The sequence below is a fragment of the Centrocercus urophasianus genome, unplaced genomic scaffold, assembly GCF_019232065.1.
Source record: "Centrocercus urophasianus isolate 14NV4802_14NV808 unplaced genomic scaffold, USGS_Curo_1.0 seq_74, whole genome shotgun sequence".
Taxonomy (NCBI): domain Eukaryota; kingdom Metazoa; phylum Chordata; class Aves; order Galliformes; family Phasianidae; genus Centrocercus; species Centrocercus urophasianus.
The window spans coordinates 2864419-2936507 of NW_024885355.1; positions in this window are offsets into that span (position 1 = coordinate 2864419).

Sequence of the window (72089 nt, forward strand, 5' to 3'; positions counted from 1 at the left end):
CCTCTTAATGTTCATTAAATGCCACTGATAGGAGATCTTACTTGCAGCTCTATATAACAGAGCATAAAAAACGATGTAAAGATTCAAACCATCTGGAATTTGTACTGTGACTGGCTTTCTGAAATCAATTTTTGACCAAGTAACTCCAAGTTATCAGCTAAAACTGCGTTATGCCTCTTGCTCTGGAGTTTGCCATTGCTCACCATTTCTACTGCGTGCTTGCTGACAGCAACAATGCATTGCAGTTGTCATCAGCTTCGTGTTTTTCAGGAAGAGCTGAAAAACAAACAAACTGAAGACGAACAAGTATCAAAAGAGACAATGCTGGTGGAAGGCATTGTTTAGCCTTGAACAAAAAAACAGCAGCAAAGGTTTAGATGTCAGCTGGCTGTTGTCATAAAGAGTCTGGGTTCATACAAGATATTTACTGCCATCCAAAATGCAGCAGGAAAGGGCAGGATTGTGTTTACTTGTCCACTTGGGCAGAGCAGGAGTGAGTTTACTGAAGTCTATTAATGTTAACATTACAGAAATGGGAACTCAGTTCTACATCTCAGCAACTAACACCATGTAGTTCAAATATCTTTCCTTCAGACTTATCAGAACCCTTTTGCTTGCATCTGACATGCTTCTACAGTTGTCTGCAAATGTTGAACCAATATGAAATCTCTGTTTTTTTTACTAAACATTTCATCAAGCCAAGACACGAGACTTCTGCCATAAATGAGCTTCAGCTTGTTATCATAAATTTCATCCTCTTGTACAGGCTGTACATCTTGTTCACTTTTTCACAGTCATAGTGACAATAGGATTTTTTTATTATCATTGTTGACAGTGATGGTAAAGACTGGAGCAGACAATGAGCCCTTGAACTCTGTGAAAACTTGAACAGATTAAAGAAACTGAGAAGGGAGGACAAAGAAATGTATAATGCTGTTTGTGTAACAGAAGAAAACGTCATCTTAACTCTACAAAAGAGACCTGGAACCAAACTGGGGAGTCCTCTCTGAGTACTTTCTCCTTCCTTTTAGTACCACTCTTTTGTTTTGTCACTGTTGCTGCTTTTTTGTTTGGTTGGGTTTGCCTTGTGTTTTTGTTTTTATTTTCATTCCTCCTTTCAAATAGAGAAATATGAGTATTCAGTCTCCAAAGTAGCTCAGAAGTACATTGGGATACAGGAATTTAGGAAAAATTCTTCAAAACAACAAACTGTTGCCTTGATGAAAGATTGAATTCCTCACACAATTAATAGCTACAATAAAAAATTATGCTAGTTAACTGACATATAGTGTCTATGGTCATTCATCAAGAATAGCTTGTATCTCAAACTTTTTTAACAGATCAGGCTGTAAAGAAGAAAATGTTCTGTAATGATATAAAAGTTTTATGACATCAAGTCTGAAATGACTTAGTGAATTATGCTGGCCAGCTCAAACTTCTTCCAATAAAAAGTTCTATAATTCCATCCTGTATTTTGTTTAAACCACACATCTTATACAAAAGTTTTTTTTTGTTGTTTTTTTGTTTGTTTGTTTGTTTGTTTTTTAAAGGCTACTTTGGTATCATGCATCTCATTATACTGTCAATAGGAAAGAGAGGTAAAAAAAAAAAAAGGAATTGATTTTTTTCTTACAAACAGCAGAGATTGTTTTAAAACCATTTAGCCCAAATTCTGTGTTGTGTGAATAGAGAAGTAATTCTTCTTTGGTCAACAGAATAACAGAAAAAGGGAAACTGAGAAGAATCAGTCCTTTTTTATATAAATCAAAATGTCACTCCTGTTTTGAGATTCAATATTTCATGATCTGCCAGGTTTCTAAATAAATGCTGCATAACACTTGATACATTTGAAAAGCTGAAATTCACAGCTCTCCAATAAGATATAAAACCTGTTTCTAACCCTGACAGTTCTCAGGAGATTGAACCTTAAAATTATCAGTAGAATAGAGCTGAATACTGTATTAATGAAACTTTTATCAATGTAATTGCCAAGATTTTCTTTTGGTTTATCTACCACCAAGGAATAAAAAGGTGAGCAGGGGAAAGATACCAACATAAAAGAGCAAGAAAAAGGAAAAAGAAAAAAAAAAAAGACATTTTGACATTTTCTCTCTATATAAATGTATCAGGAAATACATTTTGAAAATCTGAATTATATCTGTTTGCATGCATATATGATCCTTTTAAGTAGTTGAAGATTATTGGCAGGAAGAAGGACTGATATTGTAGGCTTTTAAATGTAACATTATCTTTGTCGGTTTTTTTAGTGCTCAGTTATTAAAATATATAAAATACTACATTATAGAGGGAGGGTAGTACATTATATCTCAAGGATGGGTTGAACAGAAGGAAGGTAAGTGCAAAATAATTACAATTTATCTATATATTTAATTATGAATTTCTACTCAAGCTGAGATTTAAGGTGGGTTTCCCTCCCCACATATAACCTACAATACTTAGTCGAGGATAGGACCATTGCAGTGAGCTGTGGAACTGTGTCGTTAGATCACCATACGTTGCAGTGTTTTAAAACTATGTACTTCAGAATATTCTTATTTTTCTTTCTTTCTGCAGTGGGTCTCAGAGATTTAATTATACAGTACTGCTAGTAGTCTACCATTATTCCAGCTGAAAGCACATAAGTTCCTATAGGAACGGAGCCAAGGAGACACTGTCAGCAGCCTAAGAGATTCCCAATCTGATTCCTGAAACTGAGGTCTCACCAGGTTCCCCAAAGTGCAGGATTCAATGTCTCAGTTCTGTGACCCGAAATATGGAATTGAAACCAAAACACCCTGATTTCTTCATGTGCTAGATTCATGCTTATGATTGTTATGCTGCTCATTACAGCATCACATGATCATTAAGGTTGGAAAAGACCTCTAAGATTATCCAGTCCAGCCCCGAACCCAACCCCACCAGGCTGACTAACCATGTCCATCAGTGCCACATCTACATGGTTCTTGAACATCCCCAGGAATGGTGACTCCACCACTTCCCTGAGCAGCTTTTCCAATGCATCACCACTCTTTCCGAGAAGAATTTTTTCTTAAAAATCAGCCTGAACCTCCTCTAGTGCCAATTGAGGCAAATAACATCGTACACAAATCCATCATAGGCAAATTCTATCACTGTTACCCAGGAGAAGAGGCCAACTCCCACCTTGCCAGCACCTCTTTTCAGGGAGTTGTAGAGAGCAATAATGTCTCCCCTGAGCCTCCTCTTCTCCAGAATGAACCATCCTAATTCCCTCAGCCACTCCCCATAAGACTTGTGCTCCACTCTCTTCACAGCTGCCCTTCTCTTGTCACATTCTAAACACTGTACTCGAGGTGCAGCCTCACCAGAGTGAGTATAGGGGGACGATTACTTCACTGCTCCTGCTGGCTGCACTATTTCTCATGCAAGCACACTGTCGGCTCATGTTACCAGTGGGCATGATCATACTGTCCACACCTATTTTCCACAGCAAAGAGGTTCCCTGAATTTGCTTTTTTTTGAGTTGCCTCTCTTAGTGTTCTTTCAAATATGGGTAATTATACAAATCTGGATAAGATGATTTAAACTTCGAATTAATTTGTGATAAAATGTATATATCTACATAAAAAGCCAAAAAGAGACAACAGTACTTAAAAAATGCATATATTTGTAATTAATGGAACAAAAATTATTATTTGTCCTTAACTATTTGTTCTTTGACCCAATATCAGTTTTATATATATATAAATGTGTGTGTGATACATACATGTGGAGAAAAGATTTATAAAAACAGGCTTTTCCACCTATATCTACACTGTACAAGAAGACAACCAGCACTCACAATAGTTTTCTAGGACAAATCCAGAAAATAAATGAAGTAGCTTAAGAGTCCTGAGAATTCATGTCAGAAAATATATACTTTTGTTTAGAGTGCATCATGCAATTAGCAGTACCACCAGACAGTATTTGCAGCTTCACACGACTGCTGCAAAAGCTGAATTGCCAAAGTACTCCAAATCCCAGTTGGTTACATGATTATATATTCAGAAATACAAGCTGCTAAGCAAATTAAAAGCAAAATTAAAAAAGAAAAAGAGGAAAATGGAATCACAACAAAGCAAAAAAAAAAAAAAAAAAAAAAAAAAAAAGAAAAGAAAAAAAATACAAAATCTTCAGCTGTTAATAGCTGATGAGAATTGTATTAATTCAAATGAAAATGTATTATACTAGAGCCACTAAGCAAAGACTATAAACACCCTGGAGCTTTTCCTGCATTAACTAACTAAGCCACAAAAATCACACAACAGTGAAGAACACACCTGGTTTGTAGGTAGCTCTTAAATTAATAAATCAACTGTCACATAATTGTGACTTCTACCTGAATCAAAGCTTCAATTAATTTTGAATTGGTTTGCAGAGCAGAGGTGAGGTCAAGGTATTTTTTGACTGCATTCCTAAATTTAAACACCAGACAATCTTATCCTTCTGGTTAAAAGTAATCAATATTAGCAATTTATCATAATTTGCTCTGCAGAGCACACTTATGCTGTTTAATCAAGTGTCCTGCCTGGTTTGTTTGTTCACAGTTGCGTGAAAGACATCCACTGAGCATGCCCAATATATTTTCCTTTTCCTGTCAGTGTCACTGCAGTGCCTATTGCCCATTGATTCATACTCTGAGTTGCTGATCACTTATGCAGATTGACAGAAGCTAGAAATGAGACACCCATCTAAAGATCTCATGACACATGAAATATTTTTGGAAACAGTTTCCATAATGAAAATTAGAGAGTTTGATTAGAAATCTTCTTATCTTAAATGTAGATCAATCTTGCAACGACATTTAATGGTAGAATAATAGGGACTGTCGAAGTTAACAACTGTGATCTTTCACAGACCAAATACAAATACAACATTTGTGGTAAGAGAAATTAACCTCACTGTAAAGAAGTATAACTACTCTTTAACAAACAGGTAAACAGCTGACTCAGCTCTTCAATAATATGACTAATGGGCATGAGTTCCATCTTGAAAACTTCATTATCTGCATCCCAGACCAGAGTGAGGTATTTAGGTGAGGCACAACATCAAGTACTTCATCTAATCACTCTTGAAAGTATGTTTATATCAGGAGTATCTGTGAGATACACTGAGACATGCTCTGGGATGCTCTCCAGTTTGAAGACGTGGGAAAATGCTACATTTCCTATATGTCTTTTGGATCTGGACTTCTTTGATTTGGAAAGCAAATAAGGGGAGTAAGGTGAGTGTTTTGGTCTTCCCTGGTATGAAACATGAACCCTGCTGAGCACATAGCATGTAATCTTGGATCTATGAACTGCTAAGAATAACTGCAAGATTCAGTAAAACATATAATTGGGAAGGCTTCTTGTAGGAAGCAGTTGTGTCCTAACTGAAGAGCCAGGAACTCCCATGACACTTATGATAACTTTTTTAAATGAAAGGTGTTGTGCCTGACTTTTATTGTCACTCTGTTAAACACAATTTGATTGAAGTATTTGCTCATTAAGAGTGGCAGTAAGCATCCCTGTCTGTGGAGAGGATAGCCTAGCTGCACTCAGAGGAATTAGTATAACTGAGGTTCTGTAGGGGCATAGAAGCTAAATGGTTTAGGTGTCTTCCTCTCACAGACGACATAAGGAGTGTTATCTTTTCTTACAAGTTGAGCTTGCATTCAATGCAATGCTGTGTGCCTGTGGAATGAGGCAGCTACAGTGGTGATGGATGAACATAAATTGGATTTTCCAACATTGGACTACCAGTACTAGTGATGTTGTGTGTATCTGACTACAAAATTCCCAGACAGATGGGTCTGTACCTCTATGACTGGAGATCTCTGTTTTTTCTATAATCCAAGTTCCTAATTCCATCTTTGAGCACACGAAGTAAGCATCTAAACTCGGACAGTACTTTTTCTTTATCTGAATTATCATGGTTTGGGTATTTTTCTTGGCATTTATTAATGCATCTTTCTTTTTTTCATTTATTTATTTATTTAATTATGTTTTATTGTTTCCTTGATTATTTGTTTACTTTTCATTCTTTCCTGGGTTTCAAAAACCTCCACATGTATTCCAGTTAATGCACCCCTCTGTGTGAAGGCATTTTTCCAAGTTTCTCAGTGTTCCCTTGCTATACAAGAGGATGATTTTCTATGGCACTGTGCCATCACTGTATTGCCTGAAAGCCATCCAAGGTCAATACTGTTCTATTCTGGCAAAACATGTGCTATTTTTTTATCCTCTAAAGCTAATTTGCACAAAGTATTGAACCCATAATTTAGGCCAGAATCTCAAAAACATCTGTGAGCATCTGCGGAGATCCAACTTTACTAGACAAAGTGTAATATTTTAGATCAGCATGGTGAAAGTTTGCTTACATTAACCTATGTATTTGCTGTGTTGGTTTTTTAAAAATAACCTGCTCTAAACACCATACTAGAGCCAAAAATGAAAATTCAACTGTATTGCCAGCTAATCTGGGAACTAGAAAGTATAATTATTTGTAGGATGCTGAACTTAAATCTTATCTCCATTCCATCATTTGCCATTCAGATCCCCCAGTACAGTAAATCATTCAACTTTGGTTGAAGATGAACTTTAATAAAAAAATAATGATGCATCATACTTGGTAAAACAGACCTCTGAAAGGCAATCATAGAATCACTGAATCACAGGGGTTGGAAGGGACATCAAGAGATCACTGAGTCAAACCCCCCTGCTAAAGCAGGTACCCTACAGTAGGTAGCACAGATAAGAGTCCAGACAAGTTTTAAATATCTCCATAGAAGGAGACTCCAATGCCTCTCTGATAACCTGTTCCAGTGCTCCGCTACCCTTATTGCAAAGAAGTTCTTCCACACATTTTTATGGAACTTCCTATGTTCAAGTTTTAGGCCTTTGCTCTTTGTCCTATCACTGTGTGCCACCGTGAAGTGCCTGGCCTCATCCATTTGCCTCTATCTCCCTTTATATATTTGTAAACATTTATCAGATCCTCTCTCCATCTTCTTTTCCCCAGGCTGAGCAGAATCATGTTACTCAGCCTATCCTCACAGGGAGATGCTCTAGGCCCTTCATCATCTCTGTGGTTCTCCACTGCAGTCTTCTTTCTAGGTGATATCTGTCATTTTTTGAACTGATAAGCCCAGAACTGGACACAGTCTAAATGTGGCCTCACCAGGGCAGAGTAGAGGAAGAAGATGATTTCCTTCAACATGCTGGCCACACTCTGTTTAATGCACCCCATGATACCATTGGCCTCCTTGGCCACAAGGGCATACTGCTGGTTCATGACCAATCCGTTGTCCACCAGAACTCCCAGATCCTTTCTGCATCATTTTCTGGAAATTCATGGTTTATGCACTTGAATAGTTCTTGTAGCAACCTCTATGTTTCAATAAGGACTATTTCATAACACCAGGACCAGGGGTAATGCGAGGGCATGAACTGTAATAACTACTCAGGATTACCATGGGACAACAAAGTGGGTGAAGTGTAAGTGAAAATGACAAAGCTGAATCTATTTGAAAGGACTAGAGAGTGCAAAATCTCCACACAGAAGTGCTAAGAAATTTGCTGTGTTTACTGGCTCTTAAAAATTCAGATGTTTAGTGCTGCAAAGAAAGATTAAATTACTCAAAAAAATAAGTGAAAAAAAAGTACCTAGGACACAGTAACACAGGGATGTATTTATTACCTCTGCTCTTATTTCATTGTAAGTGTAGCTGAGAAATACTGAATATAAATCTAAGAAGATAGAATTAAAGATCCAGAGGGATAGCCACATATAACACAAAATTAGAGATTGCTTGCTGGATTGTGGCTATGGCCACTGAAGAATTCAGAGCAGTGAGGAAATTAAGGCAAGGAACAGCAGGCAAGTGTTTTATTACAGTTGTCCAAACACGTGCACTTTGACTGATACCTTTAAAGTAAAGAATAGCTTAGTAAAGAATATCTTAGCCAAGAAAACTGCAAAAAATTTCTTTCATTTGATTTCAGCTGTTGAGAGCTGTAGTGGAAGAACAAAGCACCAAAGACTTGGAACTTTGGTAGAAATCTTCTTCAGATCCTGTGATCATTTCTGGGCTTGTGGGCTGGGGGCAATGTCCGAAGTTTCTACCGAAAGCGAGATGCAGAACTGCTGGAGGTGCTAGCTGGAACCTGCTGAGGTTCAGAGAATATGGTGACTACAAACACAAGGAACTGAGGGCCAAATACAGCATCTTGGTCAGTCTCCATACTGGAGGACTTCCTCTGTGATAGATCATTCAGAGACAGATTTTTCACCATTCTAATGGTTTTCTGTTAAATTTGCAGAGGAGACCAACTCCAACTGATGTATATCTTGAATTACAGCCAGACATGTTGTTTTTGTGAGTGACATTAACTTGTAGAAATTCACAGGAGTTTCAAAAATTCTGTACTTCAGCAAGCATACAGCCAAGTAGCTTGTCCCAGCAGACCAGCAGTGATGGGAAAATGTTTTCGGAATGTATTTACAAAGAATTTACTGTAAACGGTTTTTTTTTTTTTTTTTTTGCAGCCTTTACAATTCTACAGACCTTTGCTCCAGCCATGAACAGCGAAAAGGTGCATCACATAAAGAAAAGAGAAGCAGTACACAAAATTCTATTCTGACACCTGTATTTGCATTTGAAAGTGGAGATATAATATAGAATTTGAGACTAAAAAATCTTTATGAGAATGAACATAAAAAGCCATTTACTGTTTTAGTAGCTCTTCTTTCTACAGATATAGGACCTGCCTGAAGCTAAGTGAGAACTGTTCAATTTCAGGCTGTAACACACAGAGGAAGCATATGTACTTTATAATAGGGCAATAAAAACTGCATCCGCAGAGCAAGATGACAGGGTGATACTGTTGCAATCTTTGTGCAAGAAAATGTGCAGCACAACCTTTGTGCCACTCCTTTGTAATTCTTATAATCAGAAGCACCAGAGATACAGAAAGGATGTTACTTTCATTACCAAAATTATTCTAAAAACAAAATCAGAAAGCAATAACTTTTCAAATGTATTTTTACATTCTCTATGCTACACTCAAAAGGACAGAAAGACTGACAGTTTTCTCCTTGTAGATACTTGTTTCTTATTTTATGTCTGAACACTAAATCAGAAGATTCGCAAACCAAGGCTGCTTCTGATTATTAACAAGCAGAAGAACATGAAATAACCTGGATTTCTGTATCAAAGCACTCAATTGTGTTTCAGTCTGAACCATTAACTTGCTGAATATGATTGCATTATTAATGCTAGATATTTCTCTGCATGTTATTTTCTGCCCTGAATCTTAAATTATGCCATACAAATAGCTAAGAACTTCAGCACTTTGCAGGTGAAAATAGTTTAGAAGAAGTGCATCATTGAATATAAATAAATAAAAGGATTAAATTTAGAAACAGATGCAAATGATTTGTTATCTGGCTGAGGAAAGCTATTACTGAAGTCATGTTACCAGGAGACTGAAAAGTTCTGGCTATGGCAGTGCAGATTCAAGTAAAACAAAATATTTTTTACATCTTTTTAAATAATTCCTGAACTTCATTAGTTGATTATTTGCTGTGCATGTAGCAGGATGCTCTCATTTTCTGAAGTGTCATGTAGTGTAGTATTTTTGGATTTGTTCTGTTAAATATACTGGGTTGATGGGCTGCACGTTCAAATCATATCACATGTATAGATTCTGATTTGTTTAGGTTATCCTCAGGAGCCAACTGTTTTAAAATTAGTTTCTGTCTGTTTGTTTCTTTTCTTCTTACTTTTGATAGGTAGTGAATAGATGGATAGACAGACAGACAGATAACTTTAAAGACAGATAGATTCCAAGGCACTGGAACATGTTGCTCAGAGAGGCTGTGGAGTCTCCTTCTTGGAGCCCCCAGATGTGGTGCTGGGCACAATGTTCTGAGTGGCCCTGTTGGATTAGAGTTGGACCAGAGGCAACCATGCCTTCCAACCTCAAAAATTCTGAGCATATGAAATAGTTTATGATAACTGAATCCTTTAAGTGATGGATTATCCCACATCAATTGTCAGTAACAGATTAGTGCAGGGTTTATGAGATGTTATTCTATTTGCTTTGAAATATTTTTGCACAGAGCAACTTAACCTGTGCCATTCCCATATTCACTTCTTCAGAGTGGTTATGTACCTCTTGCAATGTGATTTAACATATATTCACATATACCCACTGCAATTTCTTAGGGCATAGTTTTCTCTAATCTGTGTTTTGCACGAAGTTAGGATCTTGTACAGAACTGGGCACCTTGTAAACCTTGGTCACAGTGAGTCTGAAGCAAAAAAGCTTGCTCAGTGAGGATCCCTTAGCTTTGCTCTCTACTGCCATAACATACTTATTTGTATTTGGGACAACTTAAAAAAAAGACAAAAAAGAAAGTTCATAGTTACCTAAAAAAGGTCTCCACATACATAGCTCTATATTCCACAGACCTTCTTCCAAGGAGAGGCAGGTCAACATGATATATAAAGAGAATCAGAGAATCATCATAGAATCATAGAATCATTTGAGTTGGAAGGGAGCCTTATAGGCCATCTGGTCCAACACCTCTTCAAATGAACAGGATCACAGGAGGCGGATCCCCAGCTCACTACAACCTCCCTTCAGGTAGTTATAGAGAGCAATAAGGTCTCCCCTGAGCCTCCTCTTCTCCAGACTGAATAATCCTAGATCCTTCAGCTGCTCCTCATCAGGTCTGTGCTCCAGACCCCTCACCAGCTTTGTTGCTCTTCTTTGAACCCGCTCCAGGGCCTCAGTGTCTTTCTTGCAGTGAGGGGCCCAAAACTGGACACAGTACTCGAGGTGCAGCCTCACCAGAGCTGAGTACAGGGGGACAATCACTGCCCTGTTCCTGCTGACAACACTGATGCAAGACAGGAAGCCTTGGCCACCCAGGCACACTGCTGGCTCATGTGCAGCCGAGCAACAATCAATACCCCCAAATCCATTTCCTCTACACTCTCTTCCAGCCACTCCGCTCCAAGCCTGTAGCATTGCCTGGGGTTGTTGCATCCTGCCAAAGTGCAGGACCTGGCATTTGGTCTTGTTGAACCTCATCCCATTGGCTTCAGCCCAGCTCTCCAGCCTGTCCAGATCCCTCTATTGGTCCTCGCTACCCCCAGGCAGATCGACACTTCCAGACAACTTGGTGTCATCCACAAACTTACTGAGGGTGCACTCAGAGCCCTCATCCAGGTCATCATTAATATATTGAATAGGACAGGCCCCAGCACTGACCCCTGGGGAACAGCACTCGTGACTGGTCGCCAGCTGAATTTAGCTCCATTCACCACCACTCTCCGGGCCTGGCCCTCCAGCCAGTTCCTTACCCAGACAAATGTACCTGTCCAAGCCATGGGCTGCCAGCTTCTGCAGGAGAATACTGTGGGAGATGTTGTCAAAGTAGAAGTCTAGGTAGACTACATCAGCAACCTTTCCCTTGACCACCAGAACGGTCATATAAGGATCATAGAAGGAGATCATGTTTGTCAAACAGGACCTGCCCTTCACGAACCCATGCTAGCCAGGCCTGATCCCCCGGTTGTCCCACACGTGCCACATCATCTCCCTCAAGACAATCTACTCCATAACCTTCCCTGGCACCGAGGTCAGGCTAACAGACCTGTAGTTCCCCGGATCCTCCTAACAACCCTTCTTGTAGATGGGAGTCACACTGGCAAGCCTCCAGTCTTCTGGGACCTCACCAGTCAACAAGGAGCACTGATAGATAATGGAAAGCAGCTCAGCTATCACCTCCACCAGTTCCCTCAGCACTCTCAGGTGAATCTCATCCGATCCCAAAATCCAGCCCCCAGGATCATCTACAGGTAGATCATGTTGCCTAGAGTTCAGTTCAGAAGTGATGCTCTGTTCAATATATATTATAACATTATATATATATATACAATATTGATAGCTTACATAGACCCTGTAGAGTTCCCTGTCCAGTTGCAGTGATGTTGTCAATCTTGAACATTGCGTTTCCATGCTGAAGCATCTTCCTCCTCATATGAGAACACAAACATAAATCTGCTCCTTATTCTACCTAAATGTCTCTCCCTCGCAGTGCTAAGGGTGAAATTCCATTGGGATACATTTGTTTCTATAAACAATCTTCGCAATAAACATTATTTATATATTTCACAATAAGCAGTTAAACATTATTTATAGCTTGTGACTTGAATGTCTTCAGGACTATCCTTTGCAAAGCAGATCAGCACTTCTGTTAAGCAATTTATTTGTCTGTGATCATTTACAATAGTTTCTACATCTTGACACTGCTTATGTTTTCTTTTTTCATGTTTTCTTTTTTCTTTTCTTAAATTATTGCATTCACTTTTTTTTTTCTGTAAGATGTTTCATCACTGAGTGTAAGATCCAGTTTAATATCCTCTTTCATTCTTTCTCTCCTCTTTATTACTGTCTGCAATGTAGTGCAGACTTCACATATTCTAGTAGGATTTTTCACTGAGTTTTATCTAGTTCTACCACAGTAAAGTACATGACTTAACTGACAGTTCTAGATTCTCTCTAAAAAATTGCTTAAATGCAAAAACACTAGATTATTGAAGCTGTGATTTTTGTCTGTTTTTTTTCCCCTTTAGTTCCAGTTTTTCACTGCAAAACATAAGAGACTTCAGAGTCCTGACACTGGCATAACAAAGATTCACCACCCTACATCAATTGCTTTTCTGAATGCTCTCAGACATCAGCTCCATGCTTGAAATTGGTTCTCAGTGACTGTTTGGCAGCAGCTAAATTTGCCAAAATCCAAACTGGTGGGATGAGTGAGAACTTCAGGAAGAAGCGACAGGGCCTGCAACAGGAAGTGGGGCTAGTATAAAACAGTGGGTCTGAACTATCTCAGCACTGAAATGTGAGATTCGTAGAGATATGGGGAAGAAAAAAAAAAAAAAAAAAAAGAATGCAAAATTGAAAGAAAAAAATTTCAAAGCTAACACTGAGTCATGTACTAGAAGGGTAAAAGGGTAGAGATGGAAATAATTACAATTACAGATTTTCCTTCTGACTTAATAGAAAGCTGACTGTAATTGACCTGTAAAATTCAGGTAAATGCCTTGGAAATTGGTGGTGAAAAGTAGAGTAAAGGAATATTTATAATATTTGCCTGAATCTTAGTGTAATGTAGTTCATAATAACAAGTTGTTCAAACATGGCATGAGAAAAAATAAGAAAAATAGCTACAGGGGATGGACAAACTAATTGAGGATTTGCTACTGTGCAGTGAATTTCATAAGGAAATGTGACTTGTGCAATTGCACTCTCTATTCACTGCAATTCTTTTCCCTAAAGTTATTCAGTATGGGATAAATGGGCAGATGAGAAGAGCAGCAAGATGTAAGATGTAATTTACCTCAATTTTTTGCACCTCCCAACATGACTGCATTGAAGGAAGAGATGCAAGGGGAAATACTGATGTTCATCTTTTCTTTGGGATGCTATTGAGCCAATTTCCACATTTATGTAAGCTGATCCATCAATGTATATTTATCTCAGGCCTAGTTATAGTATTACCCATGCTGATGCACAGATGTCCTTGCAGGGAAGCAGACATACAGAGACATTTGTCCACAGAAGTGGTGGCGTTACTGTCCCTCAAGGTGTTCAAGTACTGTGGGGATGTAGCACTGAGTGACATGATTTAGTGGGCAATATTGATTGATAGGTGGATGCTTGGACTGGATGAGGACCTTACAGGTCTTTTCCAGCCTATGATTGTATGATTAAGGGAATCATGGGTAGTGCTGATACCATACTAGAGAAAGAAGGTGTTGGAAAATTTTGGGTATTGCATTTATGGCAAAACTAAGTAAGTCATGACATAATAACACCTGAAATTGTGTTTTATTAGTTCTGCTACTCATGTATATATTTAGAACAAATTTTCACTAGCCCTGGAATGTCACAACAGCTCTTACATAAATAAATTGGAGGGGGAAATATCTCATTATTAAGATGAAATAGGGGAGATTAAAAAAACCCAAATTCTTCTTCAGATTCTGCCGCTTTCTGTCTTGGGAAAACTACTTTTTGTCTATTGTAGACATTGAGCCACTTTCATAAGAAACAGAGCCACACTAGCACCCCACATCATTTTCCTCCAGGGTATTCAGGAACTGCCTGGGAACACTAGGAACTGTCGAAAAGTAGTGTTTCTTACAACAATGGTTGCATGTTGCTGTGGCTACTGTAGGCTGTTTCAGAACAAATCTGCAATTTATTTGTCTATTGACGATTTGAAGGAAGATTTTTTTTTCATGGAGACTGCTCTGTGGGAAATATGATTTATCTTACGGCTGTATGAATTCTTCTCTGCTGGATATGCTCTGGGGTGGGTGGAAACCTGCAGTGTTTGCTGCAGAACAGACAAATATGTGCTTCACAAAGATGGTGCTGTGGCTGATTTGTATACAAAACTCAAGATGTACACAACAGAGATTTGTAGCAAACATGAAAAAAGCCACTAGCATAAAATGCTAATTCTGATGTATTTCTGAGCTTATCCTCAGAGGAAGAGACAATATATTCAGAAGATGTATTATCTTGGGTGCTTAAGGCCATTAGTACTGAGTACTGTCCAAATCAACTAATTGTTGAGGACAGTGAGACAAATTTACCATGACAGGCTAAAAGATAATAACTTGTTTACTAAGGTCTGGAAGTTTACATTGAATGAATTGCCAGATGAATAAGAAACAAATCAGGCAGGAAGAGCTTATTATGGCATGATGGATGCTTCCTGTAGGGTACAAGCAACATCATCTGGAAAAGTGCTGTCTTCAGGCTTTACGAAAAATAGCAAAAAAAAAAAACCAACAAACAAACCATATATAGGGAGGTTTTATGCCATAGTAAGCACACCTGGCATTCAGGCATGTACAATGCTTTATAACTGGAAGACTTTTCAGTTCTAACTCAGACACTGAAGTACTAGCAAATCCTTTAATAAATGTATTTGCCAGTGGCAAATTTTTATACATTTTCATAACTCTTCCTTAAATTCTAAGTTCCTGCAACTGTTCCAGATAACTCTGAACAGCTCTTCTGTCAATTTGTTCACTATCAATCTAATTTCATGCAATGTGTTGTGACCAGAAAGCTTGAGCTTTGGCAAATGATCATAGTTGCTAAAGCAAATAAAAGGAGATGTCAGATAAACTAACATATATGACTACTTTTACCTGGCCAAGTCATTACGACTGCACCAAGGAAAACTCATGCTTTGTTGTTTCAAAAGACTTCTTGATGTAATTTTTAACCAGAAACTACAAAATAAAAGTGAAATATATATAGTTTTTAAAATGAAATAAATATGTATGTATATATATATATTTAAAGGATTCTTCTGTTCCTAAATACGATGCAGGTGGAGTCAGACATGGGGATTATTGTTCTTCTTAGTTGATTTTCCTTATGTTGTTCTGCTTCTCAGCCCCATGGCTGTCTGATAGTTCAATTAGCATCTTTACAGTAGATTTCTGGTTCTTATTACATAGGAATTTAACAGCAATCTTGAGTACAGGATGTACATGAAGATAGATATCCTGTGTAAAAAACAGGACCAGGAAAAACAGCTTTTAATTGGAAGAGGGTAGATTTAGCCTAGATACTAGGAAGAAATTATTTATTGTAAGGGTGGTGAAACACTGGAACAGGTTGCCCAGAGAAGCTGTATATGCCCCTTCCTTGGAGGCATTCAAGGCCAGGCTGGATGGGGCTTTGAGCAGCCCAGTCTACTGGAGGTAGATTTTTCCTGTCAACTCTGCGGGCACTATATTTATATTTTGAATGTGGGTATTATATTTTGAATGAACAAGGCATCATGAGGCATCTTCATACACTTCCTATCAATGTAAAGCTTGAAGGGCAATAAATTGTAGGATAAAGCCAGGTTTTGAAAAAGCAAAGAACAAAAACAGCAAAGAAATAAAATAAAAATCTGATAACTGACACACAAGATTCTTGAGATACTCTTGATTTTTACTCTGTGATCTTGTTACGAAAACTTTTTCAAGGTGCAAAGTTTGATGCAGTCACTAAACATACATTATCTCATGGTTTTCAAGCCCATCAGCCCAGAATATGACAGTGAACAACATTTATTACAGTTCACAGAAGAGTTTCACATAAAGGCATTCAGACAGATTTATTCTGCACTCATTCAAACTTGAAGTAAACCATATCAAGTACGCACAAAGTAATATACTGGCTCCTCATGGCTAAAGGTCACTGGTGCACCTCCGTTAAAACATCTGAAGCAATCCTAACAAAGTTGTCATACTTTCAAGTCATATTTACCAGACCTAATCTCCTTTGAACCATGTCACTGCTGCTGGAATAAACAGGGACATGGTTGTCAAGGACTTTTAATTTTCAGTGACAGCTGTCAAAGGGCCTTTCTTAGACATCCGTCATATTTTAGATAAGAAAATAGAGTTTCAGATTGCATGCCAGCTGCCAAACATGAGCAGTTGTGATTACATGCAGTTTCATTTCCCTAGTTTAATTTGAAATCACAAATGATAAATTGGATTTTATGGTTCAAATAAGATAGAAACAGAGACCAATTATCTCTAGCTTATTTATTACCTTTATCAATCAGTGTTTATTTTATGAATTAACTGACATGTTCTAGTGCAAGGAAGTGAGATTGAATTTTTGATCTTGAATTCCACATGCACTTTTAGAAAAATACAACAGACTAAACACAGCCAAAGCCAAGACTGTGGAATATCAGCTGGGTTTGTAGGGGCTCTCTATAGTGATCCTTCACTGTAGATGGAAATTAAGTGACAGGTGATCATTGATCTCAAAAGAATTCTGATTTGTGGTTCTAGAAATGTTTTATTACACCAGGTTTTTTTTTGCAGTGAAGGTGTAGGTGAAGGTTGGTGCATGAAACTGAGAGAAGTATAGTGCTTTCAGTGCTTTCAGTGTTTCTCTGACGCTCAATGGGCTTCTAGATTTAATATGGTAGATATAAGACCAGGGCAAGACCAAGAAAAAAAAAAGAAATTTTTTAAAAATCAAATGAGTTAATACAAATCATATATGAAATTCATTTTTTCACTCTTTTTTTTTCTTATGTTCCATGTGTTGCAATTCATTCTTGTATTTTCTAGCCTATTGCACCATCCTAGAGATGTTTCAAAGCACTTGCCAGTTTTGAAAGGATACGAGAGATGTACTGGGTTCCTCCCTACAAAAGACCTTGGGAATGGCTCCAGTGACTTTACACTGGAGCAGATAAACATTTCGATCTGCTTTCATTCTGCAGTCTAGAAATTCTTTTCTTATTTTAACCCAGATCCACGAAGGAACTGTAGAAAAACAAGTCTCAGTTACAGACATCAGGATTACAGCGTCCTGTCTAGATGTAAGATAGACAGATCTCCTGTCAGATATAACTGACTCCAAGCTATACTACAGGTTGAGTAAGATGAAAGAACAAAAAAAATTCAGATACTGAACTGAAAAAAATCATATACTTGAAATGAGTGTTATAAAACTCTGCTTAAAGGCAAAATTATTCTTTACCAACCTAGAAGTATATTAAAAGAAAAGCTTTTAAGTGTAAATACAGAGAATATATATTTTAGTTGAGACAGTGATTAAAAATTTGGCAAGAAAATCAAAGCTTAAGTTTGGACAGTTTTCCCAGAATCTCTTTTTACAAATACCAGAAAGAGATTTCAGTCCAATAAGATTCTATAGCACGTCTTGAAACTTGCAAATGAGATAAAAAAAAAAAAAAAAAGCAACACTAAATCATAGAATCATTAAGATTGAAGGAACACTAAGATCATCTAGTTCCACAGTAAAGATCTAAAGAAAATATATATTTTCTTAGGGATGTAGTTTTAGGTTCTGAAATTTAGACTGCTTCTTCAGTGCTACAAGGAGCCCTCTCTGTGAAAGGCAGCACATATAAACCTGCTCCCTCCTTTGAACCCTCGTCAATCAGACTTAAACAAAATTCAAGACCAGAAGAAGAGTGCAAAACAGTGTCTGAGCACTGGATTGCTAACTAGAAAGAACACTGAGAATTATTCTACATCTGCTGAGTTATCCTACATCAGTGTCTTGTTGAAGCAAGTCACTTAGGCTTCTATTAAGTTGGACTGAATGTTAAAAACAGCTTCAGAGATCAACAGTAGAGAAGGCTGAGATGAACAGCTCTCTGGATGTGGCTGTTTTTTTTGTTATTTACAGGGTGTTCAATGATCTAACTAGAACAGATAACGTTATTTTCTACCTGAGGTGAGACAAATCCTGCTTGTATGTGGCTCTGGGCAGTCTGGTCTAGTGACTGGAGACCCTGCACATAGCAGGAGGGTTGAAACTAGATGATCGTTATGGTCCTTTTCAACCCAGGTCATTCTATGCTTCTATGAGCCTTTGACTCCATGAAAAAGCATGGGAATGTCCAATGTTCAGTTGTCAAGCGATTAAATTTACTGTCTCTTATTATTTGTCACCGTTTCACTCTATAGCTACTGATTATATGTCACTTATATAAGATCTAAAAGAATAGTTTACATGCCTTCATGTGAGTTCAACTATTCATCACTGCAGGAACATCACCTCACTACTCTGGTAATATGCTTAGAAGCTTTATATATAAGCTATGATCATCATTCTCACTGTATTATGAGATCCATGGAAAGTACACATTACTGGGGGTTCTTAGGCCAGATGCACAAAGACAGTGAGACTGTGTGTAAGTCCCGTGGCATTAATTCCCTATTGACTCAGTATTATGCTATGTATATGTGTGTGTTTGTGTATGCTATATATGTGTATATCTACATATGTTATAACATTTTTAATCTGGATTGGATTTTTTAATGTACATGAATGTATTGTATAAACCTCTGGCTACTAAATGCATAAATCTTCTTGGCAACTCTGTCTTCCCAGTCTTCTGTCACTTTATTGCTTTGATTTCATCCAAACCCAATTTCATCAGCCAATTTTTCTAATAAAGAGAAAAACAGCTGCTGATACTATGATAGCAGAAGGTATGCTATCACAAGTAATTTCTGTAAACTTTACCAATTTTTCACATTCTGCAGAAGGCAAATTTTGCTATTTGTTATGTACGAGGGAGGAACATGTTTGATTTTATGGAAATGATCTGCTCCCCCAAGACAAATTTCTTCTTCCATTTATTCTCACAAGGCTGATTCAGAGGCCATTTATTCTGTGGGTTTAAAGGAAATTTAGTTAAGTTGTACATACGTATTCAGAGACCCAAATCTCATAGTGTATTTAACCTCTTGTTAAACCTTGAATCTCTTTGCAACCCCTGCAACTCATTCCCAGCAGAAGTTGTTACTAACTTGAATCTTTCATTTGTTTATCTTTACACAGTTTTTCTTTTTGTTTTGTTTCCTTAGTTTACCAGGATTACCTGCTCTCTCATAAAGCTTTGATCTCTTCCCAATTGCAAAAGCCAGAACATACAGCTGCAATAAAAGTTACATTTGCTTTCTGAATTGCTCTGATATTTTTAATAGCTTCATTATTGTTAGAAGGTTAAGCTAATGTTTGGCATGCAGCTTACTTCATCTTCTTTCTGCAATCTTACTGGAAAAAATTTGGAGCAGAATTTCTCAGGAGGAAAGATGAGGTTACTTAAAGGACAGCTTTTTTTTTTTTTTTTTTTTTTTTGTAGCCCTGCAAAAAAGGAGCTGGTGGACCTGGTGGATGAAAAACTGAACATGAGCTAGCAGTGTGCTCTTTCAGCTCGAAAGGCCAACGGTATCCTGGGCTCCAGGATAGAAGCACAGGACAGAAGAGCGGTGGCAAGCAGGGACAGGGAGGTGAATGTTCCTCTCTACACTGCCCTCATGAGACCTCATCTGGAGTACTGCATCCAGGCCTAGGGTCCCCAGTACAGGAAAGACATGGGGCTGTTGGAAAAGGTTTAGAGGGCTGTGAATACGATCAGAGGTCTGGAGCACCTCTCCTATGAAGACAGGCTGGGGGAGCTGGGCTTGTTCAGCCTGGGGAAGAGAATACTGCGGGGTGACCTCATTGCAGCCTTTCAGTATTTAAAAGAGAATTAGAAACAGGAGGGGAGTCAACTTTTTACAAGAGTAGGCAGTAATAGGACAAGGAGGAATGGTTTTAAGCTCTAGGAGGGCAGGTTTAAATTAGATGTTGGGGAAAGTTACAGAGAGAGTGGTGAGGTGCTGGAACAGGCTGCCCAGCGAGGTTGTGGATGCTCCATCCCTAGAGGTGTTCAAGGCCAGATTGGATGGGGCCCTGGGCAGGCTGGTCTAGTACCAGACCAGGAGGTTGGTGGTCCTACCTGTGGCAGGGGATTTGGAACTTAATGATCCTTTGGGTCCTTTCCAACCCAAGCCATTGTATGATTCTATGATTCTAAGATTTAAGAATGATCTTAATAATTCTAATGCATAATTTGTAATGAGATCACTAAATGCTATATTCAGTAATTGATTGATTGACTATGTTCATATTTAAGCATAACAAGATCTTGTACTTGAAAATGTTAGGCTATTTTGGAGGTGAATGATGTGAAAGTTTTACTCAGCATGTACCTTACTTTCTTTTGACATTGTTTGGAGGATTTTCCAGTTAGTTAGAATGCAAACAACATAGCCTCTTATTTACCTTTACCTGCATATATTTCAGAACAACTGACAAACAAGAACATTTTTGCTCTTCTGGGACAGTCAAGCTGTCAGGCAGCACAGCACTGCAATGTAATAATCCAAGGAATTAAGAAGTAAGTAATGTTCTTTAGCTATTCACACAAGTTTAGGAACTGATAATGAGTGTGTTATCATAGGAAAATTAAGTTTCTAAGAACAATCATGGCTAGGAGCAGTTTGGAATATGCAGTAAAAATGTATGAAACTCACAGATTCTCAGCAGATCTCTTGCACTTTATAATACAGGCAGCCACTGTGATTATGCTGCTGAAAAGTGAAAGAGATGTAGTACCATACATACACTCTGGAGGTGTTTAAGTCCAAGTTGGATGGGGCCCTGGGTAATCTGATCTAGTACTTGATCTCATCAGCTAGCAATCCTACCTATGGCATGAGGATTGTAACTGGATGATTTTTGAGGTCCCTTTCAACCCAAGTTATTCTATGATTCTATACCACACCTTTTGGTAATGACCCACCAGAGTAAGTTTGCAAAGACAGAAAGAAAAATTCAGAGTAAACACAGTGTAAATTAAGGGCTGTTAACTTAATCTTCCTTATTACATGAATTATTAACTAAATACTCTGCATAAAGAATCATACAGTACTTTTATGGCAGCACATCTACAAAACAATCATAATTATGCTAAGATGATTAACTACATTATGACTAATCCCCAGAAATTACAATTCCTGCTCTGCATTCAATTTTTATTTATTTATTTATTTTTATACATATGTATCAAAATAGTCTTAGTTTATGTGATCCTAACTACTTTTGCACAGAAACCCAGCTTTTATCCAAAGTCAGGTTAGACAGCTGTCATTTAACACAAGGTCCTAAACAACTATGAAAATTTTGAATTCAGCCTTCTTTGAGCAGAGAATTAGACCAAAAGATTCCCTTTAAACTAAATTATTCTATGATTTTACACAGTACTTTGCCTCCAATCTCAGTATTGGATATATAACTCTGGATTTTATTATATAGTAGTAAAATCCCATTTATAACTTCTTACAGTGACATCACTACTATTACAGTTTTTATAAATGGAAGACCAAAAATGGAAACACTTCCAAGACCAAATAGAAAATATGCAGGAGAATGAAAAGAATGGATTTAAGAATTAAGGGAATATGATGAGCGCTATTTCAGTCACATCCAGTTCTAGTACATTTTTAAAAATAGCTGTGAAACCAAGTCATTCTTTAAAATATGAAGCAACTAAATGGGCTTAGAGTCTTCCTTTACAATGTAGCATCATGTCTTTAATGATGTGTCAAGCTTTCAAAAGTCATCTTCCATACAGATATAGAATAGTCAGAGCTTGCAATGTTTACAAGAATTTTCTTTCTCTTCTTGCAGTGGTCCTTATAAAGCATACACAGCAGCTGCAACTCTACTACATGGTATTTCTCAATTCAGAAAAAGCAAATATTGAGTTTGTATTTAAGATGCATTTCAACTAGATAAAAGAACTGTAAGCATGAATTATCACATTCAAATCAATAGAAGTCAAATGCTGAACACCAGAGAGTTTTAAGTGACAAGTCATTTAAAAAAATCTTGAGTCAGTCTCCAAGTCGATTCAGCATCCTTCATCTCCTTTTAACTTCCTATTAGAAGTGCTTAGCCTGACATAAATTATGTTCCATATTCTGTTCAAAAGTCTTCAAAGCAATGAGATGGCCCTCTTGCATTTTCTTTACTGATATTTTGTATAACAATGATGAAGGTGTGGTTCATCACCTTTGCAAGCATGTTGAATATTTTATGATCCATGGCATGCTGGAATAGAGCTGGAGAACTTGCATGTAGGGAGACAAATATAATACATTCCTCATTTGGATCCTTGAGAGAATCTGTGAACAGATGGATGAGTCTAAACATTGGTATGAGTTGACTTACTCTGGAAGTAACCATGGCAGCCAACTAAGAAGCTTTCAGTATGGATATCATGAAGGCATGGAACAAGTGTATGGAAAAGACCCTGCATTTGTGCATAATTACTCTTATATTTGAATTAATTTATTCAAGAAATGAAAACTATGGTAAATAATCACTTATGGACTCCCAAGTCCCTACTAATTTGAAAACAGGAGCTTAAAACAAGTTCCTTCAAAGTACTGGAGAGGTTTCCATTAAGAGTAGATCAGAAGGAAAATTTGATCATCACAGGATTCACTTAATTTTTCACAACTTTTTTTATTTGGTTATATTTAGTGAAAAAAGATCCACCAAATTGTACAACTATATGCAGAATCGCATAAATTTATATGATTTATATTTATTTATATAGATTTATATTATTTATAAATCAACAAATCCCACATAAGGTTTGTTCATCTGCTAATCAGATGAAATCTGTGTTTTAGCCAGCCTGTATCCATTTAACATTATTTTTAAGAATGTATCTCTATGGTTGTCCTTCTTTCACAACAAAACTATCAATTCCTTAGAGTGTTTGTTCCACTTTGTGTGCTGTGACTAGATATTTAGAGTCCTCTGACAGTGCACATATCTTCCAATTAAATCTTTCTTATTCCCTGAAAATGTGTCCAATGTTCTCCATCATTAACCCAAGGAGTTTACAGCTCCTTATTCAGCAGCTTGTACTCAAAATATTAATTATGTATTTGTATCCAAGACACTTCTGTATGTGATTAATAATTCAATACAAGTACAAGCTTTGCAGTTTGCAGATGAACAAGGTCAGTTTTCAAAAGTCTAATAGTAACTTCAAGGAACAGGTGACATTAGAACAAGTTATATATATATAATCACAGAGTCCTTGGAGTTGAAAAGGATCTTCAAAGGCCCAGGATACAATTGTCTTTCTGGGCTGCAAAGGGCACATTGCTGGCTCACATCCAGCTTGCCATCTGCCACCACCCCCAGGTCTCTTTCAGCAGGGCTGTGCTCAATCCTTTCATCTACCAGTTTGTATTGGTAGTGGGAGTTGCTGTGACCCAGGTGCAAGACCTTGCAGTGGGAGTTGTTGAATGTCATGAGGTTCACCTAGGCCTACTGCTCAAGCCTGTCTCGGTTCCTCTGGATGGCAACATGTCCCTCAGGTGTGTTGACCACACCCCACAGGTTGGTATCCTCAGCAAACTTGCTGAGGGTGCATTCAACCCCACTGTCAATGCCAGTGCCACCCATCACGCCCATATCTTTCCAGTTGGTAGAGAAAGATGTTGTGTCAAAGGCCTTAGTAAAATCCAGATAGCTGACATCAGTGGCTCTTCCCTAGTCCATAGATGCAGTGACACCATCACAAAAGGCCAGTAGGTTGATCAAGCAGGATTTGCCCTTGGTGAAGCCATACTGATTCTGCTGTGTCATCTCCCTGCCTTAGCATAGCTTCCAGGAGGATCTGCTCCATGATCTTTTATGACACAGAGATACTGATAGGTCAATGGAACTGATAGGTCAATGGTTCCTGGGGCCATCATTTATACCTTTCTTAATGATGAGTGTGTTAAAGTGTTTCTTTTCCTATATATAAGGCCTTTGCATATATATAACAGGTCTTATATCGTTACATAGGTCTTATATCACAGAGACTGTGGATATTCATTTTTTTTCACTGTGCTTTATCCACTGAAACTTCTTGATGTACACTGTGAGAAAGCCACATCAAAAATCTTAAACAATCAGACAGAAATACAAAATATACATAGCATAGAATGTCTTATATTGTAAGGGATCTTAAAGATCTTCTAGTTCCAACCTCCCTGTCATGGGCAGGGCTACCAACCACTAAATCAGGCTGCCCAGGATCCTAACCAACCTGGCCTTGAATGTCTCCAGAGATGGATTATCCACAACTTTGTGTAACTTATTTTACTTCCTTACCACTCCCTGAGCAAAGAATTTCTTCCTAACATCTAACCTAGATTTCACCTTTTTTAAAGACATTCCTCCTCTACCTATTCACCTGTGTAAAACAGGTTCCCTCTTACTTCTAAGTTCCTTTAAAGTACTAAAAGACTACAGTGATGTCTTGCTGAAGACTTCTTTTCTCTAAGCTAAACATGCTCAGCTACCTCAACTTTTCTTCATAGGAGAGGTGCTCCAGCCCTTTGATCAATTTTATTTTCTTGATCAATTATATTTGCTCTGTATCTGCTTCAACACCTCCACATCTTTCTTGTGTTGGAGGCCTTAGGCCTGGGCTCATATATGGATCCTCTTCATAAAGGCAGAGTGGAAGGGACAAATCACTACCCTCACCCAGTTAGCTACTCCTCTTTTGATGTAGCTCAGGATCCAATTGTCCTTCCAGGTTGCAAGCATACAATAAATACGTTACTGTGAAGTTTTTCAATTTATTTTTATTTTCAACACCATCAAACCACCAATACAAGGAATGCTAAAAGGCTGTTCTTTTAAGGATGTTCCTGCTCAAAGGTTGAAACAGAGAGGGGAATGTGTTTGAAGCGAGGTGCAAGGATGGGTGGGAAATCATTCCTACTTAAATGCAAAATCTAGTATTTTCTTTGGAAATAATGTTAAAATTTCCAGACGAGTTTCACTTGTTAAGATTTTAAAGAAATCCGAAATGAAGACAACACTACAGTCTCAAAATATGTATTTGTTACATAGTGTTTAAAGTCAGAAGGGATTTTGGAAAACATTATCTAATCCTGACAAAAAAATGTTTCATCCAGTCAGCTTTTCGTAGAACCAAACTTGTCTTTCGATAAATGTAACTGGATTTAAAGAAAAGAGAAAGATGAAGATTACCAAAAGAATACAACTGCATCATCCAAATGCCCTCTGTTAATTGCTAAATGAATGCAATGGAAGTAACAAAATCTAAACCAAATCTGATCAGCAGTGTGATTGGTTGAAATATGAATAGTTGAGTGTTGTTATATTAGGTAGTATGGTTAAATGAGATCCCAGCTATGAATTATCTATGACTAATCACTGAAAATAATTGCATGTAAACAATACCATGATTTAAAGGACCATGAAAGTAAAGGATTTCCTAAGAATTACAAAATTACAATTCTGTTGTTTTCAGAGGGTGAGTTAGGAGCCATCTTGTTTATGAGTGCAGTGAAACTTAAGTCAAAGTTAAGTCTTAAAATAAAGACAATAAGAAGAGTAAAAAAGTAAAAATAAAAAAATTAAAAATTGCAAACTGTTTATTCATTTTCAAACAACTACCTTTTTTTCTTAGGTTTTGTCTGAACCAATGGCCAGCAAAATTATCGAGCTCTAACTGCCTTCATTGGATTTGGAGAAGATAAAGCCCAATGGCTCCAACAGGAATATAGGAACAGAGCTTCCATTTAAGCAACCTCCTGGACCCTCTCCTTTTTCCAAATCCTTTCCGATTTCCAGTAAATTTTCAGACTGTTTTAATGGTGAAGCATTTAATCCTCTTCATTATCCTGCAATTATTTCTATGTAACTCCCAAAGGGATGCCTACAATTTTATTTATTCATTTATTGTTATTAATAAAAACAAAACACAGAATACCAAAATGCTAACTTATCCTGTAGAAGAAATTTATCGTGTGTTTCATGTCCTTAGGAAGGTATTTTGGAGAGCAGCATGTCAGCTGTATACAAGTCTAAGTCAAAGAGCTTAATTACTGATGTTAAACTCACTTCCAGGAAGGGAAAAACAGAATGTACCAAGAGGGAAATAAATAGGAAAAATAAATAGTATTGAATAAATAACAGTTACTTTGAGTCTGTGTTGCTGAAAGTCTTAAACTAACAAAGACTGTCCTTTAACTGCTGGCCCCGTAACAAAGCAAATTTTTCTTGTCATTACAGAAATTCAATTTGTTATAAAATTCACCAAGCTTTCCTGTTCCTTCCTCTTCTGTTTCTCTTCCGGTAACTAGATTTTTGTTGCTTCAGTGATTGATGCAGCATTTTAATTCCATCTTTGGTATCTCAGAGGAAATCCCTGCATATTATATCTCAGTGAAGGATGGGAGGAAGAAAGAGTCTGAAAAGTATAAGAAGAATAGTAGAAAAGAAAGAGGAATGGCAATTTGTACAGCCTTTTTATAGCCATTTGCATCCTGAGCTGTATCAAAATTGTTAACTAGCGAGCCAAGAAAGGTGACTGTCCCCTTCTGCTCTGCCCTTGTGAGTCCCATCTGGAGTACTATGTCCAGGATCTGATCAGATGATGTACTACATCCAGGATGATAATCAAAGGGCTGGAGAACCTCCCTTACAAAGAGGAAGGGAAGCTGGGCTTGTTCAGCCTGGAGGGGGGTGACCTAATTGCAGCCTTTCAGTACCTAAAGGGAGCCTATAAATAGAAGTGGAGTCAACTCTTTGAAAGGGTAAATAACAGCAGGAAAAAGGAAAATGGCTTTTAAGTTGAAGGAGGGAAGATTTAGGTTGATGTCAGGTAGATTAGGTTGGATGTCAGGGGGAAATTCTTTTCAGAGAGAGTGGTGAGGTGCTGGAACAGGCTGCCCAGAGAGGCCGTGGACGCCCTGTCTCTGGAGGTGTTCAAGGCCAGGTTGGATGGGGCCCTGAGCAGCCTGGTCTAGTATGAAATGGGGAGGGGTTGGCCCTGCCTGTGGGGCTGGGAGGGGGTTGGAGATTGATGATCTTTCGGGTCCCTTCCAACCCTGGCCATTCTGTGTGATTCTGGGATCTATTAGGGTGTTAAGGCCCTGGCACTGCTGCCCAGAGAAGCTCAGGGTGCCCTATCCCTGGAGGTGTATACAATGCCAGGTTGAATGGTGCCCTGGGCAGCCTGAGCTGATGGGTGGCAACCAGCCCATGGCAGGGGGTTTTGGATCAATGTGATCTCTAAAATCCTTTTAAACCCAAATTACTCTATGATTCTGAAAAAATGAAATATTCCAAAAAGCTACTGCAATGTAGAGGACAAGGAGAGAAACGCTTTAATATTATTAACAAAAACATTTTATGTTTATTTTTTCTGCTTATTTTAAATAAAAATATAACAAGCAGAAGATTTCTAGAACCATGTTAGAAAGCTCATTTAGTCTTCTGGTATTTACACACAAGAACAACCTCTGTTTTCTCTTCCCATTAAGTAAAATGGTCACCAAACCAGGAGGAGAGCACATCCATTTGTTTCTAGCAGTACTCAAATACAGTCTATGCCCAATTCTTAGGACCTCTTTTGGTAGACAGTGGTTAATACTGACATTTAATAACAAACCATGTTATGCAGTCTAGTTGTACAAATGCATGAATGTCACAGTTCAATTCACAGAAGTCTACATCCTGAATACATGAAACATAACTGAATAAATATTAATATTGCAAGCATAAGATCAGAACAAAAGGCGATTTTGAGTTATGACTGTCTTAATAAACAGAGATCATTACAGTGGAAAAAATTGAAGGATGTGTGAGCAATGATTCAGAGGGAACATTCAAAGAAGAATACTACACTGACATTGCTTTTTTTTATTATATATCAGCTTCTAGGGGAAAAATACTTTGTTTTGGGATTTGGAGGAAACAGTCAATCATTTAATTTGTTTAGATATCTTTGTTAATGTAACAGTACAAGGCTATTATGTGTATATATATATGTCCCCCTCTCCTCAGCTCTTGTGAGGCCCCACCTGGAATACTGCATCCAGGTCTGGGGCCTCCAGTACGAGAAAGATATGGAGGTGTTGAAGCAGATACAGAGAAAGGCCATAAAGTCTATCAAAGGGCTGGAGCACCTCTCCTATGAAGAAAAGTTGAGGTAGCTGAGCATGTTTAGCTTGGAGAAAAGAAGTCTTTGAGGAGATGTCACCTTCCAGATGTGGCCTTCCAGAACTTGAAGGGAGCGTATAAACAGGAAGAGAAAGACTGTTTGCAAGGGTGGATAGTGATAGGACAAAGGGAAATGGTTTTAAACTAAGACAGGGAAGGTTTAGGTTAGATATTAGGAGAAAGTTTATCACACAGAGGGTGTTGACACACTGGAACAGTTTGCCCAAGGAAGCAGTGGATGCTCCATCCCTGGAGGCATTCAAGGCCAGGCTGGATGTGGCTCTGGATAGCCTGGTCTGGTGGCTGGCAACCCTGTACATAGCAGGGGGTTGGAACTAGATGATCTTTGAGGTCCTTTTCAACCCAGGAGTTGAAAATCAGGAGTTCTAAGAAAGTCAGTTTTCGTAAAAGAAAAAGACACTTGGTGGGCATGAAGATGACCGGTATGACTAAGTGTGCCTGGCCTAGTTATTAAGTTTCCAAGCTTGTATGTGCTAAAAATAATAATAAATCAAACTAGTTATTTTTCATATTTTTTTTCTGTGTGTACTCTGAACTCCCAGAAGTTAAATATAAAGTGAAATAAAATAAAAGTAAAAATAAGCATCTTTATTTTTTTGTCCTATGAGAATTTTTTATTGCTTTTCACAGGGAATATTTAGCAATGCATCTCAAACTTGCTTGTTTTAAGACCATACCCATGAATAACAAAAATATAAGTGCCAGCAACAATCTTGGGAAAATAGGACAGCTCATAATTTGGGTAGAGCCAGAATGGATATAGTAAAACATGCAGAGTAGGTATGAATTCACAGGATGGATAAAAGTTGCTAAGAAGAGAAATGCTTTCTGATATCAGATTTATCACTAATAACTTAAGAAAATATGTTTCTTTTTAATATGAAATTTAAATGCTTTGTAGAGCTGAAAGTATTGAGTGGATGATTACTTAATCTTTCTATTGTCAGTCTCTAAAGACCAACTGAAGAAATGGTCTTAGTAAATAAATAATAATAATAATAATAATAATAATAATAAAAGGATCCAATTTTTGAAAGAGATTATATATAAAGACCAAAACAAGAAGCCTGTAAAGAGAGCCAAATCCTCTGGATATTAATACTGATGTCCTGCAGCCATATTACCTTGTGTTATGATCTTAGAATCTCATAGGATAAGCAAGGTCAGACTTGGTCAATACTCAAATAGATCACCTATAAAGTAAATCCAGGTGCTGTAAGTCATAGTGTTGGCAATTTAGTAGCAAGAACTCCTCCTCTGTCTTGACCATGCCCCAGGCATGGTCATAAAGGTCATTCTACTCTTGGAAACGCTGCCTCCGGAATAGTTGTAAATTGCACGCCTGGCCACCTGAAGTCCTTAAGAAAACCATGTCCCTTCTTAAAGAGCAGGAACATTAACCTTTCTAGGTCCTCCCTATATCAGCCAGGAAGTGATTTTTGGCAACCTAAAATATTTTTGATTGTTCTGACTGATTAATCAAGTACTCTATTCACGTATTTATAATCAGAGTAATAATTGTTTCTTCATTCTTTTACATTAATACACACACACTTTGTAACAATTGCACTTTGAGCATTGTGTAGTTAAAAGGTTCTTTGTAAGTAAAAACCAGCATATTTTCATCAGTGGACTAAAAAATATCTTTGACGATATTCCAAACCATATTCCATGCTATTACATATTCCATATTACTACACTTTTCATAACACAATTTTATTTGTTATTTTACTGTCTTAATATCATTTTTCAACAGTGTTCTGAAAATGCAGATGAGTAGTATAGTGCTCTGAATCTTTTCTGACTCACTTATTAATCTTCTTCCTACAGTATTTAGAATCATAGAATCACACAATTGCTCAGACTGGAAAAGAACTTCAAGATCATCAGGTCCTCCTTCTCCTTTTCTAGAACAATGGGGACTTTTTTCAGATCTGTCTTCAAAAATCAATTACTTTCTGACAATCAGTAACAGTACTATTTTGGCTAGCTTCATTTATCCTTTGTATCTATTTAATTCATATAGGACTCACTCCCAAAAACCTAAAAATGAGTTTATTCTGTTTAATTGTGATAAAATTCCCAAGTGCTGGGCAGCCTGAATTCAGCTCATCTATAACAGTGCCTAATTAAGGCAGCAGATCTGTTGGAGTTTCTAAGCACAAAGTAAGAATGAGCAATTTATACAGCTCCAGGAATGGGAAAAATAGCCTGGCCTGGGCCCAAGGGTCAAGTTTTGTTTAGAAATACGGTGTCAAAGTCAGGAAAACTGCAGAGGCAGTTCCTATTGATGGAATTATTACACATGCATTATGACTGCCTGTTACAGAGCTTATTCTTTTTTTCTGAATTAACATTACTTGATTACACACCATAACTCAGTATTATTTCTTCATAGTTTCTAGATTAATACTGACTATAGGCAGTGAGGAGGAGGTAATTACGGTTCCTGCCTATTTTGTGCAAGAAAAGTCCTTTCCTACAATTCTTCTATTGTATGAAAGTCCTTTCTATAAATAGCCACCATTCTCCCACTGTAGTTTATTTTTTCCAAATAAGTCTAATTTTCCAGATCTGTAAAAGGTTTTTTGTTTGTTTCCTTGCCAATATTACCCTCACTTATAGCATATCTTGTAGGAAGTAAACTGAACTGGCCCCAGTGAACTAAATGAACATAATTTGAGATAACCATTCTTTACTTGCACAATTAATTTTGTGTGGGTGCAGAGCTTTAGATTGCTTTTAACATAATTACAGATTTATATTTATTTAAAATGACATTAATATGTCAAGGTTTCTTGATCTCAGTCCTCTTGTACAGAGGTCTGAGGATTTCCTGTACCCCTTTGATGTTATCTTTATTTTTAATATGACTACCTGCAATCAATGGCAGACAATATTAATGAAAATATTTTCTACCATTTAACTCAATTTTGGATAACCATTCCGGATGTCCTCCCAGTTCAAGAGAATCATTGGTAATCATGGCAAATTTTCTAAGCTGTTTACAGTTTTTTAGTTTTTCTACAATAGTACTTCATGAGAACGTTGTGCGAAACAAGGTATGTAATCCAGAGACACAACACTTATACTTTTGTCCTGTACAGAAGACCTTATGCTCAGAAAGGAGTCCGTTTTCATAGTGTTCTTGAACCATACTGACTGCTTGTCATTCCCTTATTTCTTTATCTTGTTGATGCTATTTTTTGTTTTGTTTCTTTTATTCTTTTCCTAGGTTTTCACCTTCCATGTAATTTGTTCGGTTACATATCTCTATCATTTTCTTGGAATCAACCGAGCAGCTGTGAACTGTGAACACAAGCATGGTTCTTCCCTATTGAAGTCAACAGAACTGAAAATGGTGAATAATTCCTTTTTTTAAAGTAGAAACAGACAATGACAATGGGAGAACTGTTTATACAAAATACCTAAGGGAAAATGTCAATGTGCTGGTTTTACTCAGAAGACATAAGTCTACTATCCAACACAAAACCATTTAATGTATTTACAATCAGCCAAGAAAAAGATTGTATTTATGGGCCAGTTTTTAAATATTACTGTAATGGAAAACAGTAAGTGTGATCCAACAAAATATTTTATAAATCACATAAATATATCTGGGAATCACAAATGCTGTTTCTATACACTATACTCTGCCCTCAAAAGCAGTGACTTTGAGAGGTATTTAGGATCATCATGCTTCACCAGGAAGGCTAAGGAACATTGTCATCATTAGATAAACACAAGTAGTAGAATCTTAGTTTTAATTTCCTGTTTACATTTATCCAAAGCCAGGGTATGTGATATTAAACTCTTCATCTCTTCTGACAATACGTATGAAATTCGAGTGTCTGGGTTTTGTTGCTTTGTTTTTATTTTCTTTTTCTAAATTAGACATGTTGAAACTTAAAATGCTAGAACATACTAAAGAAGTGATGACAAGCACCAGAAAATTTTGTTGGGAAAAATGGCAGATTCTTTTCTAACTGCTTAGTATTTTCAAGATAAAATTATAGCACCTGCCTTAAAACTATGTATTAATAAAGTGTACATGTGTATTACAACAGAGAATGCTAAACAGATGAATATGATGACTCTTTTGGTTAAGCAATTTTTTTAATCTATCTATTTTCCTCTTTTCTTTGCTTCTCAAGAGTTTCTGTAAAAACAAAATCATCTGCACTGCTTTTAACAAGCAAGAAAGACTTGAAGATCTGCACAATTTTTGCAGTAGAGGTCTTCTACCAGAGTTAGGAAAGTTGTTTTTTCCTTTCTCTCACCTTGCAAATTTAAAAGGCATGTATTTGAAAGTTTTGGCTTGTGTTAGAGGCAAGCACACCAAGAAATGAAATCACACTCTTTAGTGGCACTGAAAAGCCACATACTTTAGCTATTGCCTTTTTGTCTTATCTAAGCTAATACACTAGATTCAAAAAATGTCTACTGTTGATTCTAGATATGTTTCTTGGCAGAATGGAGAATGAATGTCTTCCTTTGCAACTTGGAGAAAACAATAGCTGTTATGGTCAGACTACGCCTGATATATTATACTCTACTTTAAAAAATGTCAACATTCCTGTATTTAAACACCAATGTAACATATTGTATACCTGTAAGATAGATTTTTTTTTTTTTTTTTTCTGAGAACTCAAATTATTAGGAATAAATGAAATATCTTATTTGATGCATGATATGCTGATGAAAATATAAAACGGGGAGTAAGCCTTCTATTTGCAACTCAACAAAAGTGAGCTGAAGGCATTGTGGATAGCTACACAGCTGATTTTTGTTCATGGCCTTAATGAGCAATCTGATCAAATTAATCTTTTATTTAAAAAAGCAGGAAATAACATATAACCTAATTTATAGATAATTTGCACAATAGTCCATCAAGTAGGGGAAAATTGTCCGTGCTTCCTTTAGATACTAAACCCCATTTGTGTCCCAAATGTAATACATGCAGTGCATCACAGAGATGCATCTCGGTGACAGGTTGGACGCATGATTGCCAATGAAGACTGAAGACTGGGACAAAGAACTTGCTGAGTACCTCAGCCTTCTCCATGTCTGTTAATGCCATTTCTCACTTCTCATTTATAAGAGGGGAAAAAATATACCGTATCACAGATCAGAAGTGTAAGTGCAACTTTGAGTATTGTGCAATCAATACATAATTTTAATTGCCAAATGAAAGCTGCACTTAATTTTTTCTTACCTGTCTTTCCAAGCACTGTGCATTTTTTATTTGAAAACATATCCTTTTGTTTGGGACATACAGCTCACAAATAAATCAATACTCTGAATCACAAAGACAAAAACAGAAAGCAGCTATGAAGCTTAGATTTGTTTTTGCACCTGATGTTTTTTCATCCAACACTTCACCTAAGAATGATATTATGATTTTAACTCTTGAAGTTGGGTTACCAGGTTACAAGGCAGAAAATGAGAAAGTGGTGATATTCATTTACAGTATCTCACATGGTCAAGAGCAGGACAAACTTGGCAAGTTTGAGTTACGCTCTCCAGGATGAAATATCAAATACAAATTTTCTTTGGAATATTCTTAACTGTTTGACTGGCAACCTACAATTTAGGTGGTTGAAGTTGATTGAGATAAATCTCACAATATTTGTCTTCATTAAATGAAATCTTCAGATATGTTCTCAACTAACATAGCACTACTGAACTTAATTTCCTTTGTCAAAAGTATTTGAGAATCTTTCTGGATTTTATCAGAAAATATTAAATCTCACATAGACTCATGCCCTAAATACTTGATCATATCTCAGAATTATTGGCAAATTGAGAGAGCAAAAAATTCCCAGATGAGGATGGATACATGAACACAAACTACATCTCTCTGTAAAGAAAAAAAAAAAAAGGCAGAACCCGATGCTGCTAACCATCATGAAAAATTTTTAACAAGAGTTAAAGACGTCAGAAGAAATGCTTGCAGTGTAAAAGAGAGATAAGTGGCAGAATAGGAAATCAGAATCTAGACGTTTGGATTTAAAAGGGAAATCCCAAAACCGAGAGCCTTGCTATTTAAGCAATGAAAAGTTCACAGAAAATCATGCGGTAGCCATAGTCATTGCCTCCCTGTAGGAAAGCTCCAGTACAAAATCAATTTAACCTATTTACTAGAGTTCACTACCTAATGGTGCTGAGGAGCTTGCTGTTTTTTTCCTCGTCTTCCAAGAACATACAAAGAGTTTCAGGTAAACTGCTTTGGGTCACATCTCCTGAAGTGCCAAGTACCCTCTGTGCTGTTTTGTAATAAGTAGAACCTGACTAGAATACAAATGTGGTACTTTTAATGCTCTCTATGCAGTCTGGAAAACAACGTGGTCCCCAAACAGACTGGCAGATAAATGGCACTGGAGCACTCCCTTGGCAGTGTGTGTCTGTGTTAAGGTCTGAAACTCCTTGAGCCATTTCAGATGTCAGATTGAAGCAGATGAGCCAACCATTATTCTGCCCAGACGCACAGGCCTGATTAGTACCTGTACTGTCACTCCTATTTCTTCAAAAACATAACGAACCTACTCAACAGCTGTGTAGGTACAAGTGCACCCTGTGGCATATCTCAGCATCCTGTTATTATAGAAATCAATACTCAGCGAGCAAAGTACAAGTCTAATGAACCGCTTAATGTTTCTGTCTTCAGAGATGACATTCTGAGGTCTACCAGAAGTTTATTTGTTCCCTGTAAGATGCAGTGATGTAAGACTAGTCTTTCAGTGAGCTCTGAATAGGTTTGAACTGGAGCCACAGGAAATATGCCTAAATTGAGAATAGCACCAAGTTTAACGAGGCAAGACTAATTAACACACATGCAATGTTATGATGATGGGACATATTCCATATCAACTCTTTATATGGAAATACAGTGAGCTAGCAACACAGTTTCTCAAAGCAAAACATTGGCAACAAAGGATTTTAATACTTACAGCTACACAGACCAATCTGAACATAAGAAACCTCATTGGAAATCTTCTGGTGAATGGAATAGAATCATAGAATAGAATCAGACTACAGTTTGTGTTGAAAAGAACCTCAAAGATAAACTAGTTTCAACCGCCCTGCACAGGCAGGGCTGCCAACACTAGACCAGTCTGCCCAGAGCCATGGCCAGCCTGGCCTTGAACGCATCCAGGGACAGGGCAACCTGTTCCAAGTACACACTTTCCTGTAAAATAGCTGCTTAACATTTAAGTTTAAATAAAATCTGCATCCATGCATAGATTTTAATATAGATCAAATAATGCTTGCATAACCGTTCAAATTAACTACACTGTACCATTTGTTTAGGTTGCATAGGTAGACTGCTTGGTGTCCCATATTTTAAATTAAAAAACAAAAAACAACAACAACAAAAAAACCCTATATTTCATCTGTTATCTGCAAAATCTACTCAGATATTGACAATGATATACTGCAAAGCAAAGACCACATGTTAACCACATGTTAATTACTTCTCTATTTATAAAACATTAGATGTTGCCAAAATAATTCACAAAAACTTCTTCTTCATGAGATAATGCAATAATTGGTTGTTTCCATAAGGAGGGAAAAAAAAAAAAAAAAAGAAAAGAAAAAAAAACAGCTGAAAAATAAAGTGAAAAAATGTCACATACAAAGTAGATTGCTCATTCAAAGTATTCACCTTAGATTTTCTCTAAATTGTTCTGCAGTAAAAGCCATACAGTGCCATGGAAATGCCATTTTTATTAGATTTGCAGGAAACGCTCAGATTTAACTCCCATAATGAGAAAAGAAAATTGTTGTACAATGCCTTTTTTTGAGAACCACATTCCTAACAGGCACCTTATTTGATTTCTTTTTTGGTAGTTTTAACAGTTCTGTTATTCTCATTCCTCACAGTTTTCTGCATACCAGATAAAATTGTTATTTATGTTTCTGTGGAAAACAGAAAAGAACTTAAACTATTCTGTTTGCTTATGTGATGTAATTTCTGTAATTCAGAAAGGGATTTACCATCTTTGGCCATTCCTACAGTGTACACAAATGCCTGCCAAGAAACTTTGGATCCCAGAAAAGGTAAATGTAGTTTATACAATTTTTAGAAGCATGAGGGTGTTTTCACAAAGGCTTATCTTTCCACAGTGGACATTTTTTTAGAGAAGCCAAGAAATTTTACACTCCTCTCCACTTCTCTATACTGCAAGGCCTTGTGTTTCATCTCCTTTATAAAGCTGCAAACTAACGTAATTCTATTCTGTGTTCTAAGTCTGTGTTAATTTATTCAGTGCTATAATAGATCAGTCCAAGTTTATTTTTATAGCATATTGGAAAGTTGTACGTAGGTATTAGTGTTATACTTCTGACACTGCATCTTATTGTTTCAGAAATAATACACAAGTTTGTACTGCTCTAAGAAAATCTCAATAATGGTCTTTCCCATAGCTGTAAACTTAAATGAGCAAAGTATACTAATATTTAATTTCTTCTAAAAGGAATTTGCATATAGCAAATTACATTGTTCCCATTACTTAGTAAATTGCACAGTGTGTCTGAAGCCAGCCATAAGAAACACATACTTTTATTGTCAATTTAAGTAGGATTACTGTGATAGCTTTTCTAAAAGACAATGTAGAGCCCTCTAATAGGATTCATAACAGCATAGATATGCTTTCTTATTTGAGATGAAATTGTCTGTAAACTATTCTGCACCAAACAAAAGTTTTCTATTTAACTTACTCAGTTACTTTAACAATGGTGTAAAAATTTGGAAGTCTAACAAACATTTCCTGATGTGTGTAATCCATATATGTATATATATATATGTAGATCTACCTTTAAAAACATTAATTTCTAGAGACCCAGTAGGCTCATACACTGTTTCAAACCATGTATTTTTTCTTACCATCTCATGGTGATGTACATAAACTACAGCTTTCTACTTCGTTAGTTTTCTCCCTCTTTTTCATAAATCTAATAGGTTTAATTGATGTTATGAATATTCAACTATTACTTTCTACATACTGGAATTAAAACCAGACCTCTTAAATGGATATTGGCAACAGAAAATTCAGTAAATCACATGTTCATTTCTGTTTTGATTATGAAAGTGTTTCTATGCAAAAGATGTCTGACTGGCAATCACAGACATATTTCAAAAGTCACCTTTCTTTCCATCACATGAACAATTTTGCATTCATTGCTGTGCTACAACAAGAATTTCATTATTTTACTGCACATACAATCATAGAATCACACAGAATCACAGAATCACAGAATTGTAGGGGTTGGAAGGGACCTCCAGAGATCATCGAGTCCAACCCCCCTGCCAAAGCAGGTTCCCTACAGCAGGTCGCACAGGTCGGCATCCAGGCAGGTCTTGAACATCTCCAGAGAAGGAGACTCCACCACCTCCCTGGGCAGCCTGTTCCAGTGCTCCGTCACCCTCACTGTACAGAAGTTCTTGTGCACATTTGTGCGGAACTTCCTATGCTGCAGTTTCCAGCCGTTTCCCCTTGTGCTGTCTCCACTCACCACTGAAAAGAGTCCGGCCACGCCATTCAGTCCCCCACACCTTAGATATTTATAGACCTGGATCAGGTCCCCTCTCAGTCTTCTTTTCTCAAGGCTAAACAGACCCAGTTCACTCAGCCTTTCTTCATAGGAGAGATGCTCCAGGCCCTTCACCATCTTGGTGGCCCTCCGCTGGACTCTTTCCAAGAGATCCCTGTCTTTTTTGTACTGGGGAGCCCAGAACTGGACGCAGTACTCCAGATGAGGCCTTACCAGGGCAGAGTAGAGGGGGAGGATCACCTCCTTGCTGGCCAATCTCTTTTTAATGCATCCCAGGATGCCATTGGCCCTCTTGGCCACAAGGGCACACTGCTGGCTCATGGCCAACCTGTCGTCCACCAGGACACCCAGGTCCCTCTCCACAGAGCTCCCCTCCAGCAGGTCGTCCCTCAACCTGTACTGGTGCATGGAATTATTCCTCCCCAGATGCAAGACTCTACACTTGCTTTTGTTAAACCTCATCCGTTTGGTTTTTTTTGCCCAGCTCTCCAGCCTGTCCAGGTCTTGCTGAATGGCAACACAGCCTTCAGGCGTGTCAGCCAAAATAATTCTGAAGTTCCTGAACAACTGTGCCTTCAACAAAACCTATCATCATTAACTGATTTCAACAAAAGATCCCTATCTGAAAACTAGTTAGTCAGAAAGTACAACTGAAAGAACAGAAAGAATCAGAAAGAAAACAAAGTAATTATTCAAATACATTCCAAAAGATAAAAGGAACATGATTACATGACACTGCTCTGACAAAAAATAATGTTTAGGCCTGAAAAATAGATCAAAACCCGGTCAACTACAACCAAAGAATTAAATGGCAATGAAACACTTCTAAAAGCAGCATCTAATTTAAAAAGCACTTTTCATATATATTATATAAGAGAAGATTCGGAGAACCACAATGATCATCTAGTTCCAAGCCCTCTGCTATGTGCAGGGTCACCAACCACCAGACCAGGCTGCCCAGAGCCACATCCATCCTGGCCTTGAATGCCTCCATGGATGGGGCATCCACAACATCCTTGGGCAACCTGTTCCAGTGTGTCACTACCCTCTGTGTGATAAACTTTCTCCTAATATCTAACCTAAACCTCCTCTGTCTCAGTTTAAAACCATTCCCCTTTGTCCTATCACTATTCACCCTTGCAAACAGCTGTTCCCCTTCTCGTTTATATGCTCCCTTAAAGTATTGAAAGGCCACAATGAGGTCTCCCCAGAGCCTTCTTTGCTCCAAGCCAACAGACCCAGTTCCCTCAACCTTTCCTCAGGAGAGGTGCTCCAGCCCTCTGATCATCCTAGTGGCCCTCTTCTGGACCTGCTCCAAGAGCTCCATATCCTTCCTGTACTGTGAGCTCTAGGACTGGATGCAGTACTGCAGATGGGGCCTCACAAGAGCTGAGTAGAGGGGAACAATCACCTCCCTCTCCCTGCTGGCCAGGGTTAAGTTGATGTGAACCAATCAATTAAGAGTACCTGCAGTGTGCAATGGAACAAAGGACAATGCAAATAATCTCAAATAAATAGAATCATATAATCATGGATTCACAGAATCATAAAATGGCTTCGATTAGAACGGACCTTAAAAGATCAATTAGTTTCAACCCCTCTGCCTCTTGGGCAGGGTTCCCACCCAACAGATGAAGCTGCCCATGATTCCACACGACCTCACTTTGAACTCCTCCAGGGATGAGGCATCTACAGCTTCTCTAGGCAATCTGTTCTAGTGCCTCAACACTCTCTGAGTAAATAATTTCTTCCTAGCATCTAACCTTACTCTCTACTCTTTCAATTTAAAACCATCCCTCTTGTACTATCACTATTAGACCATGTAAAAAATCACTCTATTCCTGCTTATAAGTTCCCCTCAAATACTGGAAGGCAACAAAGAGGTCTCCCCAGAGTCACCTCTTCTCCAAACTAAACAAGCCCGCCTCTCTCAACCTTTCTTCATAGAAAAGGTCCTTCAGACTTCTGATCATCTTTATGGCCCTCCTCTGGACCCACTCCAACAGTTCCATATTCTTCTTGTACTAGAGGCCCCAGACCTGGATGCAATACTCCAGATGGGGCCTTACAAGGACAGAGTGGAGAGGGACAATCACCTCCCTCACCTCAGTGCCACCCCTCTGTTAATGTAGTTAGATAGATTGGATACTTTTCTGAAACGTCAGTCTCAATGTTTTCCAAATGCAGTCAGCACTGTGCTATGCTTGCTGGACCTGATTCTCATAATGAGAGTGCCCTAGACAAAATCAGCTGATTTTCTTTGGAACAAATATAGCAAGGACTTCTACAGAAGCATGAACATGATTTCACCAAGGGCAAATCCTGCTTGGTGAAACTATTGGCCTTTTATGATGGTGTCACTGCATCAGTAAACAAGGGAAGAGCCACACATGTCAGTTATCTAGACTTCAGTAAGGGCCTTGAGAAGGTACCCCACAATGTCTCCAAATGGGAAATGTATGTATTTGATGGGTGGACTGTTCAGTGGATGAAAAACTGGCTGCAGGATCAATTTCAGAGAGTGTGGTCAGTGCCTCAGTGTCTGGATGGGGATCAGTGATGAGTGGTGTCCCCCTGGGGTCAGTGCTGGAATTGATACTCTTTAATATCTTCATCAGTGACACTGACAGTGAGGTCAGATGAACCCTCAGCAAGTATGCCAATGACACCCAGCTGTGGGGTGCAGTCAACATGGCAGCGGGATGGGATGCCATCCAGAGGGACCTAGAAAGGTTTGAGCAGTGGGCCCAGTTGAACCTCATGAGGTTCAATGAATCCAAATGCAAGGTCTTGCACCTGGGTCAAAGCAACCCTCACTACCAATACATTTGGGGAATGAAAGGATTGAACACAACCCTGAAGAAAAAGACGTGGGGATACCGGTACATGGGAGGCTGGAGAAAGTAGTGCATCAGCAGTTTGAGGGAGGTGATCCTGCCCCTCTACTTGGTGCTGGTGAGGCCTTATCTGGATTACTGTGTCCAGTTGTGGAAACCTCAGTACAGGAGAGATATGGAGCTGTTGGAGTGTGCAGAGGAGCACCACAAAAATGATACAAGTGATGGAACATTTCTCTTACAAGGACAGGCTGAAAGAGCTAGTGCTCTTGAACCTGGAGAGGAGAAGGCTCTGAGGTGACATGATAGTGACCTTTCTATATCTAAAAGGGAGCTACAGGAAAAATGGGACAGATTCTCTAGCAGGGTCTGTGGTGACAGAACAAGGGGAAATTGTATCAAGCTTAAAGAGGGCAGATTTATGTTGAATATAAAGAAAAAGCCTTTTACAGTGAGGGTGGTGGAAATGGCTGTCCAGAGATACCCCGTTCCTGGAGAATTTCAAGTGAGGCTGGATCAGGCCTTGGGCAACCTGATCTAGCTATGGATGTCTCTGTTCATTCCATGGTAGTTGGACCAGATGACCTTTGAAGATCTGCTCCAACTCTAAGGATTCTATAGTTCTATGAGGCTCCTAAGTGCAGCCAAGATGACAGCAGCTCTGGATATAACCTGCAGCAGGAACTGAAACAGGTTGGTAGCTTCAACACCAAAAACCGAGATACTTGCTTGTTGTACAGCTCAGTAAATACATATATTTTTTCCATTATTATTAAAAGGCCAAAGGTTTTATATTGACCTAGTAGTACAGACCTGTTTACAGGTGTCTTGGATTGAGATTATTTCAGTTTTTTCAATTATGATGATGTCTCGCTCCAATTTATAGGAGGGAGAGGAGGTTCTTTTATTATCTATATACCCGGCGTGAGATTAAGAAGCAACGGTTCAAATGTTGGTCCGACCAGTTTATTACAAATCTTAATCAGGGGAATTGGGGAAGGGGAGGACGGACACTACTATGAATTAGGATAATGGGGGAAGGGAAGGAGGGCGATAGGAAAGATAGAAAAGAAGAGGCAAGGAGTCTTTATAGGAAGCAAGAGGGACATAGTCACCGCCATGGATCCAGCGTGGTTCATAGTTCGGTCTTTGATCTTCAGTAGCGGTGGGTCGTCAGGCAGAGTTGTCCTGTTGCCAACGACGACGACGAAACACAACGGTGATGATGGCCCCTTTTCAATGGTTTCAAAGTGGTGAAGTCAGCTGTCTTTGGAGTGACAGCTCAAATCCAAAGTGGTCGAGTCAGCTCTCCTTTGAGTGGCAGCTTCTGGCTCTGGGATCTCAGCAAAAACTCCTTTGTTCCCATCTTCCGGGCCTCGCCAGCAGATAAGAGGGAGCAGGGGTGCCCATCTGCATCCTGTTTCTCACAGAACACGATGGTATCGTTCCCCAATTTTCCCACACCTAGCTGGAGCTGTTTTGTCACAGGCCAGATCTTCCGCCAGTAAACAGTCCTGAGCATTCTCATCCGCTCTTCTACAGAGCAAGCAGCTCTGGGGGAAGGGGCTTTCAAACTTTCCCAAAGCGATATCCATTGTCACACGGTTAGCACCTATTAGTTGCCTCCTCAACAAATCTTTCAGAGTCTTATCACAAGAAAAACCTCAGGAAGCAAGCTTTGAGCCAAAAAACAGAGAAGGATTCTCACAGATGATGACTGTCCAGCAGCCAGATCAGTATTGTTAAAGTTGCTTTGTAGCTTAGTTCTCTGAATAGTCTGCCTGATAAAGGCCTAACAGTCTCTAACAAACAATGCGGAATAAACATAACACCATCATGCAAGTTAGGTTTGGGGAAGGATACCTTGACAATTTACCTAGCAGTTAGGGATTGATAAAGCCAAAGTCAAGCTATGAACAAGTGAAGAAAGCAGTAGATCATGTCAGGAAAAATAAAAATAAAAATAGAAATTGAAACTATCTTCAGACTGGGGGGGAGATGATATTTTACCAAAACTACCAAAGTCCTCCCAGGAGTCTGCTGCTGACTTCCTGCATTCCGCTCTACTTGACATTGGCAGCTGAGGGTTCCAAGGACAGATGAAGGGTGAGTGCAATGCCTGACAGGGGATGTGTACAATAGGAATGCAAAAATGTTAACAGCATTGTAACTACTCTTTAATAACTAGTCTATTTGGAACGTAAGCGTTATCATGACTGTACTACCACTAGTAAGAATTGTATGTTAATTAGGTTGTAATAAAAAAGTGTAATTGCTGATTTCAGTAATCTAAGCAGATGGGTTGTGGTGTTCAGGATAGTACCCTGGCAAAAGGAAAATAGTGCTTATGTCTTACTTTCCATACTTTAGTACTTCGCATGATCTTGGTGTAACTTTTCTTGCTGTGTCTACAGGTTTTGTCCAGCACATCAAATGGGAATTTGCAGGGATAGCTGCTTCCATATAACTGGGGAAATAATTGTGTTCGCATTCAGGCCAGTTGCATCCCATGCCCAAGATTCCTGTCTGAGTGAGGTAACTTCAGTCTTGAGGTAAACTGTAGTTCAAATAAATCTTGAGAAGTTTGACCTCAAGTATAAAGCAAGAATAATTTCTAGTTTTCTCTGGTATCAGAACAGAGTTCAAATATATTTCAGATGTGAGCTGAAAACACTGACTGTAAAGACTATGATGTGCTCCAGTACTTAATACTGAAGGTTTCATTAATAACAGGAAAATATTCAAGCAAATGAACTAGTGTAACAGAATAATAAGGCTTTTAAAGAAAAATTCCTTCTCTCTATTTTTATAAAGTATTTTGATAAAGAATTGCATAAAAGTTGCCTGATGTTGAAAGGGAACACTGGTCCGACCCCTCTGCCCAAACAGAACCATCTAGAGCAGGAGGACCGGGACAGTTTTCCAGACATATTTCAAAACTACATTCAGAAAATATGAGGACAGAGACCTGATAAAGAGGAACAGAAATGATTAAGAATTCAATATCTCTGCATTTTTATTGGTCAGCTTTTAGAAATCAAACATCTTTACAGTATCAGATAAGCAGGCCGTTGAAGATACACATACAGCTAGTAGAGATTTGACTGACCTAAGAAAGCATTTATGGCAGATTTAGCTCTTACAAGATGCTAGCACACCTTATCTATGCTTAACTATTATTTCAGCCACGTTCTGTGACCAAATTGTTGCCATGTTTGGAGTTGAAACTTAGAAACATTCCTTTCTAACAAGTTGGAATTACAGGTTTTCCACAGTTACAGCTATCAGCCATGTTAATTTCAAGTTGTTCAGTATTCAGTGAATGCATCGTTGACTTATTATTATTTAAAGGATTGAGTTTATAGCACTGAAAACTGAACATGACAATAAAAATGGCTTTTGATGTTGATTAAAATTCCCAGCAGAATTGGTGTTCATTCTCTTGAGAACTTGTATAAAGAGATGAAGACTAGATGAAAAGAAAGTAAAAATTTAATCAACGTTATGTCAGGATGGGAACTAATTTCCTACAGGGACTAATGTCTTTTCATATTATGAGCACATTACTTTTGTGTAAAAAATTTTCATATCATTCACATAATTGTTTTCATCTATGAAATTTCACTGTCATTAAAAAAAGACCCAAATATAAATGTTGTTTCTCTGTTCTTTTTTTTTTTCCTGTTGTTCTTTTAATTTATTTCATTACACTCTACTTTTGACTTCAGCAGTTATGAAGAAATTTATTAAGAAATTTTTGCATTTGGAAAAATGTTAGATGTAGGTTTGCTCTTGGGAGATGAAAGATATACAGGAAAATCTTTTTTTTTTTTTTTTTAATTACTTTTTATTGGAGGGGAAAGGATAGGAGATTGTCAACGACTTTTAAACTCTGATCCTCATGTCTTTTAGAATTTTGGAACTGAGCAGAGAAATAAAATTGAAGAGCACTTGTTTTATTTGCCTACCCTTAATGGTGACATTTCTCCAACTCAGTTATTTTGTGCAGACAAGGAATAAGAAGGAACCGGCAAGCAATTAAATTGTTCACTCAAAAACACATAGAATTTGGGAACCATGAGTTGAACTTTTTAAAAATCTCATGGACTTTTAATGGTCCCATTTGGAAACAAATGATGCTGTCTCTCAATTTCAGTTTTTGAGTTTTCTAGGAAACTGTGAAAATTTCCCCAAATAAAATAAAATAAAATAAAATAAAATTTCAGGTTTTAAATCTGAACTTCTGTACTGGATATTGACTTCGGACATTTCATAGAATACATCAGAGTGGACAGCAAATAGCACAGAAGTAAAGCATGAAGTATTTCACATATAACCCAATGGTTCTATATTAAAAAGATTCAAACTCAATTCAGCGTGCCTGTACCATGAATTTGCACCTTTTGTGAGCCATCTAGATGGATAGAATTAGAAATTGTGTAGTGAAAGTATAGTGTAAATCCCTATCACAAGGAAACAGCCTCAATCTTGCAATCCTTGTAGCAGAATAATACTTCTCAAATAAATTAATGCCAAAAATACAGCAAGATGAAGGTGTAGTGATGACGGAGGGGAGAACCAACAGAATAAGAATCAAACAGAAGGACAATATGGTTCCCTTATGGTGGCATTCTGTGCAGTTCTTAATTTTGCTTGTGATATTTTAGTAATGTGGTGATTAAAGTGGGCTTGAAGAAAGTAGACAGGCTACCTGAACACAATCATTCATGTCTGCCAATAGCAACACTATCAGAGCAAATGAACAAAGTGTTTTCTTTCCTACTCTTCAAATGTAAAAGATCTGCATGTTAGCTCTCTAGCACAGTAGATTGCAAGATCACACATTTCTATTATCTAGTAAAATGAGAAAAGAGCTTCCTTCAGTGTAAACATCAAATTATATGTATTGGGATATCTATCTGATTCTCAAAGAATTGTAGTTCACTCAAGAGAAATGTATGATCCTCCAAATAAATAAATAAAGGTATCTTGCTGTGACTCTTAAGATAGTCTTGAGCCAAAGTAGTGAAGAGTAGTAATATACTGAACATAATTATATGTTTAAATTATATCTTGAATTATTGATGGAATATTGACCCACATAATGTATCTCTAAGAACCAATTCCTAGCATCTGAACTTACAAGTTAATACATCCTAAAAATATATTAACAGAAGAGTAGATGAAACTATAAATTCAATCTTTTTATCACCCTATATTTTATTAAAAACACTGAGATTATTCTGACATGTACAAGGTCAAACTTTAAAGTTATTCAATATTAGTTTAAATAAGTTACAGAATATGGGGGATTTTAGCATACCTTCTACAACTTTAAAAATGTAGTCCTTATATGTCTCTCAGAATTAAGAAACACAGTATTCTGTGGTTTTATTTGAACAAGTTCCATGTAATGCAAAGGTAATAGGATTAATGAATGAGCAGAATACTAACCAACTTTGAAGTTTATATTCTTATATTATAAAATCCACTGAAGTGATTAAGCAATCTATTATAATGATCTTAATTATATATATATATATATATATATAAAAGAGGCTAGCTTTTTATATGGTCTAATGTGATAAGACAAGGGGGAATGGTTTAAAACAAACCAAAACAAAAATGAAAGAGGGAAGATTTAGGTTATATGTTAGGAGGAAAATCTTTACTTAGAGGATGATGAGGCACAGGCACAGGCTGCCTGGAGAGATAATGGCTGCCCCATCCCTGGAGGCATCCAAGGTCGGGTTGGATGGGGCCCTGGGCAACACGATCTAGTGGGTGGTGTTCCTTCCTATGAGAAGGGGTTTGGGGTCTGGAACTCAATGGTCTTTAGGTCCAACTCAGGCCTTTCTCTGATTCTATTCTATGATTTTTTTTTCTTCTTTTCTTTTGGTATGTAAACAAATACTCCAGAGAACTTACAGCTCTAAGAAGACAAAGACACACATTTAAGAAGACGAAAATCTGGTAGGAAGAAGTATCTTGTAAAACTTCACACTGCCAATGAATGTGACGGGCATAAGTGATACTGCCTGTGCCTTATCAAGGTAAGCAAGTTCCCAAACCCCCGTTGTTTTGTTTTTTTTTCATATCAAGACATTCCTCAGGCAATGTTTTAAATACAGCTAATGACTGGAAAAAATCTGACAAGACACATTAAGCTAGAATTTCTCAACGTGCCATCATTGGAATATTTAACAAACCTTGCTCTATGTTGATGGGTGTGCAATAAAACTCAGTCAAGAACCTATTTGCAATTTGGTTCTTTTAGTCTTTTCCAGCTATCAAGGCTTTCCCTGCTTACTGACTGAAAGGCCAACAGCAGTTTTGCAATAGGACTGATAAACTCCTGGGAGGCACAGAGAGAAACAAACATATATTTCCCAGCGATACAACTTTCCCTCATGGGATAGTAATCATGAAATGATGCTAGTAGCTTTTTAGCTACTCCACAATAGCTTGATATTTTTATTTCTGATATTTCCTGTTGGGCTGAAGTGAAAATACTGAGACACAATTCATTCATATTGAAATGAAGTTCTATGATAATTTTCAACGTTTTGGCCCACTTGATGAAAACAACGATAAAAGATATCTCCAAAAACAAAATGTCTTATAGAAAGAAGTAGGTGCTCCTCTCCCCAGGCAGTAAAATGAACTTTACACTGTTCATTTTGTGAACAATTTTGTGTTCACAGGAAGTTACATTCAGAAATCATCTGAACAATTCAGCTTGTTCTATATATATGGCAAACATTAAGACTTAGAATACACAATGCCTAACGATGTTATACATTACAATCAAACCAGTCACAAACAACTGTACATTTCTTATTCAAGAACATTCTAGCATTAATTACGTTTTTTAGGTGAAAAATAATTATCTTTTCATTCACATTAGATTGTTGTGGAAAATGTTCTTAGGGTTATATTATTCCTGATTTGACAAAGCAAATGAGACATAATTAAAGTTTCATGGGAGTTAAAAAACAAACAAACAAAAAAAAAACCCAAAAAAATCCCACCACAATAACAGAGAAATAATAACAAAAAAGAATAAAGAATCTAAAATAAGGAGACTCAATTCGTATTATTTATGCATTCTACAGAACAAATTGTAAAAAACTTTGAGCATGCTGGATCTTTGCCATCTGAAAGACTACACAACTGTATTTTGAATAATCCTTGGGATTTATTGGATGCTTAAAGTTAATTACATACTGAAATACTTTTCTAGACTGGGGCAAAAAATATACATGATTTTTAAGAGACATTCATAAGATTTGAAAACTAAATGTGTAAGGCAAATGAAGTAATTAAAACTTCAAATGAAAATGGCATTTTTTAATTTCAAACTTATAATGAGTTCATTTTACCCTAAGCGTAAGTCCTGTATGAAAGGTTGGGAGAGAATCTTATTTACCTTTATGACACTCTTCACACAAGCTATCATATAATGAAGTCTCAACTTTATGTTTTTGGTGTTTGTTCAACTGGAGACTGAACTTTACAGAGCCACCAGGCTTTTACTATGGTGTTTTCTCAGCCTTTAGTAGAACATTCTCTAAAACTCAGGTAAAAGACATCATTTGTCAAGAAAGCTCACTAGTATTCACCGAGAGAGGCAGAGAGAGTATACAGATGAAATATATCCACAAAACGTAGCAAAAGCCACCATCATCCCAATGTTCTTCTTATGTATATACTCCAATAATTTGTAAGTTCACAGATAGAAACCTAAGAGACTATTGTAGATTCTCGCCTTGGAACTCTTATCCATCATTTTAGGAAAAATGAAGAAAAAAAAAATAAACAAGGAAATCTATCATCTCAGAAAATATAAGATAGAAATCAGATCAATATAACAGATGTCTCTGCATAATGCTTCACTCATATAGGCACACACATAAACACTCATGGAGGGTTTATCCATGCTCCTGTGCAGTGTACATGGCTGTAGGATCAAACAGATGTCTGAGTAATAACTGTGCATTTCGGGTCCTGGGGGCTGTTTGAGCACTGTACATTGCTTCTACTGAAGTTAAAGTGATTTCTGACACTTGGCATCATAGCAGTTGTGCTGCTTTCTTAGAAAGACACGTATAAGTAAATAGAGATAGCAGTGGCAGTATAGGAAAATACTAATTTGACTTCTTTTATCGGCTTCAAGAGTCCTCTGCAATGAAATATCATTTAACCTGGTGTTATTTAAAGAGCTGATTTAACCTGGGACAGAAATTGGCTTATTGAGTAGCATGGAAATAGGAACTAATTATTCTTAAATTGCTATGAGTATCAATTCCCAAAAGCTAGCATTTCTCAATCTCTCCTTCAGATAACTGTAAAATGTCTTTTTATATATATATATTGAGAGCAATATAAATAATTTATAGTAATGTGTGTAATAGATAAATAGCACTTGGTTTAGTGAAAATAAACACCCAAACCGATGAAATATTGAGAGCTACCTGAGGGGTTTCCAAAGAAGGATATCTTTCAGTTAAATTTCTCTAGTGACCTTCTACTGCAAAGCACCATGCTACATAAATCAGAAAAAATCACTTGGATATAAAGAGAAATGGTCTGATATATCGTAACTACAAAATTTATTTGTAAAAAGAACCATCTAGAAAAAATTCCTTCTGCTTGTTTCCTTATAAATAATGCAGAAATCTTGCCTCAGAAAGACAAATGAAGACTTACACTCACAGTCAGAGTTCTCAGTTCCAGAATCTTTGACAGACTCTTGATTCTGTAGTAATTAATTGATTTCAAATTGGAAATAAAGATCATTGTTTCACCGTGATTTAAGGAATGAGACAAAATCAGAAAGCAAAAAAGGATCTCCTAAGTTTTAAAGTAAATATTCTGATTTGTAGTTTTTGAAACTACTCACAGAAATGCATTCCCATGCTTACCAAAATTTATATAATGCTGGGGGGAGGAGCCTACTAATTTGTCTCTCATCTTATTTACCTCATAAATTAAAAAAAAAATAACAATGATTTAATGACAATGAATTAAGCCAAAAGGTAAAGTTTCAAATATTCTGTACTTTAGAAGAACTCCAACAACTTTAATTTTATTCCTGACTCTTCTAATCAAGAGAATTTGAACTCAATATCCAAAAGATAAACGGATTGGTGCCTTTCTAATCTGTTGCTCTGAGGGGGGAGTGTGGGAAAGGAAATAATTTTTCTATAAATGCTTTAGTTTCTTAGCTTCTCAACTAAAAAGAGAATCATTTTATTTTAGGGTTATTGTTATCATGCCATAGGCCTTCAAATTAGGTCCAATCATATGCATTTGGGCACAATTAATTACTGCTGCAGGCTTAGAAAAATGAATACTCCAAATTACTTCATGATTACAAACCAGAATTTGCCTGTTGCATAAATAGCAGGACCCATCAGTGTTGGGAGTTAAGAGAGAAGTTCAGTGAAACAGTATACAATTTTTGTTTGTATCAAATTAGTTAACTAGATAATTCCAGCTATCTTCATTTCAAATTTTGTATGTACAGAGATAAGGCATGTCTTGATGTTACTGATCAGATCAGTTCTTTACAATCTAAAGAGGATTAATTTTAGTTAATAACACTGAAGCAAAAGTTACCTGTTTCAAACCAAAAATAACCTTCACAAAAACACAGCCACCTCATCTACAGATGGAGAAAGGCATAGGTTACAATACAAGGCATTACTGTTGAGCTGTAGCTGTTTCTCTATGTAGAAAAATATGAACCTGTGAAAGTAACTGCAGGATGTCTTGTTTGCATGCAGATGTCCCCAGCAATAATGGACGGTACAGCAGATCCTTGGCCAAGGTACAAAGATGTGCCACAAATCTCTCCCTCTTCTATCATGCTGACATTCAAAGTATCCAGAAAGAAAAAGGGAAAGTGCCTTGTAAACAAATTACTTCATTTATTATCCAGGAAAAGAAAATAAAGAGGAATGTAATAGGAGAAGTAAAGAAATATTTGATGGTATTCTGGGACCAGCTGTCACTGACTTGCAAGGCTTTGCTGATGCTGAATGAGGTATTGAGCAACAGCTCAGTTTTTATGAGCTTTTCCTACAGTTACTTTGCTCATGTTGTTTTTAGTTAAATAAATAAATAAAAATCAGTGCTAAGAGGAGAAAAAGAAGTTGTTATGTACAACCTGAGCCCTATCTTTCCAAGGGGATGGTGAGATGATTTGGAAGAGTTTGGAGATGGCAGTAGGTGGCTAGGAGGATAGTTGGGGCATTCAGCCCTCAGCAACCAAGGCATAGTTGCCTGAGCACACACAAATATCCTTTATAAACCCATTCAGATTGTCTTCATAAGGACAATGGGAAATCAGAAAACTCTCATTTAGCTTCCAACCCCCTTATTCAAATGCTGTTATTTCACAGATGTCATCTCTACTCTTAAATTGCTGATTCTTTCAGGCAGACATTTGAATTTGTATTTCAGTCGTGCCAGACAATGTGTGCTGCCCATAAGGTGGCTCTGAAACACACAGATGTGTTTTCCATCTGAATAAGGAAAATGTCTACCTACGAAGTTAAGCAAATTTCTAGGAGAGAGGTGAAACCACAAATGCTCACATGATTCTGGGGATATGCCATGTTAATCAGTGTTATACGAAGAGATCCACTTAACTTCAGCATAATATAGAGTCCAAACGCTAAATTGAGCAAAGTCCTTGCAGGGTGAAATATTTCTCCTTCCTCAGCTTGCTTTGTGGTGATTTGACTGTTGTGAAAGCACACCGTATTCCAAAGTGTATTAACAATATATGAACTAACACTATATGTGATATTTGCTGACGTGCAGGAATAACTACTGTCTTGATAATCAAGGAAGCTTTCTAAATTCAAACAACCATTTATGATACTGTTAGCTTTGTGCCTAATTTCATAAACAGGAAAGCAGCATCAAGAAGGAAATCACTACTGAATTAAAGCTCAAACTGTTGTCCATTGTTCATTTGCTACAGTACATAGGTTTCTGGTGACATTCAACTAATGAATTTTCTTGATGATTAACTACCCATTATACAGTGAGGTGGTTGTGTCATTACTGCAAGTGAGTTGGTTTTCCCTTTTTTCCTTCTCTTTTTTTTTTTTTTTTTTTTTTTTTTTTTTTTTTTTTTTTTTTTTTTTCATGAATTCAAAGCAAAGAAAGCTTGGGAAAATATCATGAAAATTCAACAAATTGCTGAAAAGAAAATACCGTTCTGCTGAGCAATTAAATGTGATTAGATGAAGCTTTTCCACTTGTTGCTGAATTAGTAGAAAAGTAGAATGCAGACATGGATATAAGCTAGATCCTACTGAAGAATATTTACTGAAGGTGACTTATTGAAATATCCACCCCTTGAGAGAAGGTGAAACCTTCAGGGTAGAATGCTGAATAATTCATTCTATGGTAGTTCCCAGAGCAGCGTGATCTGCGCCCTTAGCTGTTAATGAACACCAGGGGAGCCTGGTATGCTGACTCTAAGAAAAAACAACATGGAGTGTAGAGTAGGGTGGAGGTCCCATGGCCAAATTCAGTGATCATTCAGCAGGGACAGGGCTTTGATGATGCTATTGGAACTGTTAAGCTAATTTGCTTTCCTGAGCCAGCAGTTTTCCATCTTTCTGTCAAAAACATGTTTTCAACTCAACTATGCAAGACCATGCTCTGTATGACTGGAGTCACTCAAACTTCACCTGAAAGTATGAAAAAAGTATAAAATGGTTTAAGAGAGAGGAAACTTCGGGGGCAGAATAGTGGGGAAGGTACCATCACAGACAAGCCAGTATCGGGCGAAGAGCTGAGCCCCTTCTCCCATAGGGACACCTGCTGGGTAAGATTCTCATAACAGGTTATGTTGAGTACTTTCCAGGGAACTTAGTAATCTCTATAGAGTTACTCCTTGATTTAATGCTACTGTACTTGGCCATATTGTTCATGTTCTTGGTTAACCTCACATGCTTTGCAGATAGCCAGTTTATCACCAGCAATCACAAAGAATCTGTAATCTGTTGCTTTAATAAATTGCACTATTCAATATTCCAGCTGTGAGCACTCTCATTGGGCACAGCCAAAACCCTTAAAAGTCATGAGAGCCCACTGAATTGCAGCTATATGAATTGGGCAGTGTGCTATTTGTGAATCTGTAGTCATGATAGTTCACATATTGAATACAAATGGATTTATAGTGCTGAATTAAGCTTTGCTCAGAATCTCAGATCAGACACACCCAGCCCTTCCAGTATTCGAGGACAAGATAGAATGTAATGGGCTTATTTTCTGTCAAACTTCTCTGCTCTTCTCATGTGATGTCCACTTACTTTTTACACTTATTTTCATTATAATAGTAAGTATACAGAACACAATCCAGAAATGAGACCAAACAAAAAAATAAAGGACCACGTATACTATGCAGCCCTGTTTCTCTTAGAACCCATCTTTTAATTATTTGTAGATGTTTTCTATCTTCTCTTTTGCCCCTCTGCACTGCAATTCACATTCTGACAATGCTCTGCTGTTGCTTAAACTGTACTGACATCTTGTGGCGTGGAATTTGTAGGATCCTAAACTAAACCTTCATAAAATACAAATTTTCTTGTTTGCCTTTATCCAAATATTTCTTTCTTTGTCTGTTACCTTTGGAGCTAGTTGTTGTTTACTTGCTTACTTGCAACCAAATGTAGAATGATGTGCATAAACGTAGCAGCATATTTCAAAAAATGCATTTATCATTATAAATCACAGAATCACAGAATGGCCAAGGTTGGAAGGGACCTCAATGATCACGATGCTCCAACTCCCCTGCCACACGCAGGGCCACCAACCTCCACATTTAATACTAGACCAGCCTGTCCAGGGCCCCATCCACTCTGGCCTTGAACAACTCCAGGAACGTGGCATCCACAGCCTCTCTTCTCAATAAGAAGAGATTGTTTGGGATGGTCCACAGAGACCCAGAGAGACTCAAGCCGTAGTTCCATCTTGAGGTTCAACAAAGCCATATGCAGAGTCCTGAGGGAATTAGAGTTCTGAGGGAAATGGCTGATGTAATCCCCAAGCCACTCTCAAGTGATATTTGAAAAGTTATGGAGGTCAGGTGAAGTTCCTGGAGTCTGAAAAAAAGGCATAGCTGCTCTCACTTTTAAGAAGGGTAGGAAGAATGATCCAGACCAGTACCAAACTGTCAGCCTCATCTCTGTGCTGAGAAAGATCATGTAGCAGATCCTCTTGGAAGCTATGCTAAGGCAAAGAGACAGAGAAGATACAAGATAATGGCCCAGACTTCTCCTGCCTGACCTACACTGGCAAAATTGCATCATTGAACCAGTGAAGAGGCATTAATGCCATCTATCTGATCTTTTGCAAGGACATTGGTACAATCCTCCATATCTTTCTCTCCAGACTGGAAGGATAAATATTTGATGGGTAGACTGCTTAATGAATGAGGAAATGGTTGCAAGATCATACTGAGTGGTGGTCAGTGCTTCAATATTGGGATGGAGATCAGTGAAAAACAATGTGCACTAAGGGTCTGTACTGGGACTCGTGTTCTTCAGTATTTTTACAAAGTCCTCACCCTCTGCAAGTTACAGATGACACCAAGCTATGTGATGCAGTCGACATGCCTGATGGATGGAATGTCATCCAGAGACACCTAGCCAGGCTGAGCAGCAGGTCCAAGTGAACCTCACTAGGTTCAAAAATCCAAGTGCAAGGTCTTGCTCTTGGGTCACAGCAACCGCCGTTATCAATACAAGCTGATATAAGAAAAGATAAAAGAGAGCTTTGCTGAAATGGACTTAGGTACACTGGTGAATGGCAAGTTGGACAGGAGCAAGCAATGTGTGTCCTCAGAGCCCACACAGCCAGCCATATCCTGGACTACATCAAAAGAAACATGGTCAGCAGGGCGAGGGACTTGATACTGCCCCTCTACTCTGTTCATTCAGTATTAGGCCACAAAAATGATCCAAGGGATGGAATGTCTCCCCTATGAGGGCAGGCTGATAGAGCTGGGGTTGTTCAGCCTGAAGACGGGAAGCATATGGATAGACTTGAAAGTGGTCTTTCAGTATTTAAGGGAGGGGGGGGTGAGGGGGGTACGAGAAGAAGAATACAAACTCTCTAGTGATATCTGTCACAACAGGACAAGGGGAAAGGTTTTAAAATAAAAGAGGGGAGATTTAGACTGGATATAAGGAAAAAAGTTTGATAAGGATAGTGAAGCACTGGCACAGGTTGCCCAGAGATATGATGAATGCCCAGCTCCTGGGGACACTCAAGATCAGGCTGGATGGGGGTCTGGGCACCCTGGAAGCTGTAGGCATCCCTGTTCATTGCAGAGAAGTTGGACTAGAAGCAGAGGTTCACATAGCAATGCTTGTTTCATCTATTGCTGTAGCACTTGAAAATTTCTTGTTTTTTCTCTACATACATAATATATTAATTATCTCTATATATGTATATTTATCTGCACAGGATCCTTTCAAGAGAGAGAAGCATTACCATATTTCTTTTACAGATGGAGAACTGACACAGGAGGAGTCTAAGTTGGTGCTTTGGGGGCACCTATAAGCAATACCTCAGTGCCTATTGAGTTATCATTAAAAAGGTGAGCCGAGTTTCATCAGTGCAAGGTACACACTTCTATGTCAGATGTCATTCTGTCAGACTGGTCCTCTGCTGCCATCTGTTGCACAGCAACAAAATGTAACAGAATACTGGTGGGAAAATTCAACCTCTACTGCCATCCCACAAATATCCACCTTGCTTAAATCATGAGCAAACATAATAAAATAGGAGGCATTATTTTCAGAGTAGCCCTCATATATCTTGGTCTTTGGATGTTTTCAAAATCCCACTAAACAATGACTTGAGCAACCTGGTCTAAATTCAGTGCTCATTGCGCTTTGAGGAGAACACAGAAATAGATTTCTCAATTTTTATTCAAATCTGAATGACTCTGTAGTTCTGTCAATCTATATATATTACTGACATTTCACTTAGTGCTTAAAAAATGCTACTGTACAATAACAATCAGTATCCGTATTTATAACTGCTTGATGTCATTATCAAATGAAAATGTGTTGAATTCTTCTAAAAACCAACAATATAGAAAGGACTCACAGACACTAGATAAGGTTCACCAAAGTAACTAGAACTTTCAGCACTAGTTTTTTTAGAAAGATTTTTTTTTTTCAAAAAAGCCCTCTCTCCAAAATATAATGGTATCTTCCTATATTGCTTTAAATTAAAAATAAGTTTAGAAATTATAAGCAGCTAGAGGCAACTGTCCATTTGAATTCATTTTAATTAACAACATGATCACTTTTTATTAACTGGCCTTAAGAAATCATAAAAAATGGATAAAATTGATTCTGAAGCTTCCCTCTCTGTCCTTGCAGAAATACAGAAATATCCAAGCTATAAGAAAAAAAATGGTAAACTACCTGCTAAGTGATTAATGCAGAAAAATATTTCAGGGGACTGTGATTTATTTATAGTTAAAGGTTTCTGAGTGAAGAGATCCCCTTTGTAAGAAATAAGCTGCCAAAAGCCCAGAAAGTAGGTTGATTTGGCAGTGCAAAGCAATTCTAGACGAATTACTTAAACTCATCTTGGGCTTTGGAAGCTTGTGCCTGTCGATGCGTTTGAAGTAGATTCCTGGGAGAAAACTGAAATCTGTTTTGGGGGGAAACCTCATTTGTTTTAGACTTCTATGGAGGTCTGAAATTAGTGGAATGCTTTTTTATCATTATTTATACTGAGTACAGTTTTTACATATTTCTGACTTTCACCACAAATCGTTTACAATTATGCATACTTCATATTTCTTGTTATAGTGGTTAATTCTTAGAGGTACTGCTGACCTGCAGAGAGTGATTTGACCTTTGTAATAATTTAGCTTAATGCTACTCACAGGAACATATCCCTTATGCACTACTTACAGCATCTTTAATTTAGTGTTCCTCCAAACCCACCATAATACATAACATTATGTTTTCTAAGTAGTGACTGGAGTTAGGTTATAAAACATATAGTATGGGTCTTAAATTTCTGGTATGATAAGATATAAGCCATGAAAACTATTTTAGTAACATTAGTGGTATGAATATTTATATTTTCTACTACTAAAGAATTTTAAGTGCTGTTATGATTTCCAATAAATTTTCTACAATGTTTGAAAGGTCATAGTTGCCTTAAGACTGGAGGAGAGGTGCCTGAAGTCTGGAGGAAAGTCAATGTCACACCAGACTTCAAAAAGGCCAAGAAGGAGGAGCTGAGAAAACTACAAGTCAGTCAACCTCACTTCAATCCTTGAGAATGTGATGGAACAGCAAGCAAGCAGAAGAAAAGAAGATTATCAGGAGCAGTCAACGTGGATTCACCAAGGAAAAGTCGTGTTTGACCAAGCTGGTTGCCATCTATGATGTCTCAATTATCTGGGTAGAAGAGAGGAGGGCAGTGAATGTTGTGTACTGTGACTTCAGCAACATTTTAGACATGGTCTCCCATAACATACTCATAGGTAAGCTTAGGAGGTGTAGGATAGATGAGTGGACAGTGAGGTGGGTTGAAAACCGGATGACTGGTACAACTGTGAGGACTATGACCAGTGGCACAGAGTCTGGTAAGAGGCCTGTAACTAGAAGTGTTTTCCAGAGGTCAGTATTGAGCCTAGTCTTGTTCAGCATCTGCATCAGTGATCTGGATGAAGTGATAGAGTGCACTCACAGCAAGTTTGATGATGATAGAAAGCTGGGACAAGTGGCTGACACACCAGAAGATTGTATTTTCAGTGAGACCTGGACAGCCTGGAGAGTTGGACAGAGAGGAACCTTTGGCAGATTAGAATAGGCCACACCTGGGGAGGAGGAATAACTTCACACATCAGTACAGGTCTGGAGACGACCTGAGGCAAATGAGTTCTGTAAAGAAGGACTTGGGTGTCCTGGTAGATGGCAAGACAACCAGGAACCAGCAATGTACCCTTTGATCTAGAAGTCCAAAGGTATCCTGTGATGCATTAAAAAGAGCATGGCCAGCAGGTCTAGGGAGGCTGTATTCCCCCTCTACTTTGTCCTGGTGAGGACACATCTGGACTACTGTGTCCAGTTCTGGGCTCCTCAGTTCAAGACAGGGAACTGCTGGAGAAAGTCTAGTGCAGGACAACAGATTATTAGGGGCCTGGAGCATCTCTCACATGAGGCTGAGAGGCCTGGGGTTGTTCAGCCTACAGAAGAAAATACTAAGGGAGGATCTTATCAACATTTATGAATATTTAAAGTGTACGTGTCAAGAGAGTGGGGCCAGGCTCTTTTCAGTGGTGCTCAATGGGAGAACAAAGGGCAATAGGCAAAAATATGAAGTCCCATCTGGGGCTGAGTTGAGCAATGCCACTAAATGAGGAAGAATCTCTGCCTTTATGACATGGCAGCAGAGGGTGGAGAGGAGGAAGGGCAGATGGCCTGAACAAGGCAACATGATTTCCTGTGGAAGGCTATGAAGCTGTGGGATATTGGCCATGGGCCTGCTACTTCTTAGGGACTAGTTGGGTATCAGTCAGCACATGTTGAGAAGTTACTTTGCCAGCAGGACATCAGTGAGTGAGCAGTTCTGTTGTTATTATCAATCAGTGGGTGGTAAGTAATTGCATAGTATATATATGTCTACATATATTATCATCACCTCCCTGTTTCTACTTTCCTTATGTTAGTAAATCGCGTTTATCTCAATCCACAACTTCTGTTTTGCACTGATTCTCATCTCTCATCTCACCTGAGGAGGAGTGAGCAAATAACTGTGTGGTGCTCAACTGTGCGGTGCTCCCGGGTTAAACCACAGAAAAGAGTGACAGAGCCCTGGAACAGGTTGCCCAGAGAGGGATGAGAGTCTCCTTTTCTGGAGATATTCAAAGCTCACCTGGATACTTTTCCAGGCAACCTACTGTAAGGAACCTGCTTTAGCAGGGGCTTGGATTTGATGATCCCCAGAGGACCATGCCAGTTTCTACAATTCTGTGTTCCTATGTTTCTTATAAAATAAATTTAAAAAAATCAGTGCAAGATCATACAAACTGCAGAAATATTCATTGTGCTCCTATATTACTCCAATTAATATAGTATTTGAGATTTACAGTTAAAGTACAAGGACGATCTGACTTGTTTCTGGAAAAAAGTTGTGTTGGGATCACGAACAGTAGTTGTCTTTAGAAAAGTATTATCTTGGACTTTTCTCAAGCCTTGATTTTGCTCTCATTTCACTGAGTCAAAAACTAATTTATTTTGGAATGGAGGCCACGGGCATTGATAGTTGTGTTGTATTTTGCACTGCCTCAAAGACAAAGAGTAGAGCCTCCAGAGATCTGATGTCCTGAGGAAACAATTCAAACAAATTCTGTAATGTGTCACATGAGAAATCCTTCGGAACAAATATAAAAAAAAATAAAAAATAGAAATAAATGTTTTCTTTCTCTGTTTGTCGCATATCAGCTGAGTATACTAATTCCAGTTTATCCCTTTTAGTAAATCTGAATAAAATATAGACATTTTTGAGTGAGAAAAATATTTCCTACTGAAATAATATTCTGGAAAACAAATGAATTAAAATGCCAACAAAATGGTTTAGGTTATTTATATATATATATATATACATATATATATACAGGAAAATATAGATGCTTACTTTACTGATTCTAAATATCTGCCTCCTCAGAGGCAGACATATCACTACCATCAGAATCAAAAACAATTTCTTAAAAAGTTAAAAAGATGTTGATGAACTTAGTTAAAACAGACTGCTTCTTTATGCATCTATGTGTGTATGTTTATGCATGTATGCATGTATTTTTGTTGTCTGTTGTGAGGTGTTAATGACAGAAGGATATTTTCATCCGCATTTTTTTTCCCAATAGAAATGTTTCCCATTGACAGCCATGCTTCCCAAATAAGTGTTCTGTGATAAAAATCCTTTTAAGACCATTTAATAAAAGAGAAACTTTCAGTTTTCATGACTTTTTTTTTTTTTTTTTTTTTCTCATTGGAATTATTGCTTTTTTTTTTTCAAAATATTACAGCATGCAAGACTCAGCCATGCAATTTCACACAGGTGATGGCAGTAGGCACCAGCCAAGCAAGAATCCAATTTGTAAAAGCTTTCACTTTATCACAACACCCTTGAAGGATGCTCTATGCAGTAACTATATGAGCTATCCATACTAAATGATCCACAGGGAAAAGTGATTAATCATATCTGCAGTTGTTAGTTTAGCAAGGTAAAACACATCCCAGTGCCTTACTGATATATACTTAGAGGCACCAATTCAATGACCAAAGTGGATGGGTAAAAAATGGCTAGTTATGTAATTTATTTTTGAAGTTCTTTGTTAAAGAAAAGCCAACAGTTGAAGACAACTTTCTATAGCACAATCATATGAGCATGGGAAAAGAGTGATCTCTTCTGGCACATACATGGACTGGTCAGATGGCTGATATTTGCAACAAGTATAGGATCACGCTAAACAGATGGCACAAAAAACCTCTTTGCTCTGTTTCCCAAAAGAGAAAACAATTGACACATGATATGCCATGACATATTTTCCCAGTCTGCTCTGCATCTAGCTGTAACGTTTCATAATACTTCTTTCTTCAAATGAGATGTTAGAAAGCAGACTTGTTCTCTAACATCCTTCCCTCTACCACTAAAGTTTCTTAGGTATTCTTAGGTTTTCTTTCTCGTTGAAGCAATTTAGTAATTTTGGCCAAATTTCTTTTGCTGTTATATTAGGTACCAGCAGATAATATATAGACATGAGCATCCTGATAATTTTTCCCCAGCAAACTTTTACTGTGACTCATCACAATTCATTTCATGTAAAGGAAGCATAACATGAAACACAAATCTAGGCATCTGTTTACTTCTTAGTAATTAACGAAACATATAATGTCTGCACTAAATTTTCTTTGTCATACAGTAACTGTAATTCATCAGAGTAAGACCCAAGCGCCTTAATAGTCAAAGCAATGTGTGCTGTTATCTTATGAATTTCCCTTTGCAAGGTTATGGAGTATGATTTAAGATTCTGGATCACAGTAGATAATATTCTGAATATTAACTGGCTATAATACAGATTCTTAAAAGTATCCCACCAGAACTTTTCAAAATACAATTGCTCCTTTTTCTTTCTTTTTTTTTTTTTTTTCAAAAAGTATCATAAAATTCCTCATCTCTTCCTTCCCAATGATCTAGCATTTCTGTACAACGAGATATTGTAGTTTATAACTGCCTATTGAACGCCCCAGTCAGCATTCTCCCCTCATTAGAATTTGATGTGTTTATTATTTACAGCTTATACTTGTCTTACTGCATCATGATATTATTCTTTCATCATGTAACTGCAGTATGAATACATTAAAGTCCTATGTTACTGAACAGTCTGTAACTATCAGTCCCTGAAGTGTTAAATTTTTCTTCTTAAAAAAGTGGTGCATTATATTTTTCTTCCACTAAGATCCTTTAAGCCATTAGTTTGATTGAATAACTACAAATGACCATTTAGTCACTGAGTATTTTTTTCTGTTTTAATTCCAGTTATCAGTCTCTTATCTGAAAGTAAGCAGCTTTTCTGTTTTCATTATAACTCTTTTCTTTCAAAGTGTTATAAAATGCACAGAATGAGAAGTGAGTGAAAGGGTTTTTTGTTCTGTTTTGTTTATTTTTCATTAAATTATTTCTGAAATGTCAATTAGGTCATTTGTTAAATTTCTAACTTCACTGTTTCTGTGAAAGGACAGGTTTTAGACTGAGATACTAGTTAGAGAATTTCAAGACACTACCTACATGATCTTACCTGTAACATTTATTATTCTTTTTCTGGGGTGCTTTGCTTTGTTGCTTATGTTGTATTATGTTTTCCCAATGAGGAATGGAGATAAAAACAATTTTTTTCCCAATTTGTTTGATTTTTGAATTTAGATTTTTTTGGAAGGGAACTAGGCTCAGGAGATTTGAACTCTATTAATCTCAGACAAGTAATTTCATTTTTGTTTTCCCACTGGTCCTCCTTCTCTCTCTCATTAGTTAATGAGATATTGGGACCCCAAATTCAGATAGGACCTCTTTAACACAGTATAACATTCTACTAAATTATTACTTTATACACAACAACATGCTGAGTGGCAGAGGGGGAGGGGGGGAGAAATAAAGAGGAAAAGTAAACCAACTAGATCAACTATTAAATCTTACAGAAGTTTAAATCTTATCTAAGAGATTCAGATGAAATGATCATTGTAGAACACATTAGATACAGACAGCATAATTCTTCTTAACCTCAGAGCATAATGTATGTTCTGAATACAGAACCATAGCTTCATTTTAAATGTTTCTTGTATTTTCTTCTTAAAATAATGTTAAATCCCCACAGAATCACAGAATCACCAAGGTTGGAAAAGACCTTCAAGATCATCCAGTCCAACCATCCACCTATCACCAATAATAGCCACTAAACCATGTCCCTCAACACAAAATCCAAACATTCCTAAATGTTCCCGTTTCAAATGGGATATAACTATATCATATAACTTTATTGGACTACATTCTTGTTTATACATCCAGAAATATCATTTACATTTGCATTTATATTTTTTACAAAATATAAATAAGGCACTCATAAAACACGCTGGGCACTAAACTTGTCTGGAATGGAATTCCAAATGGAATGGAATGGATTCTGCAAAAGATCTTAGTTATCTAGGTTGGCATCAAGCCCAATATATTTTCTGATTTCACCGTATGCAGAGAGACAAGTCCAGTCTCTAAAAATCCTAACAAATAGGATCTTACAGGTTACCTGGTAAAGCAAAAAGTACTGATTATTTGATACCACCTCAAGGCAGAGAAAATCCTGCTCAAGAACATTTAACTCAAATGGCAAATTATCAATATCCATCTTGAGTTCTTCATAATAATTCTAGTCAAGAAAGCCAAGAATGAGACAAATAGCTATCACCAAAACAGTTGTGAAGTATTAGTAGATCATCACATTATCCAAATGAGGTTTACACCTACACATTTATTATCATCGTTTCTTTACAAAAACACAAATAAAGTGCACTGGACAACCTTGGTGTCATCTCCAAAATGTATTATTCCATTTTGCACAGCAAATAGATTGCTTTCATTCTCTGCTGCTTTCAGTGATAAAGATCAGCATTCATCAGCTGCAATTTTTGGTCAGAAATCCCTAAATCATTTTTACTAATGTCTGTGGATGTGATTAAGAATTAGAAAGGTATACATTCTGTTTCTACTTCCATAGATTTACAAATGTACAAGCAGCACTAAAAAAGTTCCTTCTGAGTTACCATGGATTTACATCATTATTTTCTTTCTTGAATGTACGTATGTTGTAGAATAAATAACGGTTTTATAAAGTCATTTCATTTACAAATAGATATTCTGTGGCTAAACAGTAGATTTCTATGGCAAAACTGTTTAAGAGCTGTTTGTGACAGTCATAGAGTTTTCTAATTTATTTTTTTTTTACCCCATATCTTATTTGAAGAGCTAGTAGAGTATAAGAGTATAAGAAACGATAGGATGTTTCACTGCATTTAAAACTAATATGGAAGCAGATTCAATGTAGAGATGCACAGTGAAGGGACAAGAAAAAAAGTTCATATCGTAAAGCTACAAAAAAAAAAAAATCAATATGTGATTTAACAGGTAGGCTGTGAAACTCACTTACATAGGGCACACTGAGCAACCTTATTTACCTTTGAAGTCAGCTCTCAGCCGAATACAGCTCTGAAACTGCTGATCTCATGAAGTTTGTACCCATCTAAATATTTTGAAAACTCTTGTCTGTTTCACTTTAATCACTCAGGAATTACTTGCTTCAAATTTTTCAACAAAAAATTTCCATTTCAGAATTGCCAAAACAAACACTACTTGACAAAGCAAATTCTCAGCTACATAACACTATTTTTCGACAAGGTCACCACTATTAGCTATGCTTTCTTACTGACAAACAAGAGCTTAAATGTCGCACTTGTAAAAATCTGCATCACCAAAGGTGACCCACTGTTTCTGTCACCACTGCTAAAACACACCACCCAGTACCTCACTGTGCTCACATACACTATTTGGTCTCCATAAATTTTCAGGAAGCATCAATGAATGCCAGTGATGAAATATTTTTTTTGCATGGAGGAATTCAATGACATACCTTCCTTTCATCTACAAGTCCATGTCAGATCACATTTTCAGACTGCTCCTCTGCTGACATCTATTTCATGTCAACAAAATATAACAGAATATTGGTGGGAAGGTTCAACCTCTACTGCCATCCCACCAACATTCACCTCTGATGGTATGGGACAAAATAATAAAATAGGAGACGTTAATTTTGTGTCAGCCCTCATACTTCACTGGACTAAAACAAGTAAAAAACAATTCAAAAATTGAACTTGGAAAGTCCACAAATTATATAGCAAACTAGAACCGATCCTCACTAGAAAAGTTTTTGAAAAATATAATACTGTAGAAGTCCTAAGTCTCCCAACAGAAATACATTCCAACCTGCATTTTCATCTTGCAAATAGTAAATTGCTGTGGTATCACAGAGTCGTAGATTGATTGAGGTGGGAAGGGACCTCTGGAAGACATCTGGCCCAACTTCCCTGCTCAAGCAGAATGCCTAGAACAGGCTGCCCAGGATCATGCTTATGTGGCTCTTGAATAATTACAAGGATGGATTCCACCACCTCCTGGAAAACCTGCTTTAGTATTCCATCAACCACACAGTAGATGTGCTTCTTCACACTTGGATGGAACTTCTCTTGTTTCAATTTGTGCTCACTGCATTCTGCCTTATCACTGGGCAACATCCAAAAGAGTCTGGCTTTTCTACTTTTCATTGCATTATATTCAACATTTCCTTGTAAAAACAGGAAAACACAATCACTAATGCTTCACATAAAATAAGTAGACAAATATTGCATTTTTTGAAAGTCGTGTTCCGACATGGCTTACAAATGCCCTAAAAAAGATGTTGAGATAGGAACTAAAGGAAAATGAAAGTGTTATGAATATACTGAAAGTTACTGTTTCTTGTTTATGGGTAGTTCAAACCAAATAAAGTGCTCAGAATCAGTCTGTTTATCAGAGGTGTTAGTCAGGAAGGAGAGACAACACTTGAGAATAACTTTCATCAGAAATAGAATGAACTGCCCTCTGGAGACGCTTCTTTAACCTCACTGGCTAAGAGAAGAGCCTATTCCTCACTTCACATTACCATGTTAGCCAGGAAGAAAATAGGGTTAGCTCATAAAACAGCCTTTTTTTTTTTTTTTTTTTTTTTTTTTTGTAGTTAAAGAATTGCAGTGAGTTGAACAAGTATAAGGCAGCACTACAAATACTGATGGAATGAAAGTTGAAATGGTTAGAGAAAAAAAAAAATTGCAAAAGCATTGCAGTATTACTGAACACTATTATTCCATTAAAACTACTTGAGTACAACTATAATAAATTTGTGACTGTAAGATGAGAACCTGGATCTGGCCCTTTATCTAATGCTCTAACAATGTGTGCATCACCATCATAAAATATAATGGGTCAACAGACATTCTGCAAATGGAGCACATGGCCCACCACGCTTCTCCTTCCCATGCAAATGAAGTCTTTTCTCCAATATAATGGGGGTGATGTCCACCATTCTGCCAACTGAGAGTAGCCTTTGTTTTCAAATCTCACATCATGGTGGACGTTACACAATGCATGTCATTTTTAACTTGCACAGTTCAATACAAAATCCAGTTCAACAGCAAGTGTCTGTAGAGGTTGTAGAATTGATATACTGACATAGACTTATCTAAATTCAGCTGGATTATATCCAGTTTGAGAGAGATCTCTGACATACACACTTGGAAACTTCTCAGATCTTAGATGTTGTTCAACTAGATAGCAAAATGTAGAATATACATAAGAACACTCAGCTTAACATTATCAAGTGAACTTGCTTATTTTGATTCTGGCAACATTTTTTATTCCTTCTTGAAGCCTTCTGTGGGCTATTTCCAGAGGAATGAGCCCCCAGCATAAAAGCACCACAGCTGCACAGAGACCCTGAATCAGACTGAATCATAGAATCTCTGAAGTAGAGATTCTTTGCAGGCAAGAAAGAGGCAAAAAACAAGCCAACAATACTGCATTATTTGCTGCTTGATTTGATTTCTGGTCAGCAATGCAATTTCCTGAAAATGAACAGTGACATTTCCTAAAGCTGCTTCCTGAGCATATAAAAAAGGACTCAGGTAGCTTGGGACTGCCATAAGGGAAAATGTTTACATGCTCTAGGCCTGTAAACAGTGCAAGGAAAAAAAATACCCAATTCAACTATGTGATGAAATTCAATTCTATTGATTCTCTTTCAGCAAAACAGAAAGAACATTATGTTTAAAAAATGCATGGCAAGAAGCCATTCTTGTTATCATTTGATAATTTGAAATAAACATTATCCATTCTCAATGTGGGTTTAAGATTGCAATCTTGTGTTGAACAGATGTTGAACTTAATAGAAAAATGGGTTAAAAATGGCATCTTTCTGATGGCATTTCATGCTTATGTTTTAATAAAGCCACCTGTGTAACCTTCCTTTAAACAGTAGTTTATTTTTTAACATGTATACAATTTTATTCCTTTGATTTGATTGACTAGCTTAGTCAATCTTTTCACTGGAAAAAGAGCTCTAAACACATCAATGAAACAATAGAAAACGAATAACAATGCCCCTTAGTTGAGGCAATTTAATAGAAGTGGATCTACATTTTTTATAGCACATTACATGTATTTTGTTTCTGTCATTTACTTGGAGTATATTTTTCACAGCAAAATCTCATAATGTTTTATGCAAATATTCTGTCAAGGATCAATAAGCAAGCTGTTTTGATGGCTTCTCTTTGTATAACATGTTCAGATTATTTGAATCAACCTCTTGTGATGACAGTGATAAAGGATGCCTCATGCTTTGAGTGCAAAAGCAGCTTAAAATAATTATATTTGCATTGTATGGTAAGATATTGTACTGTATATTAAATTGGAAAAATACCTGTTTAGTGTCTCATTTACACTGATAATTTTTTCAGTAGGTTTTTTTTCTTTTATTTTTTCTTCAAAATATTAAAAGAACTACTTGATGGCATATACTTTACTTTTCATTATATCAAAAGTTAACTAAAAACATTAAGAACAATAGTTATATATATAACTATAAACATAGTTACCAGAGGTAATAGTAACTGCTTCAATATAATAAATATATTTCAACTCAGCAAATTCTTAATTTTAAAACAGAATTATCAAGCCAGCTACTACTGAAACTGACTGAAAGCTTTCTTTTGAATGGATGGAAGACAACCAGGACCTGACAGATGTCTTGACACAACAGCAATATCTCTAAACCCATCAGCTTTTAAATACTGCATATGTATCATAACGCTGACACCACATGCACTTCTGCCACGACAGTTTATGAGTTTTCGGAATGACAGATGAACTACACTGCTAAGAGTTCTGCAGCAACATTTCCAACATGTTCAGAGATGCGTACAATTTACCTGAGTCTAAGTGTGTTGCAAAGGAAGAAGGTGAAGACAAAACATTTTGCTCAAGCGTGGATACCAATTTGAAAAGGCAAACATTTGCTTCTGAATCCATGATTGCACGTTATGCAGGTATTAAATTGGATTTATGTTAGAAGTAAATTGGATGTTAAGGTAGCACTAAAGAAACAATAAAAACATTCAAAACAAGTTGAAAGTATTGAATTAAAATGATTTAAACCAAAATGACTTACCAGTCCATCAGTAATATTTTAATGCAAGTTTTCTCAACAGCAATTGGAGCCTAGGGATAGAAGAGAAATTTGTCTTATTTCCTCTTACAGGAAAATAGTAGTCAGAAGACGATTCAGATACCTCAGGTCAGTGAAGTCATCTCAAGCACATCAGTGCATATCCCCTTGTACTTGAGATGACACAGATTTACACCAGAAAGGCACACAATCACAGGTAGTAATGGAGATAATCAGGTTGCTGGTTTTATGTCATCCTTTCAAAAGTTATATTTAAAATAAATTATCTATTTCATAAATTGCTGTGAAACCATCAAAGTACACAAAATTGGATTTCTGAAATTTCTGAGGCAAATTATAGTAGTTAAGCAGTTTCCTACGATCATAGGATACATGGGTAAGTTAGGCATTCCAAATTAAGTTCTGCTCTTTGGCAAGTCCTTGATTGTACATAACTTCTATTTTTATCAGACAAATTCAACAAAATGTATTAAACACAATCATAATCTTGTAGTGACAAAGAGGGCTACCATAAAGACCAGTTGAATATGCCCCTTAATGCCATACATTTGAAACACAATTCCATATAAAGAGAGAAATCCATACGCATAAAACCACAGAATAGCTTAGGATGGAAGGAACCTCAAAGGTTCCAATCCCTGTGCTGTGGACAGGGAATGGATACATACGTGCATTTTGACTTATATATGCATTCACTTCTGTATGTATAGATATTTATTTATACATATTTATGCTTTATGTACATTAGTCTAAATGAACTGCTACCCTGAAAAGAAAAATAAAAAAGTATAATTTCTGATTTAGCGTTTAATTTAATGATTTGAAAGTTTATTGAAAGCAGACTGGAGTAGAAATATTTCAACATATTTTTGAAGTTTCAACTCAGAATACAACTACAAAATTTAAATCAACTCAGGTATTAAAGAATGAAGTTCACTAAATCGACAGAAAATTTCATAATAAAATTGCCATTGACTTTAACAAATTGAGACTCAAGTCCCGGTTTTAGAAACAAAAAGTACCTATTTACACTTGTCAAGGAAAACAAAACAAAACAAAACACCTACCACAAACAAATGTCACATTTGCTCAGGGTAGAATTTTTTCATAATCAAGGATATTTTAGCAAATGACATACTATATGAAGTGATCAGAAAACAGAAAACCTGCATATTTTGCCCTCTGAAATGTGGCATTTTTGTTCATAATTAAATTCTAGCTGAAAAACGGTACTTACAGTAGCAAAGTGAAACATTCCTGCCTCATAAAATATATGCATAATTACCGAGTCTAATCTCTTAGTTCTATTCCATAGACATCATCCAGCTCTCCACAAAGCTGTTGTGAGTCTGGTAATTTATTATTAGAAAATAGATTATAATAATAAGTGTAAATAAATACATAATAATAAAAGTAAATAAACCTAATAATAAAAGTAAAATTCCAAAATATTGATGGGAATAAGTGCATTAGACATTGTGCACAGAGAGAAAAAAGATGTCTATTTACTCAGGTGATCTTCTATTCAAAAACTGATTGACCTAACAAAAGTTGATATGTCACATAAAAAAATCACAGCTAAAGTCAACACGTCAGAGCTTAAGTCAACACTAAAATATTTAATTTAATTAGAAACAAAATCAATGAGGCCAATGAAGATTCTAAATATTATGAGGCTAAAAACGTTGTTATTTGTAAATGGAATGTTAAATAAACTTCTTCAAACCCATTATTTCTGAACATAAAAGATGGCTAAATAAGATGAAATGTTCTGTAGGGGCTGTGGAGGGAAGGCAGCTGTCACTAAAAGCATTACAGAAATTTAAATGGTGTCAACAGTAAAATATGGCACTGCACAAAATGTAATCTCTGCTCTGTTTCCCTTTAATACCACTCACTGCATCAGACCTGTAGTCTCTGTAGAAAGGCATTATACCTTATCTGAAGAAATCCCACTCAATCTCCTTCACAAGCAGATAATGACAGAAAACATCCCTAACAGCATTAGTCAGTCACAAATACTGATATGCATTATGGGATTTTATTCCAACATCATTTTAGGATTTTATGGTTCAGAACTTTAATGAATTAGATTGTGTTTCTAGTAGGATGCTGTATGGTGTAAGAACATCAAATAAACACCTACTTCAATTGCATGTTTTCAAGATTTTCACAAATTCTTTCCATCAAAGATGATCACATCATAACATTACATAAATTCATGTATAATAATAATAATAATCATCATCATCATCATCATCCAGTTATTAACCAGGCTAAGTTCTGTATTTTATTAAATGATATTAGTAATGGTTAATTCTAATGGAGATCAGAAATGCTAAATTTGAGGACATCAGTCTTGAAGGCTTTTATGAGTCCACTTGCTTTATTCCTACTTTGCATTGTATTAGGCTTTCAAAGCCTACTCTGAGGCTGCATGAGGTGGAAGGAGATATGCATCACTATTTGTCCGAATTACCCCATAATTCAGACTGAACACTGAACAATTCAGTAAGAGCAGCATCAAACTGAAGAACAAGCCTTCTAATAATAAAATGGAACTGAAATGGAGGCATGAAAACCAGAATGAGAGAACTTACAGAAAAAATCAAGAAAAAAACGAATACTATTGATGGACAGTTGATATATGCTGTGGGAAATTTCCCAAAAGGCAGCTGACCATCTACATGGAATTTAAGAAAGTAGGGCAGAAGAAAGTAATATAAGATTTAATGCAGACTTGATTGCCATGAAGTGCTCTAACTTTCTAATAGGGTTTGCACTCTCAGAATTTTTTTTTTTAATCTATTATGAAGAAAATTAAGGCTAAGATACAGATACAAATTGCTTTCACTAGAATAATCAACTCCACTGTAAGATCATGAGGAGTCTGCTTTCAGATGAGTAGCTGATAAGTTCATGGAAAGGGTTGTTTATGAAGTACTACTTGATTATTATTATTATGATCACATCATAACATCACATAAAATTACTGCATTTTATGCTTAGAAAACAAGATACAAATTGCTACAATTTTAGCCTCTCTTTTCAGTCTCTGTGTTATTTAAATAATTATGTGTGTGAGTGATTAAAATGTATCTCTTATTACTAACTGTTATCTTGACTATTTATTTGAATCTGTTTTTCCAATATACTATGAAAACTACCAAATATACAAGTCAAATGTTTTCTCTTATCATAATCTGCAAATAGAGTTAGTACTGGGGTTTCTCAAAGAGACACGAAGATTACATTCTACTTAAAAAATTCACAATAGCTTATATAGTCTCTGTTAAAGTCAAATAATATTTAGGATTGTTTTATATATTAATTACACACAAGTGAAGTAAATAACACATTAGCCTAATCAAATAGATGTTCTGAAGAATGTCCAGACAGTAAAATATGCATGTGATCCAGGGAACTACACAGAATCATAATTACCAAGGTTGGAAAAGACCTCCAACGTCATCCAGTCCAGCCATCCCCTTACCGATAACATGCCCCATCAAACCTGTCCCTCAGTACAACTTCTAAACATTTATTGAACACCTCATGTCTGTCAGCTTCGCCTCGATCACTGGGAAGGTGATGAAGCAACACATCCTAGAAACCATTTCAAGGCACTTGAAGGACAACAAAATTATCAGGAATCATTATGGTTTCACCAAAGGGAAGTCATACCTGACCCACTTGATACGTTTCTGTAATAATATGACTAGGTTGATAATGATATAAGGAAAAGATTCTTCACTGTGAGGGTGGTTGGGTACTGGAACAGAATCCCTAAGGAAGTGGTCATGGCACTGAGCTTAACAGAATTCAAGAAGCATACTGACAACATTCAGACAAAGAATCTGATTTTCAGGTGGTCTTTTGTGGACACAGGAGTTGGACACACTGATCCTTATGGTCCTTTCCAACTCAGGATAATCTGTGACTCAGTGAGTGCACCCTAAATAAGTTTGTAGGTAACACAAGACTTGGAGGAGAGGTTGTTGCAGCAGCATAGCATGCTGCCATCCAGAAGAACCTCAAAATTCTGGAGGCATGGGCTGACAGGAACACAGGGAAGTGAAGAGTCCTGCATATGGGGAGGAACAGTATCACACATTGGGGCCACCTGCCTGGTAAGCAGCTATGCAGAAAAGAACATAAGGGGTTTTTGTGACATGAATCTGCAACACGCTCTTGCCAGAAAAATCCATTGTAATAACAAGGAAAGAGCAAACTGACTAAATACATTAAGATTAATAAATCACAACATTTTCAGTGAATCTACCGTGTGCAAGAAAGTCTGTTGGAAAAGTTGAAGTA